The sequence below is a fragment of the Chenopodium quinoa genome, unplaced genomic scaffold (genome assembly GCF_001683475.1).
Source record: "Chenopodium quinoa cultivar QQ74 unplaced genomic scaffold, ASM168347v1, whole genome shotgun sequence".
Lineage (NCBI taxonomy): Eukaryota > Viridiplantae > Streptophyta > Magnoliopsida > Caryophyllales > Amaranthaceae > Chenopodium > Chenopodium quinoa.
The window spans coordinates 459,734-531,822 of NW_018744572.1; positions in this window are offsets into that span (position 1 = coordinate 459,734).

The following is a 72,089-nucleotide window of genomic DNA, read 5'->3' on the forward strand; positions in this document are numbered from 1 at the left end:
GACACCTAGTATGTTAGGCAAACAATGCACGAAATCCGAAACTAATATGACAAGTTAGAAGCTTGGTAAACTTACTCAATTACGCACAGAGATTTCTTCACGCATAAACTCACAAAAACCTAAAACCATTCTGCTCTCTACTATTTTTACAAGTCACACTCGTATAGAAAGTAGGTTTTTCTAAAATATAAATAAGTTAACTTAACTTATCTTTAAAACATGGTTATATGTAAATCATATGAATAAAATCTTTTGCAGAAAATAAAGATAAAAGATATTTTGTTAAAAAGAATTATCTTTTTAACAAACCGATTTAAAGGAAATAAAACATTTAGAAAATCTTTTCCTAAAATCTATCTTTTATTATTTTCCGTTTTATTTTATATAACAAGCTAACTTGTTACCCTTCCAATAAATTTTGTGCAATAACCTACTCAACATATTAACAATAATCTAGAAAGATAAAAACCTTAACTAAATTAATAGCTGCGCCGCGCTTTTGTTCAGCTAGATTACTTGGGCTCCAAGCTTGTTAAGTTCCACCAAAAAACCTCAGCTTGTTGTCTTCAAGTTCCTGTTAAGGGACGTTCCTATTAGGGAACTCGGTTCTTGTTAGAGAACTCTTCTTCTGATTTGTTTAACTTCTTTGATAAAGAATTCTTCATGTCTTCTTAGTTCCAGCTACTTCTTCCATCACCACAATAAACTTCACCTAAACTAATCAAACTTTTATGCTTCAACATAAGTTTTTTAAATCGAATGAAAGTCCTATGCATTCAAAGAAGCTAATTGAATCAAATGAAAAAAAACAAATTAAAACAAAGCCTTTAAACTAAAATGATTATCAAACACATTCAAACAATGCTTTTTGAATCAAATGATAGTCAAACACATTCAAACAAAGCTTTTTGAATCGAATGAAAGTCAAACACATTCAAACAAAGCTTTTTGAATCGAATGATAGTTAAACACATTCAAAAAAGCTTATTGAATCAAATGAAAGTCAAACACATTAAAACAAAGCTTTTTGAATATAATGAAAGTCAAACACATTCAAACAAAACTTTTTGAAACAAAGTCATATGTATTCAACGAAGCTTATGGAATCAAATGAAAGCTCAAACCATTTAAACAAATCTTTTTGAATCAATTGAAAGTCAAACACATTCAAACAAAGATTTTTGAACTGAATGAAAGTCAAATGCATTCAAACAAATCTTTTTGTATAAAACGAAAGTCAAACACATTAAAACAATGTTTTTTGAATCAAATGAAGGTCAAACACATTCAAAAAAAACTTTTTGAATCGAAAGAAAGTTACACACATTCAACCAAAGCTTTTTTTAATCAAAGTAAAGTCAAACTCATTCAAACATAGCTTTTTGAATCGAATAAAAGTCAAACACATTCAAACAAAGTTTTTGAATCCAATGATGGTCAAAAAAATTCAAACAAAACTTTTTGAATCGAATGAAAGTCAATGCATTAAAAAAAACTTTTTGAATCAAATGAAAGTCAAACATATTGAAACAAAGGTTGTGAATCAAAGGAAAGTCAAACACATTCGAACAATGCTTTTTTAATCAAATGAAAGTAAAAATATTTAATTAAAGCTTTTTTTAATTAAATGAAAGTGAAAGAAATTTTAAAAATGATTTCTAAATCAAATGAAAGTTACACACATTCAAACAAAGCTTTTTGAATGAAATGAAAGGGAAACACATTCAAACAAAGCTTTTTGAATCGATTGAAAGTCATATGTATTCAAAGAACCTAATTGAATCAAATAAAAAAAGAACACATGAAAACAAAGCATTTTGAATCAAATGAAAGTAAAACACATTCAAACAAAGCTTTCTGAATCGAATGAAAGTCATATGCATTCAAAAAAGCTAATTAAATCAAATAAAAAAACAACACATGAAAACAAAGATTTTTGAATCAAATGAAAATAAAACACATTCAGACAAAGCTTTTTATATCAAATGATAGTCAAACACATTCAAACAAAGCTTTTTAAATAGAATGAAAGTCAAACACATTCAAACAAAGCGTTTTGAATCGGATGATAGTTAAACACATTCAAAAAAGTCTTTGTAAATCAAATGAAAGTTAAACACATTCAAACAAAGCTTTTTGAATCTAATGAAAGTCAAAAACATTCAAACAAAGCTTTTTGAATAATGAATGTTCTATGCATTCAAAGAAGCTAATTAAATCAAATGAATACTAAAAACATTTAAACAAACCTTATTGAATCAATTGAAAGTCAAACACATTCAAACAAAGATTTTTGAATCGAGTGAAAGTCAAATGCATTCAAACAAAGCTTTTTGTATAAAATGAAAGTCAAACACATAAAAATAAAGTTTTTTGAATCAAATGAAAGTCTAACACATTCAAACAAAACTTTTTGAATTGAAGGAAAGTCAAACACATTCAAACAAAGATTGTTTAATCAAAGGAAAGTCAAACACATTTAAACAAAGCTATGTTAATCAAATTATATTTAAACACATTTAAACAAATTTTTTGAATTGAATGAAAGTCATATGCGTTCAAAGAAGCTAATTGAATAAAATGAGAAAAAAAAACAAATTAAAACAAAGCCTTTAGACTCAAATGATTATCAAACACATTCAAACAATGCTTTTTGAATGAAATTATGGTCAAACACATCGAACAAAGCTTTTTGAATCTAATAAAAGTTAAACACATTCAAATAAAGTTTTTTGAATCGAATGATAGTCAAACACATTCAAAAAGCTTTTTGAATCAAATGAAAGTCAAAGATATTCAAACAAAGCTTTTTGAATCTAATGAAAGTCAAACACATTAAAACAAAACTTTTTGAATTGAAAGAAAGTCAATTGTATACAAAGAAGCCAATGGAATCAAATGAAAGCTGAAAACATTTAAAGAAATCATTTTAAATCAATTGAAAGTCAAACACATTCAAACAAAGATTTTTGAATCGAATGAAAGTCAAATGCATTCAAACAAATCTTTTTGTATAAAATGAAAGTCAAACACATTAAAACAAAGTTTTTTAAATCAAGTAAAAGTCAAAAACATTAAAATAAAGCTTTTTGAACAGAAGGAAAGTCAAACACATTCAAATAAAGCCTTTTTAATCAAATTATATTCAAACACATTCAAACAAATCTTTTTGAATTGAATGAAAGTCAATAAATTCAAACAAAGGTTTTGAATCGAAAGAAAGTCAAATGCATTCAAACACAGCTTTTTGTATCAAATGAAAGTCAAACATATTCAAACAAAGGTTGTGAATCAAAGGAAAGTCAAACACATTCAAACATTGTTTTTTTTTATCAAATGAAAGTGAAAAACATTTAAACAAACCTTTTTGAATCAATTGAAAGTCAAACACATTCAAACAAAGATTTTTGTATCGAATGAAAGTCAAATGCATTCAAACAAAGCTTTTTGTATAAAATAAAAGTCAAACACATAAAAATAAAGTTTTTTTAATCAAATGAAAGTCTAACACATTCAATCAAAACTTTTTGAATTGAAGGAAAGTCAAACACATTCAAACAAAGATTGTTTAATCAAAGGAAAGTCAAACACATTCAAAGAAAGCTATGTTAATCAAATTACATTTAAACACATTGAAACAAATTTTTTGAATTGAATGAAAGTAATATGCATTCAAAGAAGCTAATTGAATAAAATGAAAAAAAAAAACAAATTAAAACAAAGCCTTTAGACTCAAATGATTATCAAACACATTCAAACAATGATTTTGGAATCAAATTATAGTCAAAGACATCCAACAAAGCTTTTTGAATCAAATAAAAGTTAAACACATCCAAATAAAGTTTTTTGAATCGAATGATAGTCAAACACATTCAAAAAGCTTTTTGAATCAAATGAAAGTCAAAGATATTCAAACAAAGCTTTTTGAATCTAATGAAAGTCAAACACATTAAAACAAAACTTTTTGAATTGAAAGAAAGTCAATTGTATACAAAGAAGCCAATGGAATCAAATGAAAGCTGAAAACATTTAAAGAAATCTTTTTAAATCAATTGAAAGTCAAACACATTAAAACAAAGATTTTTGAATCGAATGAAAGTCAAATGCATTCAAACAAATCTTTTTGTATAAAATGAAAGTCAAACACATTAAAACAAAGTTTTTTAAATCAAGTAAAAGTCAAAAACATTGAAATAAAGCTTTTTGAACAGAAGGAAAGTCAAACACATTCAAATAAAGCCTTTTTAATCAAATTATATTCAAACACATTCAAACAAATCTTTTTGAATTGAATGAAAGTCAATAAATTCAAACAAAGGTTTTTGAATCGAAAGAAAGTCAAATGCATTCAAACACAGCTTTTTGTATCAAATGAAAGTCAAACATATTCAAACAAAGGTTGTGAATCAAAGGAAAGTCAAACACATTCAAACATTGTTTTTTTTTATCAAATGAAAGTGAAAAACATTTAAACAAACCTTTTTGAATCAATTGAAAGTCAAACACATTCAAACAAAGATTTATGTATCGAATGAAAGTCAAATGCATTCAAACAAAGCTTTTTGTATAAAATAAAAGTCAAACACATTAAAATAAAGTTTTTTTAATCAAATGAAAGTCTAACACATTCAAACAAAACTTTTTGAATTGAAGGAAAGTCAAACACATTCAAACAAAGATTGTTTAATCAAAGGAAAGTCAAACACATTCAAACAAAGCTATGTTAATCAAATTATATTTAAACACATTCAAACAAATTTTTTGAATTGAATGAAAGTCATATGCATTCAAAGAAGCTAATTGAGTAAAATGAAAAAAAAAAAACAAATTAAAACAAAGCCTTTAGACTGAAATGATTATCTAACACATTCAAACAATGCTTTTTGAATCAAATTATAGTCAAACACATCCAACAAAGTTTTTTGACTAAAATAAAAGTTAAACACATTCAAACAAAGTTTTTTGAATCGAATGATAGTCAAACACATACAAAAAAGCTTTTTGAATTAAATGAAAGTCAAATATATTCAACCAAAGCTTTTTGAATCTAATGAAAGTCAAACACATTAAAACAAAACTTTTGAATTGAAAGAAAGTCAAATGTATACAAAGAAGCTAATGGAATCAAATGAAAGCTAAAACATTTAAAGAAATCTTTTTAAATCAATTGAAAGTCAAACACATTCAAACAAAGATTTTTGAATCGAATGAAAGTCAAATGCATTCAAACAAATCTTTTTGTATAAAATGAAAGTCAAACACATTAAAACAATGTTTTTTGAATCAAATAAAAGTCAAAAACATTGAAATAAAGCTTTTTGAACAGAAGGAAAGTCAAACACATTCAAATAAAGCCTTTTTAACCAAATTATATTCAAACACATTCAAACAAAACTTTTTGAATTGAAGGAAAGTCAAACACATTCAAAGAAAGATTGTTTAATCAAAGGAAAGTCAAACACATTCAAACAAAGCTACGTTAATCAAATTATATTTAAACACATTCAAACAAATTTTTTGAATTGAATGAAAGTCATATGCATTCAAAGAAGCAAATTGAATAAAATGAAAAAAAAACAAATTAAAACAAAGCCTTTAGACTCAAATGATTATCAAACACATTCAAACAATGCTTTTTGAATCAAATTATAGTCAAACACATCCAACAAAGCTTTTTGACTAAAATAAAAGTTAAACACATTCAAACAAAGATTTTTGAATCGAATGATAGTCAAACACATTCAAAAAAGCTTTTTGAATCAAATGAAAGTCAAACATATTCAAACAAAGCTTTTTGAATCTAATGAAAGTCAAACACATTAAAAAAAAACTTTTTGAATTGAAAGAAAGTCAAATGTATACAAAGAAGCTAATTGAATCAAATGAAAGCTGAAAACATTTAAAGAAATCTTTTTAAATCAATTGAAAGTCAAACACATTCAAACAAAGATTTTTAAATCGAATGAAAGTCAAATGCATTCAAACAAATCTTTTTGTATAAAATGAAAGTCAAACACATTAAAACAAAGTTTTTTGAATAAAATAAAAGTCAAAAACATTGAAATAAAGCTTTTTGAACAGAAGGAAAGTCAAACACATTCAAATAAAGCCTTTTTAATCAAATTATATTCAAACACATTCAAACAAATCTTTTTGAATTGAATGAAAGTCAATAAATTCGAACAAAGGTTTTTGAATCGAAAGAAAGTCAAATGCATTCAAACACAGCTTTTTGAATTAAATGAAAGTCAAACATATTCAAACAAAGGTTGTGAATCAAAGGAAAGTCAAACACATTCAAACATTGTTTTTTTTTATCAAATGAAAGTGAAAAACATTTAAACAAACCATTTTGAATCAATTGAAAGTCAAACACATTCAAACAAAGATTTTTGAATCGAATGAAAGTCAAATGCATTCAAACAAAGCTTTTTGTATAAAATGAAAGTCAAACACATAAAAATAAAGTTTTTTGAATCAAATGAAAGTCTAACACAATCAAACAAAACTTTTTGAATTGAAGGAAAGTCAAACACATTCAAACAAAGATTGTTTAATCAAAGGAAAGTCAAACACATTCAAACAAAGCTATGTTAATCAAATTATATTTAAACACATTCAAACAAATTCTTTGAATTGAATGAAAGTCATATGCGTTCAAAGAAGCTAATTGAATAAAATGAGAAAAAAAAACAAATTAAAACAAAGCCTTTAGACTCAAATGATTATCAAACACATTCAAACAATGCTTTTTGAATGAAATTATAATCAAACACATCGAACAAAGCTTTTTGAATCAAATAAAAGTTAAACACATTCAAATAAAGTTTTTTGAATCGAATGATAGTCAAACACATTCAAAAAGCTTTTTGAATCAAATGAAAGTCAAAGATATTCAAACAAAGCTTTTTGAATCTAATGAAAGTCAAACACATTTAAACAAAACTTTTTGAATTGAAAGAAAGTCAAATGTATACAAAGAAGCCAATGGAATCAAATGAAAGCTGAAAACATTTAAAGAAATCTTTTTAAATCAATTGAAAGTCAAACACATTCAAACAAAGACTTTTGAATCGAATGAAAGTCAAATGCATTCAAACAAATCTTTTTGTATAAAATGAAAGTCAAACACATTAAAACAAAGTTTTTTGAATCAAGTAAAAGTCAAAAACATTGAAATAAAGCTTTTTGAACAGATGGAAAGTCAAACACATTCAAATAAAGCCTTTTTAATCAAATTATATTCAAACACATTCAAACAAATCTTTTTGAATTGAATGAAAGTCAATAAATTCAAACAAAGGTTTTTGAATCGAAAGAAAGTCAAATGCATTCAAACACAACTTTTTGTATCAAATGAAAGTCAAACATATTCAAACAAAGGTTGTGAATCAAAGGAAAGTCAAACACATTCAAACATTGTTTTTTTTTTATCAAATGAAAGTGAAAAACATTTAAACAAACCTTTTTCAATCAATTGAAAGTCAAACACATTCAAACAAAGATTTTTGAATCGAATGAAAGTCAAATGCATTCAAACAAAGCTTTTTGTATAAAATAAAAGTCAAACACATAAAAATAAAGTTTTTTGAATCAAATGAAAGTCTAACACATTCAATCAAAACTTTTTGAATTGAAGGAAAGTCAAACACATTCAAACAAAGATTGTTTAATCAAAGGAAAGTCAAACACATTCAAACAAAGCTATGTTAATCAAATTATATTTAAACACATTGAAACAAATTTTTTGAATTGAATGAAAGTCATATGCATTCAAAGAAGCTAATTGAATAAAATGAAAAAAAACCAAATTAAAACAAAGCCTTTAGACTCAAATGATTATCAAACACATTCAAACAATGATTTTTGAATCAAATTATAGTCAAACACATCCAACAAAGCTTTTTGTATCAAATAAAAGTTAAACACATTCAAATAAAGTTTTTTGAATCGAATGATAGTCAAACACATTCAAAAAAGCTTTTTGAATCAAATGAAAGTCAAAGATATTCAATACAAGCTTTTTGAATCTATTGAAAGTCAAACACATTAAAACAAAACTTTTTGAATTGAAAGAAAGTCAAATGTATACAAAGAAACTAATGGAATCAAATGCAAGCTGAAAACATTTAAAGAAATCTTTTTAAATCAATTGAATGTCAAACACATTCAAACAAAGATTTTTGAATCGAATGAAAGTCAAATGCATTCAAACAAATCTTTTTGTATAAAATGAAAGTCAAACACAATAAAACAATGTTTTTTGAATCAAATAAAAGTCAAAAACATTGAAATAAAGCTTTTTGAACAGAAGGAAAGTCAAACACATTCAAATAAAGCCTTTTTAATCAAATTATATTCAAACACATTCAAACAAATCTTTTTGAATTGAATGAAAGTCAATAAATTCAAACAAAGGTTTTGGAATCGAAAGAAAGTCAAATGCATTCAAACACAACTTTTTGAATCAAATGAAAGTCAAACATATTCAAACAAAGGTAGTGAATCAAAGGAAAGTCAATTACATTCAAACATTGTTTTTTTTATCAAATGAAAGTGAAAAACATTTAAAGAAAGCTTTTTTAATCAAATGAAAGTCAAAAAAATTTAAACAATGATTTCTAAATCAAATGAAATTTACACACATTCAAACAAAGCATTTTGAATCAAATGAAAAAGAAACACATTCAAACAAAGCTTTTTGAATTAAATGAAAGTCAATGCATTCAAAAAAAACTTTTTGAATCAAATGAAAGACAATCATATTGAAACAAAGGTTGTGAATCAAAGGAAAGTCAAACACATTCGAACAATGCTTTTTTAATCAAATGAAAGTAAAAAACATTTAAATAAAGCTTTTTTTAATTAAATGAAAGTGAAACAAATTTAAACAACGATTTCTAAATCAAATGAAAGTGACACACATTTAAACAAAGCTTTTTGAATCAAATGAAAGAGAAACACATTCAAACAAAGCTTTTTGAATCGAATGAAAGTCATATGCATTCAAAAAAGCTAATTAAATAAAAAAAAAAATTAAAACAAAGATATTTAAATCAAATGAAAATAAAACACATTCAAACAAAGCTTTTTGTATCAAATGAAAGTCAAATACATTCAAACAAAGCTTTTTAAATAGAATGAAAGTCAAACACATTCAATTAAAGCTTTTTGAATCGAATGATAGTCAAACACATTCAAAAAACTTTTGTGAATCAAATGAAAGTCAAACACATTCAAACAAAACTTTTTAAATCTAATGAAAGTCAAACATATTTAAACAAAGATTTTTGAATCGAATGGAAATAAATGAAAGCTGCACACATTAAAACAAATTAATGGAAACAAATGAAATTGAACACGTTGAAATAAATCTTTTTGAATCAATTGAAAGTCAAACACATTGAAAGAAAGCTTTTTGAATCGAATGAAAGTCAAATGCATTCAAACAAATCTTTTTGTATAAAATGAAAGTCAAACACATAAAAACAAAGTTTTTTGAATCAAATGAAAGTCTAACACATTCAAACAAAACTTTTTGAATTGAAGGAAAGTCAAACACATTCAAACAAAGATTGTTTAATCAAAGGAAAGTCAAACACATTCAAACAAAGCTATGTTAATCAAATTATATTTAAACACATTCAAAGAAATTTTTTGAATTGAATGAAAGTCATATGCATTCAAAGAAGCTAATTGAATAAAATGAAAAAAAAAAACAAATTAAAACAAAGCCTTTAGACTCAAATGACTATCAAACACATTCAAACAATGCTTTTTGAATCAAATTATAGTCAAACACATCCAACAAAGATTTTTGAATTAAATAAAAGTCAAACACATTCAAACAAAGTTTTTTGAATCGAATGACAGTCAAACACATTTAAAAAAGCTTTTTGAATCAAATGAAAGTCAAAGATATTCAAACAAAGCTTTTTGAATCTAATGAAAGTCAAACACATTAAAACAAAACTTTTTGAATTGAAAGAAAGTCATAAGTATTCAATGAAGCTAATGAAATCAAATGAAAGTTCAAAACATTTAAACAAATCTTTTTAAATTAATTGAAAGTCAAATGCATTCAAACAAAGATTTTTGAATCGAATGAAAGTCAAATGCATTCAAACAAATCTTTTTGTATAAAATGAAAGTCAAACACATTAAAACAAAGTTTTTTAAATCAAATAAAAGTCAAAAACATTGAAATAAAGCTTTTTGAACCGAAGGAAAGTCAAACACATTCAAATAAAGCCTTTTTAATCAAATTATATTCAAACACATTCAAACAAGTCTTTTTGAATTGGATGAAAGTCAATAAATTCAATCAAAGGTTTTTGAATAGAATGGAAGTTAAATGCATTCAAACAAAGCTTTTTGAATCAAATGAAAGTCAAACATATTCAAACAAAGGTTGTGAATCAAAGGAAAGTCAAACACATTCAAACGTTTTTTTTTTATCAAATGAAAGTGAAAAACATTTAAACAAAGCTTTTTTAATTAAATGAAAGTCAAAAAAATTTAAACAATGATTTCTAAATCAAATGAAAGTTACACACATTCAAACAAAGCATTTTGAATCAAATGAAAAGGAAACACATTCAAACAAAGCTTTTTGAATTGAATGAAAGTCAAACAGATTCAAATAAAGCCTTTTTAATCAAATTATATTCAAACACATTCAAACAAATCTTTTTGAATTGAATGAAAGTCAATAAATTCAAACAAAGCTTTTTGATTCGAAAGAAAGTCAAATGCATTCAAACACAGCTTTTTGAATCAAATGAAAGTCAAACATATTCAAACAAAGGTTTTGAATCAAAGGAAAGTCAAACACATTCAAACATTGTTTTATTTTATCAAATGAAAGTGAAAAACATTTAAACAAAGCTTTTTTAATCAAATGAAAGTCAAAAAAATTTAAACAATGATTTCTAAATCAAATGAAAGTGACACACATTCAAACAAAGCATTTTGAATCAAATGAAAAGGAAACACATTCAAACAAAGCTTTTTGAATTATATGAAAGTCAATGCATTCAAAAAAAGCTTTTTGAATCAAATGAAAGTCAAACATATTGAAACAAAGGTTGTGAATCAAAGGAAAGTCAAACACATTCAAACAATGTTTTTTTAATCAAATGAAAGTAAAAAACATTTAAATAAGTTTTTTTTAATTAAATGAAAATGAAACAAATTTAAACAATGATTTCTAAATCAAATGAAAGTGACACACATTTAAACTAAGCTTTTTGAATCAAATGAAAGTGAAACACATTCAAACAAAGCTTTTTGAATCGAATGAAAGTCATATGCATTCAAAAAAGCTAATTAAATAAAAAAATTAAAACAAAGATATTTGAATCAAATGAAAATAAAACACATTCAAACAAAGCTTTTTGTATCAAATGAAAGTCAAATACATTCAAACAAAGCTTTTTAAATAGAATGAAAGTCAAACACATTCAATCAAAGCTTTTTGAATCGAATGATAGTCAAACACATTCAAAAAACTTTTGTGAATCAAATGAAAGTCAAACACATTCAAACAAAGCTTTTTAAATCTAAGAAAGTCAAACATATTTAAACAAAGCTTTTTGAATCGAATGGAAACAAATGAAAGCTGCACACATTAAAACAAATCAATGGAAACAAATGAAAGTTGAACACGTTAAAACAAATCTTTTTGAATCAATTGAAAGTCAAACACATTGAAAGAAAGCTTTTTGAATCGATTGAAAGTTAAATGCATTAAAACAAATCTTTTTGTATAAAATGAAAGTCAAACACATTAAAACAAAGTTTTTTAAATCAAATAAAAGTCAAAAACATTGAAATAAAGCTTTTTGAACCGAAGGAAAGTCAAACACATTCAAATAAAGCCTTTTTAATCAAATTATATTCAAACACATTCAAACAAGTCTTTTTGAATTGGATGAAAGTCAATAAATTCAACCAAAGGTTTTTGAATCGAATGAAAGTTAAATGCATTCAAACAAAGCTTTTTGAATCAAATGAAAATCAAACATATTCAAACAAAGGTTGTGAATCAAAGGAAAGTAAAACACATTCAAACATTGTTTTTTTTTTATCAAATGAAAGAGAAAAACATTTAAACAAAGCTTTTTTAATTAAATGAAAGTCAAAAAAATTTAAACAATGATTTCTAAATCAAATGAAAGTTACACACATTCAAACAAAGCATTTTGAATCAAATGAAAAGAAAACACATTCAAACAAAGCTTTTTGAATTGAATGAAAGTCAAACACATTCAAATAAAGCCTTTTTAATCAAATTATATTCAAACACATTCAAACAAATCTTTTTGAATTGAATGAAAGTCAATAAATTCAAACAAAGGTTTTTGAATCGAAAGAAAGTCAAATGCATTCAAACACAGCTTTTTGAATCAAATGAAAGTCAAACATATTCAAACAAAGGTTGTGAATCAAAGGAAAGTCAAACACATTCAAACCTTTTTTTTTCAAATGAAAGTGAAAAACATTTAAACAAAGCTCTTTTAATCAAATGAAAGTCAAAAAAATTTAAACAATGATTTCTATATCAAATGAAATTAACACACATTCAAACAAAGCATTTTGAATCAAATGAAAAGGAAACACATTCAAACAAAGCTTTTTGAATTATATGAAAGTCAATGCATTCAAAAAAAAACTTTTTGAATCAAATGAAAGTCAAAAATATTGAAACAAAGGTTGTGAATCAAAGGAAAGGCAAACACATTCAAACAATACTTTTTTAATCAAATGAAAGTAAAAAACATTTAAATAAAGCTTTTTTTAATTAAATGAAAGCGAAACAAATTTAAACAATGATTTCTAAATCAAATGAAAGTGACACACATTTAAACAAAGCTTTTTGAATCAAATGAAAGAGAAACACATTCAAACAAAGCTTTTTGAATCGAATGAAAGTCATATGCATTCAAAAAAGCTAATTAAATAAAAAAAAATTAAAACAAAGATATTTGAATCAAATGAAAATAAAACACATTCAAACAAAGCTTTTTGTATCAAATGAAAGTCAAATACATTCAAACAAAGCTTTTTAAATAGAATGAAAGTCAAACACATTCAATTAAAGCTTTTTGAATCGAATGATAGTCAAACACATTTAAAAAAGCTTTTTGAATCAAATGAAAGTCAAAGATATTCAAACAAAGCTTTTTGAATCTAATGAAAGTCAAACACTTTAAAACAAAACTTTTTGAATTGAAAGAAAGTCATAAGTATTCAAAGAAGCTAATGAAATCAAATGAAAGCTCAAAACATTTAAACAAATCTTTTTAAATTAATTGAAAGTCAAATGCATTCAAACAAAGATTTTTGAATCGAATGAAAGTCAAATGCATTCAAACAAATCTTTTTGTATTAAATGAAAGTCAAACACATTAAAACAAAGTTTTTTAAATCAAATAAAAGTCAAAAACATTGAAATAAAGCTTTTTGAACCGAAGGAAAGTCAAACACATTCAAATAAAGCCTTTTTAATCAAATTATATTCAAACACATTCAAACAAGTCTTTTTGAATTGGATGAAAGTCAATAAATTCAACCAAAGGTTTTTGAATCGAATGAAAGTTAAATGCATTCAAACAAAGCTTTTTGAATCAAATGAAAGTCAAACATATTCAAACAAAGGTTATGAATCAAAGGAAAGTCAAACACATTCAAACATTGTTTTTTAATCAAATGAAAGTGAAAAACATTTAAACAAAGCTTTTTTAATTAAATGAAAGTCAAAAAAATTTAAACAATGATTTCTAAATCAAATGAAAGTTACACACATTCAAACAAAGCATTTTGAATCAAATGAAAAGGAAACACATTCAAACAAAGCTTTTTGAATTGAATGAAAGTCAATGCATTCAAAAAAAACTTTTTGAATCAAATGAAAGTCAAACATATTGAAACAAAGGTTGTGAATCAAAGGAAACTCAAACACATTCAAACAATGCTTTTTTAATCAAATGAAAGTAAAAAAAAAAACATTTAAATAAAGCTTTTTTAATTAAATGAAAGTGAAACAAATTTAAACAATGATTTCTAAATCAACTGAAAGTGACATTCATTTTAACAAAGCTTTTTGAATCAAATGAAAGGGAAACACATTCAATCAAAGCTTGTTGAATCGAATGAAAGTCATATGCATTCAAAAAAGCTAATTAAAAAAAAACACATTAAAACAAAGATATTTGAATCAAATGAAAATAAAACACATTCAAACAAAGCTTTTTGTATCAAATGAAAGTCAAATACATTCAAACAAAGCTTTTTAAATAGAATGAAAGTCAAACACATTCAATCAAAACTTTTTGAATCTTATGATAGTTAAACACATTTTAAAAAGATTTGTGAATCAAATGAAAGTCAAACACATTCAAACAAAGCTTTTTAAATCTAATGAAAGTCAAACATATTTAAACAAAGCTTTTTGAATCGAATGGAAATAAATGAAAGCTGCACACATTAAAACAAATCAATGGGAACAAATGAAAGCTGAACACGTTAAAACAAATCTTTTTGAATCAATTGAAAGTCAAACACATTGAAAGAAAGCTTTTTGAATCGAATGAAAGTCAAATGCATTCAAACAAAGCTATTTGAATCAAATAAAATTAACACACATTCAAACAAAGCTTTTTGAATCAAATGAAAGCAAAACACATTCAAACACAGCTTTTTGAGTCAAATGCATTCAACATAGTTAATTGAATGAAATGAAGTCAAACACATTCTAACAAAGCTATTTGTATCTAATGAACGTCAAATATATTCAAATAAAGCTTTTTAAATCAAATAAAAGACATATGAATTCAACGAATTAAAGCTAAATGAATCAAATGAAAGCTGAACGCATTAAAAAAATCTTTTTGAACCAATTGAAAGTCAAACACATTCAAACAAAGCTTTTAAATCGAATGAAAGTTAAATGTATTCAAACATAGCTTTTTGAATCAAATGAAAGTCAAACATATTCAAACAAAAGGTTTATTAATCAAAGGAAAGCCAAACACATTGAAACAAAGCTTTTTTAATCAAATTAATGTTAAAATAATTAAACAAAGTTTTTTAATCTAATGAATGTCAAACACATTTAAACAATGATTTTTGAATAAAATGAAAGTCAAACACATTCAAACAAAGCTTTTTGAATCAAATGAAAGTCAAACACATTCAAACAAAGCTTTTTAAATCAAATGAATGTTAAACACATTTAAACAAAGCTTTTTAAATTGAATGAAAGTCATATGCATTCTAACAAAGATTTTTTAATCTAATGAAAGTCATATGCATTCAAAGAAGCTATTTGAATCAAATGAAAGGCGAACACATTCAAAAAAGCTTTTTGAATCTGATGAAAGTCAAACACATTCAAACAAAGTTTTTTCAATCGAATTAAAGTCATATGTATTCAAAGAATATAATTGAATCAAATGAAAGCTGAACACGGGTTTTTTGTGTCCCTTGGGAGAGTTACAACTCAAAGACTGGATTCGTCAAGATCGCTTGCACTTGCAACACAAACGGAGCTTTGAATGGTCGGAGGTCCGCCTCCGAAGATTAAGTTAGTACGGAATCGGAGTTAAAACGTGCAAAAGGAAAAGTATTTGCTCGAATTCCAAGCTCAGGTGGCCTCTGTTTTAGAGAGCAATAAATGCCTTAACTATTAAGACTTAATGTTCAAGGTGTAAAAAGACTGTCCTAATAATTAGGGACTCTCCTTATTTATAGGTTTCTAGGAAAACGTGCCTACCATAGGTTTTAGTGACCTAGGGATTAGGGCAGCGCCGTTTTGCGGCGCCCTTGGAGTTTTGGCTTTGAAGCCCGTAATTACCATTGGGAATATCTGAGTGACACGTGTCACACATCTGGAGAGTCCATTTAGACGCCTCTAAGAGGGACATGTGTCGCTCTTTCATTTGTCCACTTAGGGTTATTAAATACCCTAAATCAAAACACATTCAAACAAAGCGTTTTGTCGAATGAAAGTCTTATGCTTTCAATGAAGCTAATTAAATCAAATGAAAGTCAAACACATTCAAACAACACCTTTTGAATCAAATGAAAGTGAAACACATTCAAACAAAGCCTTTTGAATTGAATGGAAGTTAAATGCATTCAACGGAGCTAATTAAATGAAATGAAAGTCAAACTCAATCAAACAAAGCTTTTTAAATCAAACGAATGTTAAACACATTCAAACAAAGTTTTTTTAATCAAATGAAAGTCAAATAGATTCAAACAAAGCTTTTTGAATTAAAAAAAATTCAAACATATAAAAAATATAATTATGAATCCAATGAATGTTAAATGCATTAACCGAAGCTAATTGAATCAAATGAAAGTCTAACATATTCAAACAAAACTTTTGAATCAAATATAAGTTATACACATTCAAACAAAGCTTTTTAAATCTAATGAAAGTCAAAAGCATTCAACTAAGCTAATTAAATCATATGAAAGTCAAACACATTCAAACAAATCTTTTTTAATCAAATGAAAGTCAAACACATTTAAACAAAGATTTTAAAATAAAAAACAATTCAAACAAATTAAAAAAAAGATTTCTAAATCGAATGAAAGTCAAATGCATTAAACGAAGCTAATTGAATCAAATGAAAGTCAAACACATTCAAAAATAACTTTTTGAATCAAATATAAGTTATACACATTCAAAAAAAGCTTTTTGAATCGAATGAAAGTCAAAAGCATTCAACGAAGCTAATTGATTCATATGAAAGTCAAACACATTCAAACAAATCTTTTTTAATCAAATGAAGTCAAACACATTCAAACAAAGATTTTTGAATCAAATAAAAGTCAAACACATTCAAACAAATCTTTTTGATTCGAATGAAAGTCAAAAGTATTCTACGAAGCTAATTGAATCATATGAAAGCCAACACATTCAAACAAATCTTTTTAAATCAAGGGAAAGTCAAACACATTCAAACAAAGCCTTATGAATCAAACAAAATTCAAACACATTCAAACAAATCTTTTTGAATCAAAGGAAAGTCAAGCACATTCAAACAAAGCTTTTTTCAAGTGCCTAAAGTTCCTTGGAAGAGAGTCACTTGCCATAACTTAGCAACTCCCAAGAGTGTTTTCATCTTGTGGCTAGCTTTATGGAATAGGCTTGTCACTAAGCATAGGTTGCTTTAATGGCACATCTCTTGTGATCCAAAGTGTTTCCTTTGTTTGAATGACAATGAAAGTGTTCAGCATCTATTTTTTGATTGTGATTTCTCTAGGAAGGTTTGGAGTAAGGTTTTGGGGATCTTGCGTGTTTCCAAGCCTGTTCAGCAGTTTAGTGATGAGATTGATTGGATGAAGAAAATCTGCAGAAGTTCCAGATTAAAGAATAAAGTGATCCAGGTGGCTTTCACTGAAACAATTTATGGTATTTGGATTCAAAGGAATGCAGTTCTCTTTACTGGTTGCTGCAAATCAGTTGATGCTCTTGTTCGGGATATTGTCTTTCACTCAGTTTGTAGAATCCCGGCGGGAAGCAAATATTTGATTGTCTAGGGCTTGTCTCGGGCTCCTTTTGCATGTGTTCTGGTTTCTTTATTTTTGAGTTGAGGTTCCCGTTGTTTTTGTTTTGTTTGCTGTTCTTTTTTTGCTGGTTTGGCTGTTTGCTTGCTGTCTTTGTGCTTTTGGTGCTATGCTCTACTAGGTGTTCTGCTATGCAATGCTTTGCACTGGTTCTGGTGCTATTGTTTTTGTTGCAGTGTGCTGCTGTTGTCTGGTGGTGTTGCTGCCTGCTGTCTGCTTTTGCTGCTGGGTGGTCTGCTGTGTCTTGTTGTGTGCTGCTGTTTTGCTACTACACTGCTGATGCTTTGCTGCCTGCTGTCTGCTTTGCTGCTGAGTGTTCTGCTGTGATGTGCTGGGTGCTGCTGTTTGCTGCACTGCTGGTGTGGTGCTACTGATAGTTTGTGTTCTGCTGTGCTTTGCTTCTGCTGCAGCTGCACTGTCCTGCCTTGCTGCTCTTTGCTGCTGCTGCTGCGTTCTGCTTTTGGTGTTGCTGTGCCCTGTTTTCTTGCTGCTGCACTGCTGATTATGTTAATGCACTACTGTTTTGGTGCTGTTTTTGTTGCTGCAGTATGTTATTATTGTTGCTTTGGTGCTCGTTTTGGTGTTTTTCTTTGTTCTTTTGGTTTCTTTAGTCGGTTTGCAGGCATGTCTGCTTCTGGCTGTAGCTTTTGGTGACTTTCGGGTGTTTGGTTGTGTTGTTTTCTGGTTTTTTGTTGTCTGGTCCTGGTTTCCGGAACCCTTCCTAGAAGGTGGCCAGAAATCTGAGTCCAGTTGTTTTAGGCCCTTCCTAGAACCCTTCCTAGAAGGTGGCTAGGTTTGGGTCTAGAACTGGTCGTGGGGTGACCTGTTGTTTTCAGGTCTTTTGGTGTTCTGGTGGTAGTTATAACTTAGCTTTTGTAAGTTGTAACTTTCTCTTTTTGGTAATAAAATCTTATTTTCCAAAAAAAAAAGAAAAAAGCTTTTTTAATCAAATGAAAGCCAAACAGATTCAAACAAAGCATTTTAAAGAAAAAAAATTCAAACGCATTACAAAAAATATTTCTAAATCAAATGAAAGTCAAATCTTTTTGAACCTAAGGAAATTCAAACACATTCGAATAAAGCTTTTGAATCAAATGAAAGTCAAACACATTCAAACTAAGCTTTTTAAATCGAATAATAGTAAAATGCAATTAACGAAGCTCATTTAAACAAATGAATGTCTAACCCATTCAAACAAAGCTTTTTTAATCGAATGAAAGTCAAAAGAATTCAACGAAGCTAATTGAATTATATGAAAGCCAAACACATTCAAACAAATCTTTTTTAGCTAAATGAAAGTCAAACATGTTAGGGTTTGGTGAGTCCCCCTCACCGCGGAAAAAACCTGAGCCAAGGATCTCGCTCCCAATAAATAATATCACAAATGCATAAACAAACATAAAAGGGAAAAATAGGAAATTTATCTTCAATATTGCAATTATTATCAAACAAATCTTTTTTAATCAAATGAAAGTCAAACATGTTAAGCTTTGGTGAGTCACACCTATTGCGGAAAAAACACGTGCCAAGGATCTCGCTCGCAATAAATAATATCACAAATGCATAAATAAACATAACTAAAGCTTTTAGAATCAAATGAAAGTAAAAAAAATTCAATCAAAGCTTTTTGAATAAAAAAAAAATTCAAGCACATTAAAACAAAGATTTCTGAATCGAATGAAAGTTAAACACATTCAAACTAAGCTTTTTGAATTGAATGAAAGTCTAAAGCATTCAACGAATCTAATTCAATCATATGAAAGTCAAACACATTCAAACAAATCTTTTTGAATCAAAGGAAAGTCAAACATATTCAAACAAAGCTTTCTGAATCAAATGAAAGACAAACAAATTAAACCAAAGCTTTTTGAATCGAATGAAAGTGAAATGCATTCAAGGAAACTAACTGAATCTTATGAAAGTCAAACACATTCAAACCTAAGCTTTTTGAATCGAATGAAAGTCTAAAGCATTCAACGAAGCTAATTGAATCATATGAAAGTCAAACACATTCAAACAAATCCTTTTGAATCAAAGGAAAGTCAAACACATTCAAACAAATCTTTTTAAATCAAATGAAAGTCAAAAAAATTCAAATAAAGCCTTTTGAATCAAATGAAAGTCAAACACATTCAAACAAAATGTTTTTAATCAAATGAAAAACAAACACATTGAAACAAAGATTTTTTAATTAAATAAAAGTCAAACACGTTAACAAAGCTTTTTGATTCAAATGAAAGTCAAACATATTGGAACAAAGCTTTTTAAATTAATTGAAAGTCAAACACATTCAAACAAAGCTTTCTAAATCGGAAGAAAGTCAAATGCATTCAACGGGGCTAATTAAATCAAATGAAAGTGAAATACATTCAAAAAAACCTTTTGAATCAAATGAAAGTTAAACATATTCAAACAAAGCATTTTGAATCAAATGAAAGTCAAACTGTTTTAAACAAAGCTTTTTGCATCAAATGAATGTCAAACACATTCAAACAAATATTTTTAAATCGAATGAAAGTCAAAAGCATTCAACGAAGCTAATCGAATTATATGAAAGTCAAACACATTAAAACAAATATTTTTAAATCAAAGGAAAGTCAAACAGATTCAAACAAAGCTTTTTGAATCAAATGAAAGTCAAACACATTCAAACAAATCTTTTTGAATCAAATCAAAGTCAAAAAAATTCAAAAAAAATTTGGAACAAATGAAAGTCAAACAAATTCAAACAAATCTTTTTGAATCGAATGATAGTCAAAAGCATTCAATGAAGCTGTTGGATTCATATAAAAGTCAAACACATTGAAACAAATCTTTTTGAATCTAAGGAAATTCAAACACATTCAAACAAAACTTTTTGAATCAAATGCAAGTCAAACGCATTCAAACAAAGGTTTTTGAATCAAATGAAAGTCAAACACATTCAAACAAAGTTTATGGATCAAATGAAAGTCAAATATGTTTCGGGATTCTTTGTGTCCCTCGGGAAAGTTACAACTCAAAGACTGGATTCGTCAAGATTGCTTGTACTTGCAAAACAAACAGAGTTGAATTGTCGGAGGTCCGCTTCCGAATATTAAGTTAGAAAGGAATCGGAGTAAAAACGTGCGGAAAGAAAGGTATTTGCTCGGATTCTAAGCTTAGGTGTTCTATGTTTTAGAGAGAAATAAGTGCCTTAATGATTAAGACGTAAAGTTCAAGGTGTCAAAAGACAGTCCTAATAATTGGGGGAATCTCCTTAATTATGCGGTCCTAGGAAAATATACCTACCCTAGGTTTTAATGTCCTAGAGATTAGGGCAGCGCCGTTTTTTCGGCGCCCTTAGAGTTTTGGCCTTGAAGGCCGCCATTTCCATGGGGGCATATCTGAGTGAAACGTGCACACATCTAGAGAGTCCATTTAGACGCCTCCCAAATGGACACATGTCGCTCTCTCATTGGTCCACTTGGGGGTATTAAATACCCTAAATCTAAACACATTCAAACAAAGCTTTTTGAATCGAATGAAAGTCCTATGCTCTCAACGAAGCTAATTAAATCAAATAAAAGTCAAACACATTCAAACAAAGCCTTTTGAATCAAATGAAAGTGAAACACATTCAAACAAAGCTTTTTAAATCGAATGAAAGTCAAATGCTTTCAACGGAGCTAATTAAATGATTTGAAAGTCAAACTCATTCAAACAAAGCTTCTTGAATCAAATGAATGTTAAAAACATTCAAACAATGTTTTTTGAATAAAATGAAAGTCAAATAGATTGAATCAAAGATTTTTGAAAACAAAAATTCAAACAAATTAAAAAAAAAGATTTCTGAATCGAATGAAAGTTAAATGCATTAAACGAAGCTAATTGAATCAAATGAAAGTAAAAAACATTTAATGAAAATTTTTGAATCAAATATAAGTTATACATATTCAAACAAAGATTTTTGAATCGAATGAAAGGCAAAAGAATTCAATAAAGCTAATTGAATCATATGAAAGTCGAACACATTTAAACAAATCTTTTTTAATCAATTGAAAGTCAAACATGTTAGGGTTTGGTGAGTCCCACTCACCGCGGAAAAAACCCGAGCCAAGGATCTCGCTTGCAATAAATAATATCACAAATGCATAAATAAACATAAAAGGGAAAAATAGGAAATTTCCCTTTGGCGCGTGCTTCGCCCCACAAAATGGGCTCTTACTTTAGAAGCTTAGCCCTGAAAATACGAGAGCCTCCGACGGAGATCCGCCTGCAAAAACAACTACCAACTTTTAGGTCCGTTACCTCGAGGTTAGCGAGGTTCGACCAAAAGCAGAGTATTATGTGAGTTTAAGAGTTTTTGCTAATGCAATGCTCTATTGAACTCCTACTTAAGTACCCTTCCCAAAAACCCGAGAGGGGTACTTATAGGCAAGAGGGAGAGTGGGAATTTCTATCCCATCAATATGGGAGGATGAAATTCTACATTTTATTTTAAAGCTAAATTAAAATAAATAAGCAAACTAATAATAAATCTACAAGTGTCACTATTACATGAAAAGAGAAGTGAAGACCACTTGGAGAGTAGGGGACCATACTTGCTCCCCACTCCAGACTCTCCTTGTGCCACTTGTCCCTTACCCACTTGCTTCCATTTGCTTCCCATGATTTTTGGCCCTACTACCTGAGCCTTAGGCCCAGCCGTAGCCTTACAAAAGCCCAGCCCCACACTTGGAGTTGTGTGCTGTTGCTATAGATAGCAAGCTACGCACTCCAAGAGCGGGTTACTGCTAGCACGCCGCGTACACCATGTGCGGGCTGCTAGCAGCTGCTGCCTTGGTGTGCTTGTGGCTGCTAGCACGGTGCGCTAGCACGTACCAGCCAGCCACCATTGGCTTGGCATGGTTCGCATGCAAGCCACCTGTGCTAGCAAATTATGCCTCTAGCATTCGGATGCTCAGGGCATTCCGATGCTAGGGGTATTTTGGGAATATTATCGATTTATTATTATTTTGCACGTCTCGTCATTTACTATTTTTACTCGACTTTCGACGCTCGATTTCGACGCTCTAAGCTCGAATTTCTGACGTCTAAATATTTAATAATCAGACGACTCATTAATTCCTCCGAATTAATTCGTCGACTTGGTTTGTTAATTGCTTGGGCGTGACCCGAAGGGTTCAGTGAAGATTGAGATGTAATATTAATTATATATTAATATTAATGGTCGGAAGCGGCCTCCACCTAGGCATTTCGAACACTTGACCTTACTGAATATACCAGCTTTTTAATAATTTTGAACCCACTATCAAAATAATACACTTGTTTGAAGGACACCATTCCTTTCAAAACACATTCAAACAAAGATTTGTGAATCAAATGAAAGTCAAAAACATTCAAACAAAGATTTTTTAATCGAATGAAAGTCAAAAGCATTCAACGATGCTAATTGAATCAAATGAAAGCCAAACACATTCAAACAAATCTTTTTAATTAAAAGGAAAGTCAAACACATTCAGACAAATCCTTTTAAATCAAATGAAAGTCAAACACTTTCAAACAAATTTTTTGAATCAACGAAAGTCAAACACATTAATACAAAGCTTTTTAAATCAAATGAAAGCTAAACAGATTTTACAAAGCTTATTAAATAAAAAAAAAAGTTAAAAACATAAAAAAAAAAGATTTTTTAATCGAATGAAAGTTAAATCTTTTTGAATCAAAGGAAAGTCAAACACATTCAAACAAAGCTTTTTGAATCAAATGAAAGTCAAACACATTCAAACAAAGATTTTTGAATCAAATAAAAGTCAAACACATTCAAACAAAGCTTTATGGATCAAACAAAAGTCAAACATATTTCAGGATTTTTTGTGTCCCTTGGGAGAGTTACAACTCAAATACTGGATTCATCAAGATCGCTTATACTTGCAAAACAAATGGAGCTTTGTATGGTCGAAGGTCCGCCTTCGAGGATTAAGTTAGTACATAATCGGAGTAAAAACGTTTGGAAAGAAAGGTATTTGCTCGGATTCCAAGCTTAGGTGTTCTCTGTTTTAGAGAAAAATAAATGCCTTAATGATTAAGACGTAAATTTCAAGGTGTCAAAAGACTGTCCCAATAAGTGAGGAAATCTCCTTATTTATAGGGTCTTAGGAAGTGCCTACCCTAGGTTTTAATGACCTAGGGATTAGGGCAGCGCTGTTTTGCGGCGGCCTTGGAGTTTTGTCCTTGAAGGCCGCCATTTCCATGGGGGCATATCTGAGTGACACGTGTCAAATATCTGGAGGGTCCAATTAGACGTTTCCCAGAGGGACACGTGTTGCTCTCTCAATGGTCCACTTGAGAGTATTAAATACCCTAAATCAAAACACATTCAAACATAATTTCTTAAATCGAATGAAAGTCCTATGCTTTCAACGAAGCTAATTAAATCAAATGAAAGTCAAACACATTCAAACAAAGCCTTTTGAATCGAATAAAAGTGAAACACATTTAAAAAAAGTTTTTTAATCGAATGAAAGTCAAATGCATTCAACGGAGCTAATTAAATAAAATGAAAGACAAAATCATTCAAACAAAGCTTTTTGATTTAAACGAATGTTCAACACATTCAAACAAAGTTTTTTGAATCAAATGAAAGTCAAACAAATTCAAACAAAGCTTTTTGAAAAAAAAATTGTAACAAATTAAAAAAAACACTACAAGAAAATAACCTTTTCGTAGCGATTATTTTAACCTTTAGTATCGATTGTAATTGCAACAAAAAGATTTCCGAACAAATGGTCAATCGATACAATATCCCACGTTGCCTTAGCCTTTAGTAGTGGTTTTCAATATCGCTAAGGTTGGCCTCAATAATCGATACGAAGAACTACAACCAATCGTGGTGATTATTGTAGCGATTACAATCGCTATAAATGTTTAACTCATTTTCTTCAAAAAAAAAAACATGCGTATGATCTGTACAAGATTCGAACATGCAACCTCAAACTATTATATTAAATGTTTCACCAATAAGCTATGACATATTTTATGTATTCTTTGTCAAACAATATTTATATATCTAGTGTTGAAAAGGCTTTTCGTATCGATATTTATAATTTAGTGGCGATTATAAATGATACGATTTGTCAAAATTATATAAATGTGTAAAAATAGTGTTGTAGAAACCTAAAAATGTCTCCCCAAAACCATACCCGATGATGAACTACCTTTCACCTCCATTATTAGTCGGGTTGAGTATTTAATCTTGGAGTGCTTAAATACATATTTCTATTTCATAAAACAACCCAACTTCTAGCCAATTTCCCCAAACCATAACTTATTTTCCTCTTTTCGTGCCTTTAAACCAAAAATAATTCATTTTGTGTCCTTTAAAATCATTCATTTCGTGTCCTTTTTATAAAAATGTTTAATCAAGTTTATTTTGTTCCATAATCTGGGTCCAATGATTGAATAATTGGATGGGGTTTGTAAAGAGCTTTCCAACTATATATTATAAGCCCAAATTCGAGTTATAACGAATAAGTTATGACCAAAATATTAAAGTGAGTCCAAACCGAACCTAAGTCCACCTTACCTACGACCCAATGATCATGTGGAGGGTCCAAATTATTTAATACCATTACTAAACCAATTAGGATTAATTGGAAGCTTATATAAGTTTCTAAAAGATCTTAATTATCCGTTTTGAAAAGATAAGATTAAAGAGTTTAAAATTGAATAAAACTTTTCTTTTTGAAAATCCTATTTCTATCCGAATTGAAAGACATTCAAAGATAGACAAATATTGTTTTTGGGCCTCATATTTTTTATCCAAATTTTATATGGTTTGATAGCCCTTGAAATTATCTTTTCATTGATAAATTATAATATCAATTCTGAGCTATAACGGAAAAGATATGAATAAAATGTCAAACTCTATTTAAAACTGACACCGTCTCACTATTTCAGAAATATCTTTTATTCTATAAAATATTTAAATCTGATTCTAATTGGGTTAGAAAGAAGACTTCAAGATCTTTCTAACCATATCTTATTTATGTTATTCCAATTTCTAGATCAAAAGATATGATAAAAACAAAAACCGAAAAAACTGTAGTCTATCGAGTTTTATTCCGATTTAATTCGGATCTTATCTTAATTCTTCGTCCCTTCTTTTTTTTCTATACAAATTGAGGTCATATCACCCCTTTTCCAATAATCAACAAGCTTGATCATTAAATAATTTTCTTATCCCTCTTTATCTTAAACACTAGCCTCCCTATTCTTCCATAATACTTCTCCTAAGCACTCCAAGGAGTCTATACAATACCTGAAATTCTATACTTTAACCAAGGCGTGATAAGTAGAATTAACTGAGGCTTTGGACCAAATCAACTCTACTTTTTATTTAATTTAATTTTCATTTGATTTATATTTTTATTGAAGTTACTAACAGTTTATTCATGATGTAGCAATTCAAGGAAACGCGGAATGTGAGTAATTATTCACTTAATTACTCTTATTTTTATTCTTGTTGCTACTATCATGATTAGGTTATTTTATATTTGATTTGACTAATGTTATCATTGTTAAACTACTTCCAATATTAATGTTTATTCTATTATTATTTATTGATCACCATATTGCATGTTAAAGGGAATATGTAATTGAAAACCACAACTAATAAGATAATTTTGACAACCAGTTTAGGTTCCTTTTTAATCTTGTTGTTTAATCAAGTGATCACAATATTTTAGAATAATGTGTTGCATTAATATTCAACCAATATAGCCTAATAATAGTTTGGAGCAAATTAAATATTTTGTTTGTATACCTGTGAGATCGCAGGAATCACTTTTCACTATAAGAATCGAGTAGAGGCCAATACGGGCGAATGTGACTCCATGACTCACTTCGTACAATCATCCCCGATCCTTATTTCGTGGTTCCGAACCATATGGAGTTAGTAATCTCATGGATTATGAATGGGGGTGTAACCTTCACGGGTGAATCGTTGTTGCCTATCGTTGTCCCTTATCGTGGTTGCCTTTTTATGATCCGTGAACGGTTTACAAGTTTCTTAAAAACTTGTTGGCGCCTTCCTACTTTCCTTGTCCCTAATCGTATTATGTCAATTCCCACTTCCTATGAGTACCAAGCATATTCACAACATGCTTTAACGTAGCACTTCGAGCGACGCCTACAATTTGGCGACTCCACTGGGGAGGATTATTTATTATTTATCGATTTGAGTGATCGGTATTTCATTGAGATGAGTTAATGAGACTTGAAAGATTCTTGAATTGTATTCCAGCGATTTAATAGGCATTTTTACATATGCATATGCATTTTAGATTACCTACTTTTCCACAATAGTACCTGTTCTACGTATGTGGCTAGCCCGGGGGATTTATACTCTATTAACCCGAAAACCCTCATGGCAATAAGGGTTCATTCGAGTTTTTAAATCCACCCAAACCATGGAGTCGAGTTCGATTTAATCACAAACTCGCAGAGCCGCCAGTTGGCATACATCCTCAAGGGAGGCTGCCTTGATAACACGTCCAAACTCTTAACCATGGTACCCTTTGACACCCAAAAGCTTGACCATAGTGGAACATAGATCTTGACTTTAGGTTGCAAACTTCATTGCATCATGCTTGACGATGTGTTTATATGTGCTTTTTATTATTGACTCTTTTTAAATTATTTTTTTCTCTTATCAAACCCTTTTTATTTTTTTAGAGTCGAGTCATAGATTTTTTATTTTTTTTTAAATTTGAGTCAACCCGGATTTTTATTCTCGTATACTGCACAAGAGTCAACTTGTTTTTGTCATAGCTGGAGTTCTAGAAAGAGTTACATGTCGTGCAACAAATGGATCTGTAGCCCCGAGTTTTATCTCTCATTTGGAGTTAGTTTTGTCCCAATTAGAGTCATAGATCAAAAGTTATTACCGATATACTACAGCCTGTCCAGTTTAGGTGTCTTTTTAGCGTCAACTTTCTTTATTTTTTTTTAATTTTTTTTTTATATCTTTTAGTGTCAAGCTAGTCTTAGCCAAATCCTTTAATCCGTGTCAACTCATATAACATAGGATTATAGATTTTTATTTTTATTTATTTATTTTTTATACCCATGAGTCATAACTCTTCTAGAATTCTAGTCCTCTTCCTAGTTTCTTGTGTTTTTTGTGCTAACCGTAACATGTGTTTTTTGATTTGATTGTTGTTGATCTTATTTATGACTAACAATTGCCAATGGACCGTTTTCACCTAGTAAATAGCATAAACATTAAAATTGGACAAAATCAATCAAGTTAGTTTGTCTTTTAGTCTTCCGTGCTATTTATTCATTGGGTCCTTTGTTTTTCACAACGTCCTCATTTCTAGACATGCAATCATACCACGAGCCTTAATAAAATCACCTACTCACACATGTTGATTCATTGCACACACTTTGTCTTCGAGGAATGCACTACATTGTTTATGATGGTATACTAGGACGATGCGTAGTTTTCCGTCGTAATAGGAATGAGTGGAGTATTTCCCATCAGTTTTCAAAATTGTTTCATACACTCTTCCTTTTCAATCCGAGTATTGTGTGAATAAATTAAGTGAGTTCTTCCTTACACAGTACTTGTGTCTAAAATAACTAGGCAATAGTTGGAAGAATAAGGGGAACGTCACTCCTTCCCTCTTTCCTTCCAATCAAAGCATCAACAACAAGAAACTATTTTCCTCAGCAGGCAGCTAGAAGTAACTCGTAAACAACCATGAAGTCAAAGCACGATGCAAGCTTCTCACCAAGATTTCATGTTTTCTTCTTCTTTTGTTTCAAACCCTTCCCCCTAAAAAGTCTTATTCATGTGTCTATGTGTCACATTTCTTACCTTCTTCATAAACGAGCATCTCTTTCTTACATTCGATCATGTGATTAGCAAAAAAAACAAAAAAAAAAAAATTGTCGTACTGAACACAAGGTATACCAATGATTTGAGGTACCTTTGCAACCCATTCATTCCCCATTAACCACTCAATCACAGATCCATTTCTTCATCAACCACTTTGAGCCTCGTCTAATGATTAAACTTTTTTATTCAACCAAAATTCACTTAACCCTAGGATGGGAAGGTGTGTAATTGTATGACATTCAAAAAGAAAGTAAAAAAAAAAGTAGCAATTCAACTATAAACACAATGTCTAAGGGCAAGTGTTCCAATGTCTTTGATATGAGGCGATTAAAATTGCGTCTCTCATCGAGTTCTTGGTACCGTGCTTGAGAAACATGAATGCTAAGTGTGTGATGGACCGCATGATCTGAGATTGCCCACATTGATTCAAAAGAATGGAAAAAAAAACGAAAAGCAAAAAAAAAAAAAAAAGAATAAAAAAAAAGAAATTCAAAAAAAAAAAATGAAAATAAACTTGCAAAATTCAGAATTTTCAAATTCACAATTACACATCTTAGGGATTCTCTCGGGTCTTGAGCCTTTAACCCTTTTCTTCTTTGAACAATCTGCTTAACCACATTACAACCCCTGAAAGACCTCTTTAAGGTGTACATACACTGGTGCAAAGTTCGGTTAAAGCTACGTTTGGCCTGATTCCTAACGGATACATAGGCAACCTGACATCGAGGTGCGGCCACATTCATACGCATGATCGAGTCAAAGAATATCCAATGCTTACCCCTACCAATTTAGAACTAGACTTGGGGGCTTGAACCCACATCACATTAGCCTAGCTAGCCTAAAGAGTCATCATCTTTGATTCTTCTCACATATATTTCCATCACCATAACCCTTGCAACCATCCTTAGTTTCACATTCACACACTTCACTCACACATACATATCTATATCACCTTTCCTTCTAGGAACCCGCTATCATGAAATCTTGTTTCCCTACCGTTCATGCTTCATCATCTTTCAAGATAACATTCATTAGAAGAAACATTGTATACTTACTTAGCTTCCTGACCTGAGCAATATTCATTGTTTCAGGCATCGCATAATGTGATAAGCAACATTTATATATCAATGATTTGTAATCATACAAAGCATATCGTTCTTAGATCCTTGACCTAAGAAACATTCATTATGCAATACTCATCAATAGTTTCATCTATATACGTGCTTAGCTTCCAGACCTAAGTGACGTTCAAGATCCCTTCTTTACACCATACATGATGCTTAGCTCCATAACCTAAGTTCATTCATCTATCGTGTCACATGATGTAATTGTCCTTAGCCTCCTAGCCTAAGAACATTCATCATGCATACATTATTTTCAAAACAAGCAATTCAATCCATACGATTCATTTTGTCTTGTTTAAGGAGGAAGTTCAAAACTTCTTCCCTTTTTCATTATTTTCTTTTGGGAAAGTTTAAAAACTTTTTCAAAATTTTTATCAGGGAAGTTGGAAAACAAAACTTCATTTTTCACGTCTTTCTTTTTCGGGAGAAAGTCGGTACCCTCCACTCATGAAAAAAATTGACGGAAAATTTTTCCTTTTGCATCTTCGTTTGCTTGTGTCTGCACACACACATATATATACACACACACACACACACACACACACACAAGTCATACACATTTCATATCACATCTAGTCATACTTGGTCAAGTAAGTGGTCAAGTCAATCACAATATATACGAGTCCATTGGCAAATTTATTTTTACAGGTCTCATCTACAGCCCACGTTCGGGGACAAGCAAACCAACTACAACCCACGTCCGGGGACAAGCAGACCATCTACAACCCACGTCCAGGGACAAGCGGACCATCTACAGCCCACGTCCGGGGACAAGCTGACCATCTACAGCCCACGTTCGGGGACAAGCGAACGATTTACAGCCCACGTTCGGGGACAAGAGAACCATGTACAGCCCACGTTCGGGGACAATCGAACCACCATCATTTCATTATGAAAGGCTCTCGTTACACAGAGACTTGCAATCTCATCATCTGTCCACTTTCCTCAAGGGTGGAAAGTATTATTCGGTGGATTTCTTCAAGCGTATAAAACAACCAAATTCCTTTGTCGGCTTTCCTAAAGCATGGAAAGCATTATCGGTGGATTTCTTAAAGCATAGAAAAACTCCAAAATCATATGTCGACTTTCCTCAAGCATGGAAAGTGTCATCCGGTAGGTTTCATCAGGATTAGAAAGCTACCAAACTCATCTGTTGGCTTTCCTCAAGCATGGAAAGCATTTCAACAAACGTCATCCAGTAAATTCCTTCAAGCATAGGAAAATACCTAACTTATTTCTCACCAATACACTGGTTTCAGATAAGCGTTCTATCCCTTTACTCTTTTATTTGTGAAATAAACATTTTTTGCAGGTATCGGCGTACACAGATTGATTTAGGATCGCAGAACTTCTTAAATCATTCTCTGTTCCTATCGACTACTTTTACTATCGTTTTCCAAATTGACGTTTCTACAAACTCAGTCAAAGTGGAGGCTTCTGTAGACACCTAAAAATGCCTCCCCTAAACCAAACCCGATGATGAACAACCTTTCACCTCCATTATTGGTCGGGTTGAGTATTTAATCTTGGAGTGCTTAAATCCATATTTCCATTTCATAAAACAATCCAAATTCTAGCCAATTTCCCCAAACCATAACTTATTTTCCTCTTTTCGTGCCTTTAAACAAAAAATAATTCATTTCGTGTCCTTTAAAATCATTCATTTCGTGTCCTTTTTATAAAAACTTTTAATCCAGTTTACTTTGGTCCATAATTTGGATCCAACGAATGAATAATTGGATGGGGATTGAAAAGATATTTCCAAATATATATTATAAGCCCCAATCCGAGTTATAACGAATAAATTAAGACCAAAATATTAAACCGAGTTCAAACCGAACCTAAGCCCACCTTACCTACGACCCAATAAACATGTGGAGGGTCAAAATTATTTAATCACATTCCTAAACAAATTAGGATTAATTGGAAGATTCTATATGTTTTTAAGAGATCTTAATTATTTGTTTTGAAAAGATAAGATTAAAGAGTTTGAAATTGAATAAAACGTTTCTTTTTGAAAATCCTATTTCTATCCGAATTGAAAGACATTCAAAGATAGACAGATGTTGTTTTCTTGCCTCATACTTTTTATCAAAATTTTATATCTTTGGATATCCCTTGAAATTATCTTTCCAATGATATATTATAATATAAATTCCGAGCTATAACGGAAAAGATATGGTAAAAATATCAAACTCTATCCAAAACTTTCACTGTCTCACTATTTCGGCCATATCTTTTATTCTATAAAATATTTAAATCTAATTCTAGTTGGGTTACAAAGATACTTCAAGAGCTTTCCAACGATATCTTATTTATGTTATTCCAATTTCTAGATCAAAAGATATGATAAAAACAAAAACCGCAAAAACTGCAGTCTATCGAGTTTTATTCCGATTTAATTCGGATCTTATCTTAATTCTTCGACCCTTCTTTTTTTTTCTCTATAAATAGAGGTCATATCAACCCTTTTCCAATCATCAACAAGCTTAATCATCAAATAATTTTCTTCTCCCTCTTTATCTTAAACACTAGCCTCCCTATTCTTCCATAATACTTCTCATAAGCACTCCAAGGAGTCCATACAATACCTGAAGTTCTATACTTTAACCAAGGCGTGATAGGTAGAATTAAATAAGGGTTTGGACCAAATCAACTCTAATTTTTATTTAATTTAATTTCCATTTGATTTATATTTTTATTGAAGTTACTAACAGTTTATTCATGATGTAGCAATTCAAGGAAACGCGGAATGTGAGTAATTATTCACTTAATTACTCTTATTTTATTCTTAGTGCTAGTATCATGAATAGGTTATTTTATATTTGGTTTGACTAATGTTATCATTGTTAAACTGCTTCTAATATTAATATTTATTCTATTATTATTTATTAATATTTTAGAATAATGTGTTGCATTAATATTCAACCAATTTAGCCTAATAATAGTTTGGAGCAAATTGAATATTTTGTTTGTATGCCTTTGAGATCGCAGGAATCACATTTCACTATAAGAATCAAGTAGAGGCCAATACGGGCGAATGTGACTCCATGACTCACTTCGTACCATCATCCTCGATCCACCTTTCGTGATTCCGAACCATATGGAGTTAGTAATCACATGGACTATGAATGGGGTGTAACCTTCACGGGTCAATCGTTGTTGCCTATTGTTGTCCCCTTATCGTGGTTGTATTTTTATGATCCGTGAACGGTTTACAAGTTTCTTAAAAACTTCTTGGCGGCTCCCTTCTTTCCTTGTTCCTAATCGTATTATGTCAATTCCCAATTCCTATGAGTGCCAAGCATATTCACAACATGCTTTAATGAAGGGGCACTTCGAGCGACGCGTACAAGTATGGATATGTATTATTATGTTTTCCGTATCGATTTTATATGGGAAAACCATGGCGATTGTAAAATGATTCAAATTCCTTAATTATTTCACAAACATACTTGCATATTGTAGGGAATGTATAATCGCTACGAAAAGACATTTTCTTGTAGTGAAAGATTTCTGAATCGAATGAAAGTCAAATGCATTAAACGAAGCCAATTGAATCAAATGAAAAGCAAACACATTCAAAGAAATCTTTTTGAATCAAATTTAAGTTTTAGACATTGAAACAAAGATTTTTGAATCCAATGAAAGTCAAAAGCATTCAACGAAGCTAATTGAATCATATGAAAGTCAAACACATTCAAACAAATCTTTTTTAATCAAATGAAAGTCAAACACATTCAAACAAATATGTATGAATCAAATGAAAGTCAAACACATTCAAACAAAGCTTTTTGAATCGAATGAAAGTCAAAAGCATTCAACGAAGCTAATTGAATCATATGAAAATCAAACATATTCAAACAAATCTATTTGAAACAATGGAAAGTCAAACACATTCAAACAAAACTTTTTAAATCAATTGAAAGTCAAACATATTCAAACAAAGCTGTTTGCATAGAATGAAAGTCTAATGCATTCAACGCAGTTAATTAAATTAAATGAAAGTCAAACACATTAAAAAAAAAAGCTTTCTGAATCAAATGAAAGTTAAACATATTCAAACAAAGCATTTTGAATCAAATGAAAGTCAAACACATTCAAACAAAGATTTTTGAATCGAATGAAAGTCAAAAGCATTTAAACAAAGATTTTTTAATCGAATGAAAGTCAAAAGCATATAATGAAGCTGACTGAATCATATGAAAGGTAAACACATTCAAACAAATCTTTTTGAATCAAAGGAAAGTCAAACACAATCAAACAAAGCTTTTTGAATCAAATGAAAGTCAAACACATTCAAACTAATCTTTTTGAATAATATAAAGTCAAACACATTCAAACAAAAAATTTTAAACCAAATGAAATTCAAAGAAATTCAAACAAAGCTTTTTGTATTGAATGATAGTCAAAAGCATTCAATGAAGCTAATTTAATCATATGAAAGTCCAACACATAGAAACAAATCTTTTTGAATCAAAGGAAAGTCAAACACACTCAAACAAAGCTTTTTAAATCAAATGAAAGTCAAACACATTCAAACAAAGCTTTTTGAATCCAATGAAAGTCAAACAAAGCTTTATGGATCAAATTAAAGTCAAACATGTTTCGGGGTTTTTTGTTTCCCTAAGGAGAGTTACAAATCAAAGATTAGATTCGTCAAGATTGCTTGTATTTTCAAAACAAACGAAGTTGTGAATGGTCGGAGGTCCGCCTTCGAAGATTAAGTTAGTACGGAATCTAAGTAAAAATGTGCGGAAAGAAAGGTATTTTCTTGGATTTGAAGCTCAAGTGTTCTCGTTTTTGGAGAGCAATAAATGCGTTAATGATTAATATGTAAAGTTTAAGGTGTCAAAAGACTGTCCCAATAATTGGCAGAATCTCCTTATTTATAGGGCCCTAGGAAAACATTCCTACCCTAGGGTTTAATGACCTAGGGATTAGGGTAGCGCCTTTTTGCTCGCCGTTGGAGTTTGGGCCTTGAAGGCCTTCATTTCCATGGGGGCATATCTGAGTGACACGTGTCACACATCTGGAGAGTCCATTTTGACGCCTCCTAAAGGGACACGTGTCGCTCTCTCATTAGTCCACTTGGGGGTATTAAATACCCCAAATCATTTCCCCCTCACAAGAGTGACGTGGCATGCCACGTGACGCTTGTGAAAGGTGTGGGCTTTTGATTGTCCGAGATGTTACGTTTTACTGTTCAACGGAATCTAGGGTTTTACCCCAGGTCTTTTACCTCTTCTATAAATAGGAGGTTTTACCTCCCTTGGATTCACACATGCGTGAATCTTTGGGAGAATCTTGAATCTCTAACTTTAAAAGACTTTCACTTTTACAGCATCCAATACTCGGCCAACTCATCCGCCTTACCCGGTAGATTTTCAAACCTAGCGCCTCTAGTACCTTCTTCTAAGGTAACCACCCGATCCTTTCTTTACTTAATTTTTTGCAATTTCCTTTTTCAAAAATGGTTTACCTAACGCACCCGGCACGGCCTAGATTAGCGATCAGCCAGTGACCGAGGACGGCTGAATTTAGAACTAGGAGTGCCGAATGCTCGTTCAAGAACTAACCTTTGAGTGCATCTCTAAATCCGACAGTGTCGGTGCCCCTTTAGGACATGATGGCCAAAAATAAAGCAAACAACTCGGAGACATAGGACATATGGTTCTTGGTACCATTGGGAGAGCGAGATGGTCTACTCGGATGGCTCCATTGGGGCGCATGTCTTTGAGATTAGCAAAGACCCCCCATGCAACATTAGTACTCCAAGCGACTCAATTCTAGGAGAGTCGGATGATGAACAACAAATTCCCGGACCGAGCGAATAGGAATCGGATGCTGAGAGGGGGGAGGACATGACGAAGGGGTGGAGACTAGGACGTTGGAGTAATCTTCCCTAGGCCAAAAAAAAATTTAGAATCACTCAACACACACTAATAACTACGAATGGGAGGTGATCACTATTACTAAAGTTAAGCTATTTTGAGAGGTGAAGTAAGGTGTGTGTACTCTAAAACAAGTAAGAAAATGAGATTAAAACCAAATATATCAAACACTACAGTTTAGATCCACATATACATGCATTGGATACAACTAATCGGGATCGGAATTGACTAAGTCGAGTGTTGCGAGGGAAAATCAATTAAGCAATCAAGAAAGTATGATAGGATATTCTCCTATAGGTCAAACTAGCGCCAACTACGAGACACTCTAGCTAGGAAATTCACAAACCAGCTCAATCGACAATTGCAAGCCACAAATCAATTGTCCGTATCTATATGAACTGACAATGCAATCTAGTGCAACGATCAAGGTTACCTACACTTCAATAAATCACACACATGAACATAATCAATCAACCAATTTAATTATTACATCAACTTTATCAATTTCCACCAATTAGCATTAATCCATTACTTACATATAATTTACCATTCCACTAGCAAGAAAACTACTCACAATCCATGGAAATCAAGATCGAAACTAAGTTATAAAATAAATTCATGATCAGCATATTAATCAAACTAATTCAATCACAAATCAATCAAACATGAACAATCAACAAAACAATTAAAATCAAAAGCTAAATATTGCATTAAAGTAAAAGAAATCCTTACAAACTTTCTTCATATCAATGAAGAAAATACTTAGAATCATCAATCTTCAATCATCAATCAAGAACTTCTCTCTCTACAAACTAGAGTTTCTCTCTCTACAAAATCTAACATAATTCTAAAACTAACTCTTCTCCCCTAAACATAGAAGGAAAATCTATATATAGTATAACTAAATATAAGAAGGTAGTTAGATCGTCCAAAGAGAGCCCTACATGCATGGCCATCACCAAGGGGGAGCCCGGACGCGCAAAACTTGGTATAGAACAGAGACCCTGAGAAGCGAGCCCGCGCACAAGTGAGGCGCGCCCGCGCCACCAGGCTGCGCGGCCGCGCCATGGTCACCCACGCCCGCGACTGGGAGCAGGGCAGCCTCCTTCACCTTCGACTTTACTCTTCCTCGTGTGCTCCACTTGATTATGATGATAAACAAGGAAGGAGGCAGTCTTCAAATAGCCTCCACAGTGGGTTCGACACCAATAATAGTGTACCCACCACTTGTATGCACGAGCTAGAAGACTTGGGCTTTACTCTCCTTCAAACTTGAACTTCAAATGGTAGGCAAGAGTCATCTTAAACGATCTAAACTTTGGAAGGAGACTCGGGAATCCTCATATTACGATCGTTACCTGAAAAATGAACGGAAACAAGCAAATTAAAGAGAACAAAAATAAACCAAGAAATGCATAAAAATAGGAAATCAACTAAGAAAATACAAACTAAGGAAATATAGAGTAAAACTAATGAAAAACTACAGAAAAGAGCTATAAAATAGCATGAATTCCACCTAAAGAGAACCAAATGAGTGTCATAAATGACACTCATCAAATTCACCCTATCTAAATTTTGCTCGTCCTCGAGTAAAACGAAGCAAGAAAGAATAAGGATGAAAGATTTATTCAAAAAGAAAAAGAAATACATAAGATAGGAATATACACTAAGAATCACTAACGTAGGAATCACGGTTGTTTTTAGCTACAACAAGCCCTTTAAAGCCCAAAGTTGCCTATGAGGACGAGTGAGGTCTCGTAAAGTTTTCCTAAGAGCTTAACCTATAACTCTCCACCAACATACATGAGGCAAACCACAAAATGTAAAAGAAAAATAAAGAAAAGCAAAATCAAAACCTTTACAAGTTGGACTTTACAAAATGACTACACTTCACATGAATAAACAACTTTCTTAAGCAAATAGGGGTATGCATGTTCCAAGATATCCGAGGTTGATGGAAACATTGAATATGCTAAGCGTAGAGAACTAGTTATCACAATCTACCTTCATCCCATTCGATCTTACCGAGTTCTCCCTATAGTCTCAAATCACCCTCTAATGAGCATCTCAATAGCTCCTCGAAGGAGCCGAAAATGAACATATTTTGGGCTACTCGACGTCTTGACTTTGCATCCCCTCTCTTTAGTCTTTAACTCATAATTCCCTCCGTCGATATGTGACTCAACCTCTAGGTCAAGAGGTCTTTCCCAATGGTTGTAACGTAAGGGAAAAAAGGGTGAGGGTAGGTTAAAATTTAAAAATTTGGTGGTATCCCTAATAGTGAAGTAAAGAACGGGCCCCTTCTTAGAATCACAATCAAGTAGTCACCAAACAAAAACAAACTTACACCCCCAAGCTTATTCAAAGCTATAACCACAATCATATATACAAAATGCATACAACGCTTCAAATTGTGCATACCATTACCACTTAGGAAAATATTCATCCAAAAGCAAAAATCGGTTGTAAATAGTACAATTCAAAAGAAAGATAAAGGAAAAGAAAAGAAAAATAAAGGAAGAAAATAAAAGAGAAAAGAAAAACCACATTGCCAATGAAGAAGAAAGAAAAATAAAGGAAAAGAAAAGAAAAGAGAAAAGAAAAACCATAGAAAAAGAAAGAGTAAGAAAAGAAAGAAAGGAACAAAGATGCAAGTATAACACTTAATTCCCAATCAACAAACAAGTGATCAATTGACAACATTGCCAATGATCCCAAACACTCTAGGTGTTACAAGCATCCATCCTCGCCCATTTAACTTCTCCTAAAACTAATCCTAAAATATGTATCCAAGAAAATAAAAGAGATAAAGAAAAATAAGAAAGATCTCACCGACTTTCGAGAAATGCTAATAAAAATAGGTGGTAGAATCGACCACCTTCGTTGAGCTCCAAAGACAATAGCATCATTATAAAAGCGATGTGAGAAGAAAAGTAGAAAAAGGAACCATATACAATGAAAATGGTTAGTAACTTCAAAACAAAATAAAATAAAACGAAACTACGAAACAAAACTAAACTAAACTATCAAAAAGTAAAGGTAAGAAAATAAGAACATATTAACCAACTAAACACCTAACTAACTACAAAGCACTGAACTACAAATTTTAGATTCAAGGCTTTCAATTCATGGGATTTGGATATTAGGGGTTTGGATTTGTGGGAGCAACACACGTATCATCATTAAAGAAGAATCATCACAACAACAAGATCAAGAATGAGAGAAATAGGCATGAAAAGCAAACACCATCAAAGAGAGAACAAGATAGAGACCATCATACAAAGAGGCAAAAGAAAACAAGGCAACAACAAATTGGCCATCGAGACAAACCCCTAAGAAAAATAAAGTTCCCCCAAGCTAATCATAAATACATCTCAACATCCCATCAATAAAGCAAGCACATAAAATATAAGGGATGGAGGCAAACGACACAAAAATGAGGGAGCTAGCTACCACTACCACTCGTCCCGGCGCCATCTTGGTCATCTTTATCATAGGAAAACCTGGATGGGGGACCATAAGGATCCCGTCCCCCGATGTAACCGGGTGTCCAACCATAGTGCCAGTTGAAGTTATCTTGCTTCCAAGGGGCAAGGGGAGTAAATTGCTCAGGTAAAGCGAGCGATAGTGGGTGCTCGGGGTGCACATAGGGGTAGTTAGGATCACCCCGATAGTCTCTCCCACCTGACACACGGTTATCATAGTTACCATGCTCATCGAGGAATGAACGAGTCTCGGTGTTAGACCCCGGGGGTCCTTGCCAATATAGGTATGTGAAAGGAATGGTGTCCTTCGAACAAGTGTACTATTCCGTGGGTTTAGAATCATTAGAAAGCTAATATATTCAGCAAGGTCAAGTGATCGGAATGCCTAGGTGGAGGCCGCTTTAGATCAGTAATATTAATACATAATTAATATTACAGCTTAATCTTAACTGAACCCTTCGGGTCACACCCTTAGCTGTAAACGAACCGACTCGACGAATTAATTCGGAAGAAAATAATTCGTCGCCCAAGTATTAAATATTTACACGTCGAGAATTCAATCTTAGAGCGTCGAAACCGAGCGTCGGAAGTTGAGTAAAAAATAATAAATGACGAGACGCGCAAATAGTAATAAATCTCCTAGTAGCGGAGTGCCCCAAGCATCCGAGTGCTAGGGGAAAAAATGTCCTAGGATAGGTGGCTAGCAAGCGCACCAAGCCGAGCAATGCATGGCCGACTGGTGTGTGCTAGCGCACCACAGCTAGCAGCGTGCTAACAGCCGCAAGCAACGCATGCTAGCAGCCGCAAGCATGCGTGCTAGCAGCGCACTCACGAGGCTGGGCTGTGACTAAGCTATAGGGTCGTGTACTAGGGGAGCAAGTGGGAGCATATGGAAGAAAGTGGGGTGTGGGACATGTGGCACAAGGACAATATTGAGTGGGGAGCAAGTATGGTCCCCTACTCTCCATGTGGTCCTCACCATCCTTTACATAAGATTGTGCCACTTGTAGATTTATTATTAGTTTGCTTATTTATTTTAATTTAGCTTTAAAATAAATTGTGAAATTTCATGACTCCCACATTGATGGGATACAAATTCCCACTTTCTTTCTTGCTTATAAATACCCATATTGGGTTTTTGGGAAGATTGCTTGAGTTGGAGTTCAATAGAGCATTGCATTAGCAAAAAACTCTTAAACTCACATAATACTCGGGTTTTGGTCGAACCTCGCTAACCTCGAGGTAACGGACCTAAAAGTCGCTAGTAGTATTTGCGGGTGGACTTCCGTTGGAGGCTCGCGTATTTTTGGAGCTTAAAGCTTTCAAGTAAGAGCCCGACATTGAGGGCGAAGCACGCGTCAAAGGTAAATTCCAATTTTTTTTTCAAGGTGTTTTATGGCTTAATTTTTCTAGTCTTGAAGTGCTAATTAGATTAGTAGCTCGTTTTATTTATTTTAACCTCGTATTAAAGCTATCATCAGCCCCGAACCATGATTTTGATCCAAAAATATTGAATTTTGGGAGGAAAATGTGTTCATGAAATGGTTTAATGATGAATCGCATTTATATAGAGTTTATAGGCACATTTATGCTAGTTTTATAGTTGTTTTTTGAGTCTTTTATCGCTTATTAGGTTGTAATTGCATAATTTGTTCATTTTGAGATCTATTATGCTTCGTTTGTGTTTTCTTAATGTTTCAGGTAGTTTCTATAACTATTTGGACGCTTTCGGAGTGATTTTGGAAGAACTGGATAATGAAAGGATGAAAAGTCGATGAATCGAGGTTGTTCAATGAAGGATATATGTTTGCGGAAGCTTGTTTTGAGATTTATATGCATGAGGAATGGATACAGCATCCACAAGGGTCGTTATGCACTTTAAGGAAACGAATTTGAGTTAGTAACGAAGAAAAACGATGGTTTACATAGTGTCAAAACTAACCTTTGTTCACGCTTTTGATCATAACTTGAGTTCTAAAAATCGGATTGATGCGATTCAAATTTTATTGGAAACTAGACTTGATGATCTTTCCAATGATAGGTCATACGCTCCGAGAAGCCTTCTAGTACAGAAGGTATGGCCGTTTTAATCCGTGCTATGTACCCTGCGACCAAACCCCGCGCCCACGCGACTTCCCAGCACTACTGCAAGGCCGCAGGGCTGACCTGCGCCCGCAGGTTTTTGCGAGTGAACAGAAGCCACGAGGCTTTGTCGCTGTCACGTCTTCACTCGTCCCTCTTGCATCGATCATCTACGTGCCATGTCATCGTCTATGGTCCAATAGTAATTCAACTTATGTATTTATTATTTTCTTATTACTTTTCTTTAATTATTTTTACATGAGTTTTAGGATATTATAAATATTCCAACGGATTTTATTATTCCCTTATGCCTTTTTATACTATTTATTTTTACGTTCGTTTTAGTTTTTCTCTTGAACCCTAGTTTCTCATGGTATCTCCATGGATTCTTCCATGGATGATTCTTGGGTTTATTATTTCAATTCATTGAGGTAATTTTATTTCTTTATTTTAATTATGCTTTCTTTATTAGATTTAGATTTAATTATTTATTTCATGTTTGGGTAGTTAAATTTCTAGGGTTTGGGAATCCATGTTTATATTATGAATCTTGATTGATAATTTTAATATTTTGATTATTGATTTCTCTAATTGATAGTGTTCTATTGTTAATCTTGTAACTTGATCAATTGTTTGATTAATTTTTGTTAATAAGAGTTTGAATTGAAAGATCTTACTTTTAAAGGCTTACCTAAAATTAGCAACTCTGATTATGTTAGCGACCGAACTACATATGTTGAATTGATAGCGTTAAGACCCGACTGTAGGCTTAGCAATTGCTCTAGATAATTGATTGATTGAATTATTATTGATATTTGATAGATTTAGAACTATAAACATGGTGAACCATAGCCCTAGGTCTTTTTATTAATTTTTTTTTCCCTCTTTTAATTTAGACTATATTTTCATCCCAATTTCGCGACATAGTTTGGTTTCTTCATACCTTGAAAGCTAGATTGAATAGTCATCTCTCTGTGGATTCGACCCTACTTACCCTACTATATTGTTAGTTGGTTTTGTTAGGAACTTATTTTTGTCAGGTGTACGACAACCTATCAAATTTTGGCACTGTTGCCGGGGAGACGACTTAATTGTATTTAGCTTCTTATTTGGTGAGACTAATCTGTATATATATATATATTTTTTTTTTCTTATTTTTATTGTGTATATACTTACTTTTTGTTTTACTCTTATTGTGTTATCATGGAGTGGTATGATTATAATTCATATGGGATAAATGATCTTAATTATCAAGGGCAATATGATTATAATTCTGGGTATTGTAATGCTAATGTTTTATGTTTGATGCATCATATGATTATCAAAATTCACAAAATATATGCATGAATTCCTGTGAAAATTCTTATTACCCTAGTGAATCTTATATGCATGATTTTAATTCCTCTTACCAACCACAAGTGGATAATTATACTCAACCCAATTCATCGGAGTGTAGGGAACTTTTCAATATGATGAATGAGTTTATTGTTCATCAGCATGAAGAACTTAATGAATTGATGCATGATTGTCAATGTATTTGAAAATGTATCGAATTACTTGTTGTGCAACAATATACTAACCAACAGGTGATACATGATGATAATGATATTGGTTTTGAGGATTATTTTTCAGTTGAGGAAAGCATTAATTTGACTAATGATATTTACTCCCCATCAAGTGAAAGTACAATAGAGGAGAATAATTTCCCATCTATCTATGATTTCGATGGTGAAATTTTTTGGAATGATGATATAGAGGTAGTGAAGAAGGAAGAACAACCAATTATCGTGACGTCCTTGATTGAGAAACCAATGGTTTTGGATCTTTTGGTAGTCGAAGATTTTGTTGACAAGCTTATTTATGAGGGTGAAGTTGAAGGTAAAAACATTTATGTTAAGCCTAACCCATCTCCCCTTCATATCCCGTTTTCCCATAGGTTTGATCTAGTTCCTTCATTCACTATGTCAAATCCTCCGTACTTTCTCAAAATGTCTCCATTTCATGATACACTTGGTCATGTGGACATTGATGATTTTTCAAAAAGGTCTACATGGCCTAAGGGGCAAGCAGGGGTAAGGTGTATACATTCTTTTTCTTTTTATTTTAACTTTTCTTTTTCTGTTCATTTTTCTTTTATTTTTTCTAACCCCCTGTATTTCAAGATCTGTGTGCTTACAGTCAAGCCGTATGCGGTGCTCAATGATATGTTTGCAGGGGCGTATGATAAGTTTAGTCAAGGCATTGAATTCTTCCGATTAACGAATTGAGTAGGGTCGTGCGTGACCTTAAAAACCAGCGCTAATCGGGAGGCAACCCGACTTTCTTTTCATTTTTTATCTCTTTTTTTTTGTTATTTAAATAATAATGCTAATGTGTGTTCAAGTGATGAAATCTTATGCTAGGTACAAACATAGCTAAGCTCCTTAGCTACGTCGATTACCCAATTACAACTACCACTTGTGGTGGAGGTGTTTATACCTTTGTCGCTCCCCTCGCTTACCCACCCCTTTGTGAGTTATGTCTCTCCCTTATTTATGCTTTAGTTCCTCTTTGTTCACATTGAGGACAATGTGATGTTTAGCTTAGGGGAGGATGATTGTCATCATCGCTTTGTGCATGTTAGTTGTGTTTTAGCTTAATTTTTATTGCTTTGTAGGTGTTTTATGGTTTGTACCATTCATTAGGAGTGGGAGTTTACATACAACGAAAAACAATGTATTGCTTTCTTAGTTTTTTTTAGGTTGTTTTAATAGTGCATACTTGTGTCCATTTTTCATATTTTTGACATCGAACTGTGTGCGGATTTGGTTTGACTCTCTTGAGATTCTTTTGATCTTAGTTATAATTCTAAAATTCAGTCGGTTTGCGCTATACATTGCTAACTGCTTGACATTGGGTGAATCAATTGAATGGTTTGTGGAAAGATTGGTTGTCGCATATCAAGTATAGCTAGCCAATTCTCTTGTTAGGTCACCTTACTCTATGTTTGTCTAATTGATGCTATTTGTTATTTCAATGACTTTGGCTTGAGATTTATTAGTAATTTGACTATGATTCACGCATGTCGCATATGATAAAGGTCATGTTCTTTAGGTAGCCTTCAGATGATATTTAGATACATTTGTTCCCATTTTGTTCACCCATGTTGTTGCCTTGTCCATTCATTGATATATAGCTACATTACAAGCCACTTTATCCCTATTGGTTACTATTCCCAAGTCTAGCTAGCTTGGGGAGCTTATTGATGTGGTGTCGTTTGTCATTGTCAAGCTTCATTTTACGCGAAACATATATGGTGGAATGATTATTGAAGAAAAAAATTGTATTTACAGTTGAGAAGTGTTACTTGAAGATGTGAAGAAAAAAAAAACGAAAGAAAAAAAAAAGAATAAAAAAAAAGCTTGTTTATATGTGCTTCATTGAAAAAGCCAAAGAATTGAAAAAAAAGGCAAAGAAAAAGGAAAAAGAAAGAAAAAGATTATCCATGACGATGTGCAGTTGATCTCAATCTTTGTTCTATATAATGTTTTAGAGAAAGTTGGTGATGTCAATTGGAGAATGAATTTTAGATAATTATTTGTTCGTGTTTATGTTATTGCTCCCCAAGTTGGCTTTTTCTCTCATATTTTCCTAAATATTGTCCTACCCCTTCACCTTTGCCCCATTACAAGCTTTAAAAAGTCCTTTTGATCGGCATGTGTGTTTTGTGATTGAGTGAACGTTATTTCTTGCTATCGTCATGTTACCTTTTGTTGCATCAAATATTTATATTCTACAAGGTGTGCGGTGACGACTAGCTTGATTGGTAAATCGTTTGTGGCCAAGTTTGGTTTCAATTGTGGATCGCGATGTTGAATGGTTCTATTTGTATCCGAGCTAAATTTTGGTCTTAATAACTTTGGTTTGATTATTTGCTCGAGAGTCGAGTCAGTCTTATTCTGGTTTCCTAGAAGTCTTATTTGTCATGTTTTTCTATCTTGAGTGTAGTGTTGCTTGGGGACAAGCAACGGTTTAGCTTGGGGGAATTTGATGAATCACATTTATATAGAATTTATAGGCACATTTATGCTAGTTTTATAGTTGTTTTTTGCGTCTTTTATCGCTTATTAGGTTGTAATTGCATAAGTTGTTCATTTTGTGCTCTATTACGCTTCGTTTGTATTTTGTTAATGTTTCAGGTAGTTTCTATAACTATTTGGACGCTTTCGGAGTGATTTTGGAAGAACCGGTTAATAAAAGGATGAAAAGTCGATGAATCGAGGTTGTTCAATGAAGGATATATGTTTTTGGAAGCTTGTTTTGAGATTTATATGCATGAGGAATGGATATAGCATCCACAAGGGTCGTTATGCACTTTACGGAAACGAATTTGAGTTAGTAACGAAGAAAAATGATGGTTTACATAGTGTCAAACTGAACTTTGTTCGCTCTTTTGATCATAACTTGAGGTTTACAAATTGGATTGATGCGATTAAAATTTCATTAGAAACTAGACTTGAAGAACTGTCCAATGATAGGTCATACACCCCAAGAAGAATCCTAGAACAGAAGTTATGGCCGTTTTAATCCGTGCTATGTACCCTGCGACCAAACCCCGCGCCCACGCGACTTCCGAGCACTACTGCCAGACCGCGGGTCTGACCTGCGCCCGCAAGTTTTGGCGAGTGAACAGAAGCCACGAGGCTTTGTCGCTGTCACGTCTTCACTCGTCCCTCTTGCATCGATCATCTACGTGCCACGTCATCGTCTATGGTCTAATAGTAATTCAACTTATGTATTTATTATTTTCTTATTACTTATCTTTAATTATTTTTACATGAGTTTTAGGATATTATAAATATTCCAACGGATTTTATTTTTCCCTTATGCCTTTTTATACTTTTTATATTTACGTTCATTTTAGTTTTTCTCTTGAACCCTAGTTTCGCATGGCATCTCCATGGATTCTTCCATGGATGACTCTTGGGTTTATTATTTCAATTCATTGAGGTAATTTTATTTCTTTATATTAATTATGCTTTCTTTATTAGATTTAGCTTTAATTATTTATTTCATGTTTGGGTAGTTAAATTTCTAGGGTTTGGGAATCCATGTTTATATTATGAATCTTGATTGATAATTTTAATATTTTGATTATTGATTTCTCTAATTGATAGTGTTCTATTGTTAATCTTGCAACTTGATCAATTGTTTGATTAATTTTTGTTAATAAGAGTTTGAATTGAAAGATCTTACTTTTAGAGGCTTACCTACAATTAGCAATTCTGATTATGTTAGCGACTGAACTACATATGTTGAATTGAGAGCGTTAAGACCTGACTGTAGGCTTAGCAATTGCTCTAGATAATTGATTGATTGAATTGTTATTGATATTTGATAGATTTAGAACTATAAACATGGTGAACCATAGCCCTAGGTCTTTTTATTAATTATTTTTTTCCCTCTTTTAATTTTGACTATATTTTCATCCTAATTTCGCGACATAGTTTAGTTTCTCCATACCTTGAAAACTAGATTGAATAGTCATCTCTGTGTGGATTCAACCCTACTTACCCTACTACATTGTTAGTTGGTTTTGTTAGGAATTTATTTTTGACAGGTGTACGACAACCTATCATTTAACCTTCCAGGAGACGGTTTTTAGCCAAAAAAACGACCAGAAATGCAATTTTCGAGTGTTTTTTCGTTTTTACGAAAAAATTTCAAGTCTTTCTAACCTTGAAAAATTAATTGCATATTTATGGTGGTTATGTAATGGGTTCAATACATATTTTATATGCAATTTTAAACCTATTTAGGCGTGATTAATTGGTAGTAATTTGTGCTTCAAAGCTTGGTTTTATTTTTCACATAATTGCAAACTAATTGCTTTAAGTGTGAAATTATTGTTCTTTGAGACTTCCAAGTATTAAAAATTCAATATTTAATTATGTTAAATGATTTAAACTTTATGTTACTAAATTCCATGAATTTTTGTTAAACTTTGTTGATTTAATCATTTTTTAGTTGATTGGAATCATAAAGTTTGAGTCTTTGTGATAGAAAATTGTTTATCTTCACATTGGAAGATATAATTTTTTAAGGATTCACAAGTATTAAAGTTGGAATCTTTATTGAACTTATGTTCATTTTTTCCAACTCCGTCTTATTTTGTCAAAAACTCAAGATTAATTTAAATTAATTAAATTAATAGTGAGTAATTGCCCTCTTATTTTTGTTGCACCAAGTTAAACCAATTAAATAAAAGAATGGTTATTGGGAATTATTTTGGTTACATGCACTTTGAAAATTTTATTTTAAGTTAGACTTTTTTAACTTTTTCATTTTTCTCAATAAATTAGTTCTAAAATTAATTTAGAATTAATTCAAAATGTCACAGAAATTTGCGATCAAAATCTCGGATATCTTGGAACGTGCATACCCCTATTTGCTTAATTAATTGGATTAATTAAGTTGGATGTAGAATTTAGTGGGAGCTTCAAATTTTAATTGCGCTTATTTACATAACCGGTTAAAACAACTTTGACTAGTTTTAATTAGGCGTGTTAATTGGATTAACCACCTAGATTTGTTACTAGTTCACACGTGTTTATGCAGTGTTACTTGTTTATCGTTGTAAAATGCATGGGCCATTCACAGATAGTGAATGGATGAATGGAATATATATTCTCTCATAGGTTTTATGAAATGGCAACTAGTGAGGCCCGATTAGGATAGAAAATACGGACTGCGATCCGTGATGTATTTTTGTAAATCTAAATACGGTTTGCGTACTGTTGAGTATTTTTGTACCTTAATATTTAGATTAGTCCTAATCGTAGATACTAGTAGTTGCATTTAATAATGGTCAAGTCTTGAAGATGGAGGTTCTTGGAAGACGTAGCTGATTAGGGGATTTTTATCCACCAATCACCGTCTGACAAGTGGACCAACCAGGTTCCGCCATGTGTTCTTTACGAAGGCCAACAGGAACCTGCCACGTGTCAATCACAGATACGTCCTCCACGGACCACTTAAGACACGCCACGTGTCCGCCCATGCCAAATGGGAAAACCGGCCATCAAGGCCCAGTCCAGTCTAGAGGCCCGGTCAGCCCTAGGTTTACCTTAAACCTAGAGAGTTGCACGCTTCCCAAGGCTATAAATACTCGATTAATCCTCATTAATCAGGAGATCGAATAATTAAGAGACCACGCAGATTACCAACACTAAGCACTCTCACCTAGAGAGATCTCATTACTTTAATTTCTGTATTGGTTACTCCTTAATCGGGTACTAACTTGACCGTTGGAGGCGGAGCTCTCAGGAGTCTCCGTTATTTTGCAGGTACAGGCGTCCGGTTCCAGTCTCGGAATTGTAACTCTCCTGCAGGACATCAGAAAACCCCGAAACATTTGGCGCCGTCTGTGGGGAGAGTACTTCAGAGATGGCATCCAAGTCTGTACCGACTCCAGAAGAGAGGCGTCCCCTAGACGACCCTCAAGTTCAGTCGGACCATGATACCGAAAGTGAATTTGAAGTTGAAACTCATACAGCTCCAGACGGGACCCTAAGGGCCCGACGTACCCGTCATACCGAAATGAGGGAACGGGAGTGTCCTCAAACAGGAAGCGAGCCAGCAGGCGCATCGCTCGCTCGGCAACAGCCGACTGATGGGTCTGCTCCCATCACAAGGAACGAACTCATGACCTTCATGAGGGACTTCAAGGGAGAGATCCAAGAGTTGATCAACAAAAAACCGCCTGCTTCAGTCAAAGAGCAGTCGGCCAAGAAACCTTCCACTTCACTGAAGAGGAAGCCAGTTCAAGGGCGAGAGGCGACTCCCCATCCTAAATCCAAGAAGCGGGAGCCGTCTGCTCTTGATTTCACAAAACTCCGTTATCCTACGGGAAATAGGAAACCGGTTCGTCATATTCAGGCGGACGGGTCAAAGCAAACGTTCACAGATGCTCGGCACCTGCTAGAGCAGAAGAAGAGTGACCGATTATCAGAGTCGGCTTCTACTTCAAATCTTCAGGACAGTTTGCGAAATGCCTCGATGAGGCATACTCAGTCGTACCATGAGAGTCAGTCAGGCGGCACCTCCCGTCAGTCCGGCTTTCATAGTGCCCAGGCGGTACCAAACTTACCATTTGTGCCGCAACAACAGTATTTTATGCAGCCACCTCCATTTGGTGGACCTGCAGCAAAAAACGTCCAACCTATGGACTGGCAGCTACGGCTGCTTAGACTTGGTGAACAGCCGTCGGCCTTCTCCAAGGAAATTACTGAAGCCGCTCAGCCGGCCAAAGTAAAAAATGTTCTAGTACGCGCCTATGACGGCACTACTAACCCAGAAGACCATCTGATGGCATTCACCAACCTGATGTACCTTCAAGGGTTGGATGATCCCACTTGGTGCAAGTGTTTCCCAGCGACTCTCAAGGGAATTGCACAGCAATGGTTCGGCAACCTGCCGACTGGTTGTGTAAACAGCTTCAGGACGCTTGCTTACTTATTTGCCTCCAACTTCGCAATGAACATCCCTGCGAAGAAAACGACCCTTGATTTGGGAACAATTCAGCAGGGCGAGAAAGAGGGGCTTCGTTCCTACATCAGGCGGTTCAACCTGATGAGAATACAGATTCAGGGGTTACCGGATGAGGTAGCTTATACTGACTTTTTTAGAGGTCTCAAAGACGGGTCTACCTTCAAATTTGATTTAGTTCGAAAAAGGGTGGCGACTCTTCAAGAGGCCTTGATTGAAGCAGAAGCCTATATACAGGCGACTGATCTGTGTACGATGAAACAGTCGGACGGGAAGAGGTTCGACAAAAGAGAGGGACGACAGAAACAGTCGTCCAACAAAGATGAAAAAAGAAAAGAGGTCTGGGCGGCTGGTTCCTCTAAACAGCCGGCCCAGAAAAAGAAAAAAGAATTCAAACCATACTCCCCAAAGTATGTGTTTAACAAGGATAACCAGTTTATCCTAAAAGAAATAAAGGGACGGCTCTCAATTGAGAAGCCGCTCCCCATGAAGGGTTCTGCGAGCAACCGGAACCAAGACAAAATCTGTGCTTATCATGATGACATTGGTCATCACACCAATGACTGCATCAGTCTCATGCGGTACCTAGACCGCTTGGATGATCAAGGTGATCTTGACACTTATGTCAAGAAATCTACGGGGAATACTTCCTCAAAAAAGCAGTCGGCCAAAAAGAATCAACAGGCCGACAGTTCCGATACAGATGATGCAGTCGTCTACACCATTGCAGGCGGCTTCTCAGGAGGCGGCCCCACTATTAGGGGCAACAAAGATAATATAAGGCGGTTAGATGTAAATTCCGTTCACCAAGAACGGCCGTCCAAATATACATTTCCTGAGATTGTCATCACTGAAGAGGATCTAGGAGGAATAAGGGGACCGCATGACGACCCTCTCGTTATTGAATGTAAAGTGGCCAACCAGAGAGTTGGCCGAATCCTCATAGATACCGGGAGCTCTTCAGATCTCATCAGCAGCAAATGTCTGTCAAAACTGAAATATCAGACGGACTGCATACATCCGGCCTCCCACCCTTTAATAGGTTTTGGAGGAGGAGTCGTCCACCCACTAGGACGAGTGGATCTACCCATTCGCCTGGGCGAAAAAGGGGAAGGACGACACATGGTAGTCCGGTTCCTAGTGGTAGAGGAACTCTCGGCCTACAACATGATTCTGGGTCGACCAACCCTGAATAATTCCAAGGCTGTTATAATCCCGTCACTTATGCTGCTTAAGTTTGAAAGGGATAATGGAACAGTCGGCTCCCTAAGGGGAGATCAGAGGATGGCCCGAGAGTGCTATCTCTCGGATGTCAAGCCCACTGTTATGGCCACTGGGTCAAGTGGAGAAAAAACAGACCTTGACAATGTCAAGGAAAGTGCGCCTGTTCAAGAAACAGGCGACAGAAAAAGAAAGGCGTCCCAGACAGAGTCCGCAAGAAAGGCAAGAAAATAGCAATCATTGGCAGAGGACCGGCCGGATGAGTTCCGCCCTCAGCCGGCTGGTGAGCATACGGACCTGATATTAGACGACTCCCATCCTGACCGAACAGTCAAAGTAGGGACGACTGCTCTGAGAAACCTTGGTGACGACTTTCACAACCTGTTGAAAGAATACAAGGACATCTTTGCATTTGAAGTCCATGAAATGCCAGGCATTAGTCCTGATCTGGCAGTACACAAACTCGCTGTGGATCCGAAAAAGAAGCCGGTACGACAAAAGAAGCGGAACCATGGTGAAGAAAGAGGTCAGGCGGCAGCCGCCGAAGTCAAAAAATTACTTGATGCAGGGTTCATTCGGCAATGTTACTTCCCAGAATGGGTTGCAAATGTGGTGCTTGTTAAAAAGCCGAATGGCACCTGGCGAATGTGTGTAGACTACACAGACTTGAACAAGGCGTGCCCCAAAGACAGTTACCCTCTGCCTAAAATTGATAACCTGGTCGACTCAACAGCCGGCCATGCCTTGATGAGTTTTATGGACGCCTATTCTGGTTTTCATCAAATTCCTTTATGGAAGAAAGATCAGGAGAAGACGGCCTTCGTCACTGATCAGGGATTATACTGTTACACGGTCATGCCGTTTGGTCTTAAGAATGCCCCGGCTACCTTCCAACGAATGATAAACACAGTGTTCTTTGATCAGATTGGGAGAAATGTCGAGGCATACATTGATGATATGATTGTCAAGACTAAACTTCAGGAAGATCATCTGACGGACCTCCGAGAAACTTTCGCCACACTCAGGCGGCACCATGTCATGCTCAATCCCAAGAAATGTGTATTTGGAGTTGAGTCTAGGAAATTTCTCGGATTCCTTATCAACCAGAGAGGAATAGAGGCGAACCCTGAGAAGGTACAGGCGGTCATTGACATGCAGTCGCCTCGTACCGTCCGAGAGGTTCAGAAGTTAACAGGTTGTCTGGCGGCCTTGGGAAGATTCCTAAGCCGATCAGGCGACAAATGCCTATACTTTTTCCAGGCAATTAAGAAAAAGGCAAGGTTTGAATGGGGGCCGGATGCTGAGGCCGCCTTCCAGAAATTAAAGGTTCACTTGCATTCCTTGCCGAGGCTGGTCAGCCCTTTGCCCAAAGAAAATCTCTACATGTACCTGGCCGTCTCTGATCATGCGTTAAGCGCGGTGCTCCTTGCTGAAAGGGACGGCTGTCAACTTCCGGTCTACTTTGTCAGTCACGTACTGAAAAATGCCGAGTTGAGGTATCCCCTAGTGGAGAAATTTGGTCTTGCAGTCTTCATGGCTGTTAAAAAATTGAAGCCCTACTTTCTGGCACATGCAGTCGTCGTGTATACCGACCAACCGATCAAGCGGCCCCTTACCACCATGGAGTCCTCCGGACGAATGATCAAATGGGCCATAGAAATGCAGAGTCTCGAAGTTACTTTCGAGCCTAGAAAAGCAGTGAAGGGGCAAGCCTTTGCTGACTTTATTGTAGAGATGACTCGTCCTCCTAACTCTCAAGTTCCAGACCAAGTCTGGAAGGTATATGTGGACGGAAGCTCTACTTCAAACGGTTGTGGAGCAGGCGTCGTATGTCAATCTCCAGAGGGCGACAGGTTCGAGTATGCTCTACGCTTCAGTTTCCAGGCTTCAAACAATGAGGCAGAATATGAAGCTTTACTAGCCGGGATCCGCATGTGTAAGGCGGCAGGGGCAAGGAAAATAGACGCCTGTTCTGATTCACAACTGATAGTGAGTCAGTACAATGGCGAATACGAAGCAACACATCCGGCCATGATCAAGTATTTACAGGCGGTCCGACAAGCAGTCGGCTCCCTTGAGGATTTCCATCTGATCCAAGTGCCGAGATCAGAAAACAACCAGGCAGATGCACTTTCGAAATTAGCATCATCCGCCTCCTCCGATACTCCTCGAACTGTGTTTTGGGAAGTAATGGAGAAGAGAAGCATCGAGGAAAATTCTATTGGAATTCTAGACAGAAGCTCAACCTGGATGGATTCAATCAGGGCATATCTGACAAACGGTACACTGCCGGATGATCCTCAACAGGCGGCAGCACTGAAAAAACGAGCCTCCTGTTTTGAAATGATACAGGGAGAACTTCACAAGAGGGGGCACCTTCAACCCTTCTTAAAGTGTGTTACTCCTGAAAAGGGACGAGAGATACTAGATGATCTTCACTCTAGTTTCTGTGCTTCCCATATAGGTGGTAGGATGCTTGCTCAAAGGGCAAGGCGGCAGGGCTACTTTTGGCCTACTTTGGAAGCAGATGCAATGGAGATGGTGAAAAAATGTGACAAGTGCCAAAGGTTTGGCAAATTAATTCACCGTCCGGCTACTGACCTCACTACCATTTACAGCCCACTACCGTTTGCTAAGTGGGGCATGGACATTCTGGGTCCATATACGCCTGCTAAAGGCGGCAGAAGGTATATACTTGTTGCCGTTGACTACTTCACTAAATGGGTAGAGGCGGAGGCTGTAAAGGGAATCAAGACGAAAGATGTAATTTCATTCATTTGGAAAAAACGTCATCACTCGGTTCGGGGTTCCCATGTCTATGGTTTTTGATAATGGTCCCCAATTTGAGACGCCTGTTCTCAAAAGCTGGTTGGGAGACCAAGGAATTGCACATTACTTTGCATCTGTCGGCCGTCCACAAGCAAACGGCCAGGTAGAAGCCTTTAATAAAATCATCTCAGACGGTCTCAAGAAAAAGATTGAACGAGCAGGCGGCCTATGGGCAGATGAACTACCACATGTTCTTTGGGCCATTAGGACGACTGAAAAAGGGGCGACTGGAGAAACTCCCTTCCTCCTAACTTATGGTGCAGAAGCTGTTCTTCCAATAGAACACTACGAGCCGACTCTTCGAGTAATGCTATATGACGAAGAGGCAAACTGGGAAGCTATGCGCCTGGCATTAGACTCACTTCCTGAAAAGAGGGGCAATGCTGTTTTGCGCCATGAGATCTATCGCCTGAGAATGACTAGATCATACAACAAAAAAGTACACAGGCGTCCACTCAAAGTAGGGGACTTTGTACTTAGAAAAATGGAAGCAGTTGGTAGGGCTAATGAGTCTGGCAAACTAACTCCCAACTGGGAAGGACCCTACCGAATCTTTGCGGAAGTCAGGGACGGTACCTACCGTCTGGAAACACCAGACGGACAACCGTTGCCTCGAACATGGAATGTAGATAACCTTAAAAAATATTTTTTCTGAATGATGTAAAGTAAAGAGCTACTTAATAAAGTTTGCACTTACTATTCAATTTTGTATTACGAGGGGCATGCCGTCTGTACCTTTACAGTCGGCTACTCTCCATTGAGTTTTTTTTTACTCTATCTCCAGAGGGGCATGCCGTCTGTACCTTTACAGTCGGCTACTCTCCATTGAGTTTCACTCTTTATCTTTAGAGGGGCATGCCGTCTGTTCCTTTACAGTCGGCTACTCTCCATCGAGTATTTTACTCACAATACTTAGCTAAAAAGATTAGGGCCTGGCCGATCCTGTAACTAACAGGCGGCTACCCTTCTTTTACTTAGCACCTACGTTCACCAAGAACTTACCAACGCCACCAGCCGAATGATCAGACCAGGCGCCAAGCCACCTGATCAAAACTACAAAACTAATTCGACCTGTCCCAACATCATAGCAGGCGTCCGACGGCATCCCTCCGGATGAAATTCGTCGCAGAGAGCAGCTCCCTTTTGGGTGGAACATGGTTCTATAAACTAATTACACGGCACCTATACGACTGTCCCCAAGGGCAACCACGTTGCCGTTTTTGAGACAAGGATAACTCTATCACTAACCAAACCAGTGGTAGCAGTTGACATCTGAGTCAGATGACCGCCTGTATTACTTGGGATAAATGCAGGGGGTACCTATTGAGTTAATAGCCAACAAACATTGGCGAAGCAAGGGGTCAAGCCGGCCTACGCCGCCTGGTACCTCTACTTCTCAAACAAAAGTGATGGCGACTGAGTAACTCCAAAGTTAACTCATAGTCACTCCTTCAAATTTGGTATGGAATCTAAAAAGTTTGAGTCGTCCGCCTGTTTTAAACAAACAAGGGCACTCGAACCCCTATTCCTACTGGATAACCTATTGAGTTAATAGCCAACAAACATTGGTGAATCAAGGGGTCTAGCCGGCCTACGCCGCCTGATACCTCTACTACTCAATCAAGATTGTGACGAAGACTAAGTAACTCCTATGTTAACTTAATAGTCACTCAAACTTAGTATGGAGCCTAAAAGGTATGAGTCGTCCACTTGTTTTTAATAAACAAAGGCTCTCAACCAATACTCTTGCTAAGTTAACAAATAACGAGTTAAAAGCCAAACATTGGCAATAAAGGGAAACAACCGGTACCCGCCGCTTGTTTTCCTACTTAATTCCATGGCTACTAGGGAATTATATTTACTTGGTCAAATTGAATAAAGAGTTCGAATACCGATTGATTAAATGGCCGACTGATCATCTACCCTGGAAACAAACAACCAGTCGTCCAGGGGCATAGGCGGCATACTTACTATTAGTACCTGTCTTAACGTTCGGCCATACACAACAGTCGGTCTAGTGAGCAAATTTCAAATACTTAGACAAATTTGAACCAAAACAAAAAATTTGATTAAAAATGAGCCGGCCATAAAAGACCAGCAGAATATTCAAAACCCCGGCCCCCTGGCCGGGTAATTACAAAGCAAACGGCACGCAGGCCGTGAAAAGAAAAAATACTTAAAGCTTAAGAAGGGGGCAGTTCAGTATCAGCAACAGCCGCCTGGTCAGCACTCTTCTTGCTGGACTCGGCCTTAGCTGCACCATCTTTTGATGCCTTACCCCCAAGTGGCACAAGCGCCACAACCGGCTCTTCCTCCTCCAACGCACCATCCAACGCCTCTTCTTCAGCAGCCGCCAGGATCTGTTGATTATATATTTCCGAACACTGGCGGTACGTTCTTTCCCATGAGGCAAAGTCGGCACTGGGGAACAGTCGTTCCCAGGTCATGCGTTGGATTTGAGCGGAGTCTTCCACCATCTCCCGGACGAGCTCTTGTTTCTCTTGCTCGGCCTTATCCGAGAGCTCTTGGGTAAGACTCTTCTCTTGGTTCACCAGGCGCTCCTTTACGTTGGCCAAAGATTTCTCCATGGCTTCGTAAGAATGCATTTTTTGGCGAAGAGGTTTCAGCTCGGCTTTAAGGTTGGTGACGGTCCCCTCCAGCTCGTCAACCTTCTTTTGGGCCGCCTCTAGCTGAGCCCGAACAGCGGCGGTCGCCTGCGCCTGATAATAAAGAAGATCAATGGTCAGTACTTCATTTTGGGCAATTTGAAACATTGCCTTATCACAGCTGGAGGCGGCCATAGCCTTTGCGGCCTTTACCTCTTTGTTCTTCCGATCAATCGGCTTGCGTAGGCTGTTGACTCGGAGCAGGGCCTAAGTACAAAGCAAAACAGGCGTCAGTTTCCAGATAAAAAGTTAACAGGCGTCCTAGAACTCAAAAAGCTCAAAAATATACTAAGTATACCTCAGCAAGGACCCCTGAAATTCCATCAAGGTCAAGGGTGCCGGCACCCTTGACCGCCTCCCTGTCAGATGGAGGAACTACTTTAACCATTGACTTGGCTACCTCAACCAAGTCAAGTCCCTGGGGGCCGGCTGCATTAAGCGAAAGGAAAAAACAAGTTAGACCTAATCAAGAAGGAAGCAAGGGTGAGTTTTTACAAGCAAGTGTCCATACATCTAGGCGGCCCCGCCTGGGTTTTTGAAGAAGTGGCCGGCTGCTTCTCAGCCGCCACTGTTTTCCTGGAAGACCCAGGAGAGCTTGCAACAGTCGTCCTCCGGGCCTTGGGGTCCGGCTGTTGCGAGGAAGAAGCCCTTGGAGTGCCAGACTGAAAACAAAAAGAGTTAGTATATGCATAAGACAACTAAAAGGAGAAGAGTTTTCAAAGCTTACGACTGCTTCATTAGCGAGACCCGCAGCATGGCCGCCGCAGTCTTAGATGCTGTTATTTTACTCATGGCGTCGGCTGAAAGAAATAAACAGCAAAGTTAGTAAAAATCCCAAGTAAACAAGGCGTGAAAAAATAGAGTATTCGTCAGGCCGACTACCTCTAGAGCACCGACTGCTGAGGCCACAGGCGGCCAAGAAGTACTCGTCATAGAGCCACTTGAAGCTCGGGACGCAGTTTAGGGGTACTTGCTCTCGTACCCCTGAAGTAGAGTTCACCCTAGTCTCTACTTTTAGGGGTACTTGCTCTCAGGCGGCATGCTGCTGCCGCCTGCGAGAAGAGGCGGATCCCTATTCCACTTGTTAAAGCGTTTGTTCAGCTCCGTGTCTGAACTCTCGATAATAAGAAAGGTGTTCCGCCAATCCTTCCATTTGTTTGCCTTACCTCTCGTCATGAGGTAACCCCTATGGCTTGTTAATTGATACCAGCCGGTACCTCCCGATTTAGGGGTCCGGCTGAGATAGTTCATGTGGGCGAAAGCCTCAAAACTTGGCTCCACCCCGTTCAGTTCGCACCCGGCCACATAGCCGAGTACGTTTACCCAAGAGTTGGGGGCTAACTGCCATAACCCCAGATCATACCCATCTAAAATCCGCTGAACAGCCGGATGTAATGGGAAGCGCAGTCCAGCTTTGATGGCCGCCACATAGCAGCCAAAGCAGCCGTCACCATAGCTGGTACCAGCCGGCCAGACGACAGTATCTTCTGGATCCGGCACAAACAGTAAAAACTCCGGGCCCATTTTGTGGTTAGCAATAAAGCTCGCCACGTTGTCTCGCATAGTTGCAATCCGGCCCCGGGGTACCCTGCAGTAGTAGGGGGCGTTTTCCTCTCTGTAAGAGGCGGACGGCTCTGCCCAATTATCCCCCTTCTCAACTGCATGAGAACGTCTCGCCTCTTGTAGGCGGCTATGTTTTTCTTCTGAGCCAGAAGAACTGTGGCCAGAAGAGCTGGATTCGGACTCGTCCCCTGACGAGTCCGAAGAGGACGACTCCTCCCCTCTCCTAGAGGGGCCCGCCTCCTCTCCCTTAGAAGGAGCAGAAGGAAAATTAGACATGTCCACGGTAAGATGGGAAGGGAACACCTTGGTCCCTCTCTCAGAACTGTCAGCTTGACAGTCGCCTCGTTCTACATCTGGCGCTTGGTCAGATGTTTCACTAAGGAGCACCCTTTGGGAGGAGCCGTCTGAGTTTGATATCATAGCAGTCTTTTTTGTTCTGGCCATCACGTTCTGCATAGACACAGATACAGTCGGACTTTGTATAAAGGGCAAAGATGGGTCCAGAAAAGGGCAGGCGGCACTCCTAGTCCTAGATTCAGCCGTCCCCGGTGACCGGCTGATCACTAACTTAGGGCGTGTCGTGTGCTTCCATGGTGCCATTTCAAAAAATAAAAAGAAAATTAAGAGTAAGAGAACTGAGTTACCTGAACGAGTGACGGTTGATGAAGTCCTGAAAGTTCGGGTCAGTCGGCTTGTCAGAACAGGCGGTAGGCAGAAAAAGTCCGAAATGTCAGAGCAAGTTCAGGGGTCCGAATGTTCTCGCAAAAGTTCTCAAATGTGAAAATGACCGAAGTCAGCACTTCCTTTTATAGGCAAAGTGAGAAGGCGAAGGGTCGCTTCCAAATTCAAAATTTGGGCGGGAAAATCTCTCGGCCGTCTGCAAGGTGACACCTGTAACAGGCCGTCGCCTGTCACCGTGCGACACCTGTCACAGGCGACACGTGACCAGTCGCGTGCCACCTGTGAGGGGCAAATGATTAGGGGATTTTTATCCACCAATCACCGTCTGACAAGTGGACCAACCAGGTTCCGCCATGTGTTCTTTACGAAGGCCAACAGGAACCTGCCACGTGTCAATCACAGATACGTCCTCCACGGACCACTTAAGACACGCCACGTGTCCGCCCATGCCAAATGGGAAAACCGGCCATCAAGGCCCAGTCCAGTCTAGAGGCCCGGTCAGCCCTAGGTTTACCTTAAACCTAGAGAGTTGCACGCTTCCCAAGGCTATAAATACTCGATTAATCCTCATTAATCAGGAGATCGAATAATTAAGAGACCACGCAGATTACCAACACTAAGCACTCTCACCTAGAGAGATCTCATTACTTTAATTTCTGTATTGGTTACTCCTTAATCGGGTACTAACTTGACCGTTGGAGGCGGAGCTCTCAGGAGTCTCCGTTATTTTGCAGGTACAGGCGTCCGGTTCTAGTCTCGGAATTGTAACTCTCCCGCAGGACATCAGAAAACCCCGAAACAGTAGCCATGAAATTGCAAACAAAGACCTTTTGAAGATTTGAAGATCTCAAGGGGTCATGCTAGTTGCCAAATGCATCTATATTTATGTTTTTCGATAAATATATATATGTTTATGTATATGAATTATAAAATTAGATACATGTTTAGGATTTCGAATGTTGTGATGATTAATTAAGTTTACTTAAATCAACCAACATAGAAACCCTAGGTCCCTAAATATTGAGTAAAACTTGACATTCCAAAACAACCACTACTACAAAAAAACCCCTAATAAGTCAGACTTTTAGAGTCACCTGTACATAAGGTGCGACTTATAAACCTATCGAGTCGCCTCATATTTATTAGGCGACTTGTTAAGTTGAGGTTAAATCAACAAAGCACCTAACGAGTCGCCTAATATATATGAGTTGACTTGATAAGTTAACAAGTCGCCTCATATATGCATGCAACTCTATAATCCGACTTACTTGGTGGTTTAAATTAGATTTTCAAAGTCACTTGTACATAAGGTGCGACTCGAAACGCTGTCGAGTCGCCTTATATATATATTAGGCGACTCTATAGGTTAGTTTTCTTATCTACGACTCTCACCTAATGAGTCGCTTGATATTTATAAGGCGACTCGATAAGTTAAAAAGTCGCACCTTATATACAGGTGACATTAAAAATCTAATTTAAGCCACCTAATAAGTCGGGTTATAGAGTCATATGCATATATGGTGCGACTTGTAAACCTATCAAGTCACCTCATGTATATTAGACGACTCATTAGGTGCTTTGTTGATTGTAACCGCAACATAAAAAGTCGCCTAATAAGTATGAGGCGACTCGATATGTTTACAAGTCGCACCTTATATATAGGAGACTCTAAAAGTCCGACTTGTTAGGTGCTTTATTATATGACCACTACCTAATAAGTCGCCCAATACGTAAGACGCGACTCGATAGGTTAATTCTAACAATGTATATAAAATAGTTACAATATCATATATATATATGAAAAGTAACTTTGGCATAATGGCAAGAACTTCAACCTTCCATGCAAAGAACCAGAGATCAAGACTGCTGAGTGTCATAAACACTGACATTATATGAGCTGATATAAATAGTTGGAAAAAATGTTAATGTTGATTTTTTAAGTGTCGCCTCTTTCAACACAAGCGACACAATAGATTAACCTATGGAGTCGCCTCTTTCAACTGAAGCAACACAATAGCTTAACAAAGAGAGTCGCCTAACAACTAATAGGTGACTTATATAAAAGCTATCAAGTCGCCTTAGAGGTGACTCCTAATGTTGGAAGATATTGTGTCAGTGGAGTCGCCTTTAAAGCGACTCATTAGGTCATTTACAGGCGACTCGATAGGGGTTTTTTGTAGTAGTGAACACTTACCAACCGAACGAGGGTAGTGGTGGGCTACGCCAAAGTGAGGCATCACTACCTCTCGTAGGAGCGTAAGGAATACCGGGTATGCAAGTTGGTTTTGGTTGTACTCAACGATATGAGTGATGGAGCCCTAACATGTCGTGGCAAAGTGAATAAATTGTTGAGAGAGCATTAGATGTGATGATTTATTCAACCAAGAGTGGCTTGGAGCCATTAGCAAAGCATTGCTTACCTTAGGAGATTGAGTGTTAAGACAAGCCAAAGCATGCTTAACCGCTCTTTGTTTCTTCGGATCTTGGAATCGACTTATTCTCACCCAAAATGGGGACAACTTTAAATGTGTGAATAAGACGTTTTAAATAAGTTTGATTAAAAATTCATGATTCCAATCTTATTTAAATATCATGAATGGTTTTACATTTCAAATTATTTCAATTGTAGAATCATGTCTTCAAATAACTCAAACAACCAATTCTCGTTACGCTCAATTCTTGACAAGGAGAAGTTGAGTGGGCCAAATTTTCTTGATTGGCAAAGGAATTTGCGAATTTTTCTCATGAAAGAGCAAAAGGAATATGTCCTTGATAAGGAAATGCCCGAGGCTCGCAATGAGGAGGTGACTCAGGCTGCCCCAAATCAATGGCAAAATGCCAATCGAGATGTCAAATGCATCATGTTGGCCACAATGTCTCTTGAGCTTCAAAAGACTTTCTTTGAGAAGGAGACAACTTTTGAGATCATTTCTGAACTATAGAATATGTTTCAAGAGCAGGCCCGAACTAAAAGGTTTGAAACCCACAGGCAGATCCTTGAGAGCAAGCTCAAGAAAGGAGAGCCAGTCAGCCCATATGTACTCAAAATGATAGGATTGTTTGAGAACATGGGAAGGCATGATGCGGGGTATTCAACCGATATGGCAATTGACGTCATTCTCCACTCGCTGCACAAAGGCTATGATCAGTTCAAGATGAACTATAACATGCACAGCATGGAGAAAACCCTCACCGAGCTTCATGGTATGTTGAATCAAGCATAGCAAACGCTCAAGGATGAGGGGAAGCATGATATGCTCACGATTAAAAAGGGCAAGCCGTTCAAATTCTCAGGCAAGAAGAAGAAAGGCTTTAAGGGGAAGGGAAAAAAGAAAACCTTTCTACCTAAGTCTAAAGCTATCAAGGACAACAAAGACAAGAAGGTACGCGCCTTCTAAATCTGATTCCGAATGTGTCTACTGTAAGAAGAAGGGACATTGGAAGAGAGATTGCCTCAAGTTCAAGGAAGATAAGAAGAACGAAATCGTTACTTCTGAATCATGTATATTTGTTATAGACTTTAACTTCACTAGCTTAGAATCATGGGTATTAGATACTGGATGTGGCTCACACCTTTGTTCCACTTCTCAAGGACTAAGGAACGCTAGAAGGCTAGAGAATGGAGAGGTTGAACTCCGGGTCGGCAATGGAGCCAGAATTAGTGTCGTATCCGTAGGAACTCTCAGTTTGTCTTTGCCCACCGGGCTAGTTATGGAACTATATAATGTTTATTATGTTCCAAACATTACCAAAAACATCATTTCAATTTCAGCGTTGGACGCCAAGGGTTTTGAATTTCGAGTAAAAGACAATGAATGTTCGTTTTATCTCGATAATGTTTTATATGGTATTGCACATTCTGAAAATGATCTTTATGTGCTTGATTTAGACAAACAAGTTTATAATGTGAAAAATACTAACAAAAGAGCTAAGACCATGTAGTCGTCTTGGCCACATTAACATCAAACGCATCAAGAGACTTCTATAGGAAGGTGTTCTTGACTCTTTTGATTTAGAATTATTTGAGAATTGCGAGGGATGTTTATTAGGCAAGATGATTAAACAGTCATTCTCCAAGTTGGGAGAAAGGGCATGAGACTTATTAGGTCTAATACACACTGATGTATGTGGACCAATGAGCTCCACCACAAGAAATGGACACCGATATTTTATCACCTTCACAGATGACTATAGTAGATATGGTTATGTCTACCTAATGTCACATAAATCTGAATCGTTTGAAAAGCTCAAAGAATTTCAGAGTGAAATTGAAAATCAGCTTGGCAAGAAAATCAAAGCCCTTCGATCAGATCAAGGTGTCGAATACTTGAGCCAAGAATTCGATGACCATCTGAAAGAAAAGGGTATACTTTCAGAATTGACACCTCCATGAACTCCACAATGGAACGGAGTATCCAAAAGAAGAAATCGAACCTTGTTAGACATGGTATGATTAACAATAGGTCTTAGTGATCTTCCTATCTCTTTCTGGGGACACGCACTTCTAACAATGGCACTAACACTGAACCGTGCACCATCAAAAGCTGTAGAAAACACTCCATATGAATTATGGACGAAGAAACCTCCTAGGTTGTCTTTTCTAAAGATATAGGGATGCGAAGCATATGTAAAGAAATGGATTTTTAACAAACTTCATCCCAAATCTGACAAGATTTATTTTGTGGGCTACTCAAAGGAAACCAAAGGGTATTACTTCTACAACAAATCGGAGAACAAAGTGTTTGTTGCTCGCGATGGTGTCTTTTTGGAGAAGGAACACCTTTCTAAAATGACAAGTAGGAGGAAAATCGAACTCGATGAAGTTCGTGAGGATGAGCAACAAAATCAGAATGACAGTCAAAGTGCTCAAACAGCATATGTTGACGCAGGTCAAAATGATCAAAATGTGAAAAGTCAAACCGACAATGCAAATGCTCAATCCATTACCTTACGTAGGTCTCAAAGGCCGAGATTTCAACCTGATAGATATCTTGGTTTAGTATTAAACGAGAATCAGGACATCCTGATCATGGATGGAGATGAACCGGCAACTTACAAGCAAGCAATGGCAAGCATCGACTCTGATAAATGGCAAGAGGCCATGAGATCTGAAATGGATTCCATGTTTGAAAATCAAGTCTGGGACTTGGTTGACTTACCCGAAGGTTATACACCTATCGGTTGTAAGTGGATTTTCAAGATGAAAACCAACAAAGATGGAAATGTATTCATTTACAAAGCTAGATTGGTGGCAAAAGGATACAGACAAGTTCATGGTATTGATTACGATGAAACCTTTCCACCAGTCGCAATGCTTAAACTCGTTCAGATCCTCCTAGAGATTGCTGCATATTACAATTATGAAATATGGTAGGTGGACGTCAAAACCACCTTCCTTAATGGTATTTTGGAAGAAACTGTGTATATGACACAGCCTGAAGGTTTTGTCAACCAAAATAATGCTGGGAAAGTTTGTAAGCTTAAGAAGTTCATTTATGGACTAAAGAAAGCAAGCAGAAGTTGAAATCAACGATTCAATGAAGCCATCGGTAAATTTGGTTTTATCAAGAATCTAGATGAATCCTGTGTTTACAAGAAGGTCAGTGGGAGTGACATCCCCTTCCTAGTCTTATATGTCGATGACATATTGCTCATTGGAAACAACATTCCGTTGTTAGAGTCTGTAAAAGCCTGGCTTGGAAAATGCTTCTCAATGAAAGACTTAGGAGAGGCTCAGTACATACTAAGCATCAAGATCTATAGGGATAGATAAAAAAGGATGATTGGATTGAGTCAAAGTACTTATATTGATAAGGTACTCGTCTATTTAGCATGAAGGAGGCCAAGATAGGTCACCTGCCAATGTCACATGGCATAACCCTAAGCAAGAAGCAGTGTCCACAGACACCTGATGAGCGAGTAAGAATGAATCAGATTCCATATGCTTTGCGTATTGGATCGATCATGTATGCCATGATATGTACTAGGCCAGATGTATCGTATGCCTTGAGTGCTACGAGCCGTTACCAATCAGATCCAGGAGAGGCCCATTGGACTGCGGCCAAGAATATCCTAAAGTACCTATTAAGGAACAAGGATAAATTCCTGGTGTATGGTGGTTCAAAGGAATTAGTAGTTAAAGGTTATACCGACGCAAGCTTCCATACAAACAGAGACGATTTCAAATCGCAATCTGGATATGTGTGCTTTCTGAATGGAGGAGCTTTCAGTTGGAAGAGTGCCAGGCAGAGTACAACTGCAGATTCTACAACTGAAGTCGAGTACTTAGCATCTGTTGTAGCGGCTAAGGAGGCTGTTTGGATTCAAAAGTTCGTTGGCAAACTTGATGTTGTACCCTCCATAAAGGGTCCAATAGTTCTCTATTGTGACAACAATGGAGCTATTTCTCAGGCTAGAGAGCCAAGGGAACATCAGAAAGTCAAACATGTCAAACGGCGGTTTCACATGATTCAAGAATGGAAATCAAAAGGTGAAATCAGAATTTGCAAAGTTGGAACGGATGACAATGTAGCCGATCCTCTTACTAAAACTTTGCCTCAAGTGAAGCACAACAAGCACGTTTAGGCAATGGGAATCAAGCATGTAGGAGACTGGCTTTGATTTCCTTTTTTAGTGTTTTAGTTAAAATTTTGAACATTTAATGTAAGACACTAAGAAAAACCATTCAAGTTTTGGAGTAATATAAATTTCATGCAATATATTATCACTCCGTTTGCTATTTAATTGTGGTTTAGGATTAAATAATGAGTCCATTCGATTCTTGGAATATTAAAATAGGGTATCAAGATCAGTCTTGTTAAGGAAACACCTATTAAGTGAACGTTGAATATTATAATCGAAAATCATCCCTAATCGAGGGTCATTTAAACGATGGACGATTAATGACCAATTGAGATTAGTGTGTAGTCTGATTTACAGCACCATTTCTTGTGCTACGAGGACATGATTGTCATAAATCATTTGCACAAGTATTGGTTTAGAACCATAATGGATCGACCTATGAGAATACTTTAAGAGATTGAAAACGTCATAAGTATACTTCTCATTATGGCTATCGGAACTTATTTCCTCGACCATGAGTATTGTGAGTTCTCTTGTTTGAGTACTCGTCCGCTTTGATGTTGTCAAACGTCTGTCGTAATAAGGGATTATAACGGCAACACTCGGGCGGCTAGGTCCTCTCACTAAGAGGAAATACGTTACAAGACTGGGAATGTCCCCCTACTAAAATAGGGAACATGTCTTTGTTGCATACAAGGCCTCTCGTAGAGCGAGACTGTGAAAATGCATGGCCGTGCTCGGATGGATTTTAGAAATCATTTGTTTATTGACAGTCGAACTCGGAATCGAGAAACACTTCTGGACGTAATAAGGATGACTAAATAATATTACGTTATAGTTCATAAAGAGACATTAAGCGATATAAGAAAAAGGCTATGCACTAAATGTGCACTTGTCCGGAAGGACAAGTGGGAGATTGAAAGGATTGGTGTCCTTCGAACAAGTGTACTATTCCGTTAGTGGGTTCAGAATTATTAGAAAGCTAATATATTCAGTAAGGCCAAGTGATCGAAATTCCTAGGTGGAGGCCGCTTCCGATCAGTAATATTAATCCGTAATAAATATTACAGCTTAATCTTGACTGAACCCTTCGGGTAACACCCTTAGCAGTAACCGAACCGACTCGACGAATTAATTCAAAAGAAATTAATTCGTCGCCACATTATTAAATTTTTAGACGTCGGGAATTCGAGCTTAGAGCGTCAAAACCAAGCGTCAGATGTCAAGTCAAAAATAATAAATGACTAGACGCGCAAATAATAATAAATCGCCAATATTTCCCAAAATACCCCTAGCATCGGAGTGCCCCGAGGATCCGAGTGCTAGGGGGAAGAATATCCTAGAATAGGTGGCTAGCAAGCGTACCAAGTTGAGCCATGCATGGTCGGCTGGTGCGTGCTAGCGCACCATAGCTAGAATCGTGCTAGCAACCACAAGCAACGCATGCTAGCAGCAGCTAGCAGGCGCAAGCATGCGTGCTAGCAGCAACTAGTTGCCGCAAGTTGTGCATGCAAGCATCAGCTAGCAGCGCACGCACGGGGATGGGCTCTCGGCCGGGCTATGGCTGGGCCATAGAGCCGTGTACTAGGGGAGCAAGTGGGAGCATATCGAAGCACGTGGGGTGAGGGACATGTGGCACAAGGATATTATTGAGTGGGGAGCAAGTATGGTCCCCTACTCTTCATGTGGTCCTCACCACCCTTTACATATGATTGTGCCACTTGTAGATTTATTATTAGTTTGCTTATTTATTTTAATTTAGCTTTAAAATAAATTGTGGAATTTCATGACTCCCACATTGATTTGATAGAAATTCCCACTCTCCCTCTTGCCTATAAATACCCATCTTGGGTTTTTGGGAAGAGTGCTTGAGTAGGAGTTCAATAGAGCATTGCATTAGCAAAAACTTTTAAACTCACATAATACTCGGGTTTTGGTCGGACCTCGCTAACCTCGAGGTAACGGGCCTAAAAGTCGCTATTAGTATTTGCGGGTGGACTTCCGTTGGAGGCTCGCGTATTTTCGGAGCTTAAAGCGTTCAAGTAAGAGCCCGGCTTTAAGGGCGAAGCACGCGTCAAAGGTAAATTCCGATTTTATCCTTTTATGTTTAGTTGTTATGCTTTATGGTTTTATTAATTACGAGTCGTTCTTTGGGTCGGGGTTGTTTCCGCGGTAAGTTGGACTTACCAAACCCTAAAAGTATGTAGGTACCCCATCACCCCCATAGGATGGTATAAAACCATGTTGGGGTGGAAAGTATGGCTAGTTAACCGAGGGAGTGATGTCTCCCCTATTAACACCCGTATCATACAAATCTTGATTTGGAGAAACATACCTTGTTGCATGTCCGAAATTCCCCTCATTTGAGTGTAGAGGGACTCAAAATCTTGATTATACATACTCTCTAACCGGATTTGCATACCCTTCATTTGACCACTAAGGGCATCCAAGTCGGAGCTTGCATATTGGTGTTGTTGTTCTTGATGTTCTTGTTGTTGATGTTATTGTTGATAAGGAATTTTTTGTTGTTGATGTTGCTCTTCTTCTTCTTCATCATCATCACCATCATCCATATCTTCATCATCATCATCATAGGGAAGGCGATGACTTAAAGGAACATGACATATATTAGCCACATTATCCCGGTGGATAGAAGTCAAGGAGGGGTTAGGGAGATAACACTAATGCTTGTTATCCCTAAGCTAATCGAACACCTCTTCATCATTGTTCTTTGCCAAAAACTTAATTTGCTTTAATTTCTTAATATCGAGGTAGCGAGAATCAACATCTCCCACCGGAGTACAAGATGGAAAATATTGATCGAGCTCAAGGTTGGTCACAAGCCTCGTGACCATACTACCACATGGAATCTCGCCGGATTCCCTATCTTGCAAACCTTGGAAATACTTCACCAAGGTGTACCCCAAATTTAAGCGACCTCGGTATTCCTCACGAGTATCCAACCAAAGAATCCGAAGCTCTAATTGACTCATTTTGCCTAACTCTTGCTTCGAGAATATCGAGTACCCCAAAAGTCGATGAAGAACTCTAAGACATGGTTGGAACACCTTACTAATCTTAGCATACCGGGTCTCAAAGTAACCACCCCCGGAATGAGTTTTGATCATACTCATTGTTGAAGAAGAACTCGGGATCCAAAATACCCGAAGCCGGATCAAAGTTAAGAGCTGCATTGAACTCTTCAAAAGAATAATAAAAATAGTTGTTGAAGAGTGGAAATCGTACCCGGTAGTTTACTCCCTCAACGGAAACAAGATCCACCGTAGCCAAAAACTCCAAATTAGGTTGAACATAAGTATGGAAGCTACGGCTCACAAATGTCCCCATGCGGAAGTTGTTAAGAAATCCCTTAGATCCTCATCAATTCCCAACTTGATCATATCCGGTTAGAAGTAATGTCGAGAGGGTTTTAAGGAACAATTATCTCTTGATTTGGCGAATCTTGGTTGTTGGATTGGGTCGGTGATTCGTATTTTGGGAATAGGGGTAGGTTGGCGAGTTTGTGAGGTAGAGGGAATAGGAGGGGATTCTTCAATGGTTACGTTGGTCTTGCGTTTCTTGAGAAGGTTCTTTATGTGTTTAGACATGATGATCCTCCGAAGATATTAACTAAAAATCCAATCACAGAACACCACAAAACACCACAAAACATCAACTAACACATCAATATGCCACAATCACACTCCTTAACCAATACCACCAAAAAATTCCTTACTACCAAAATCAAACAATTCAATTTTTCACAATCACCACCAATTCAAATCAATAACCAATCATAAACAATTCAATTACTTCCCAATCAATATCCAATCATAATATGACCAAAACCAAGGCTCATCAAACCAATATCAAGCTACCAAACTACCAAAAATCCAACTTCACCAATTCACAACTAATATCCACAAATTAGCAACAAAATCAACAAACAACACAATGTAAGCTATTATCAATCAACAAACAACAAAATTAATCATCCAAATTTCAACATCAATCATCAAAAACATCAAAATTCATACTACTACTATTCATTACCATGAACAATCTAAAAATTGCAATTATATGGTATAAAATAGCAATTAAGGGTAAGAGAAGATGATTATACCATACAAGGAGCAAGATGGAATATGTTTTGTCCAAGAATTCCCTCAAGAACAAAAAACCCTAATTTTGCTTCAACAATGGAGGAGAGAGAATGGTGATTGATATGGATGAAAGTAGTGTAATTTTTGTTGAAAATGATAAAATATAGAAAGATTTTGATGATTTTTTATGAAATTTGGAGGAGTAGATGATGAAATTTGATTAGTATAAAAGGAGGGTTTGTGCGGTTGTGTGAGGGAGAAAGGGGTACGCTCTAGCTATGATAGGGAGGAAGGAGAAATGAGGAAAAGAAAGAAGAAAAAAGAAAATAAGGGTCGGCTGTAGGGGTGCGCGGCCTGGCAGCGCGCCCGCGCTCGATACCCGCGCGGCCTCGCTGATTCCTGGCACGCCCGTGCTCTTGTATTGATCGACTTGCTTTCTTTTGTTCACCTGTGGGTTCTTAGTCTAATATCATCCCAGGGCTATTGAACCCACCAAATATGGCAGTTTCAAACCATGTTGACAGTGGGTTCAACATCCCAAAATAATTATAGCACCAGAATGAACCACCAAGTTCAAACTTTCTTTAAATTTTAGCATAATTATACCTATCTTACCTCACTAAAATTTCTTACCCTTTTACCTCAATATTCGATAATATCAAACATAATCACATCTAAAACCGCAAAACACCTTTCCATTGCTCATACTCATTTGAATTAATCCAATTTCATGAATTCACCCTATAAATCCAAAAGAAAAACAAGTAAAAGAAAGGAAAATAAAAGAAAGAAAATTAATAAAATAGAAATCAAAAGAAAAATGGTTAGAAAACCAGGTTGCCTCCTGGGAAGCACTTGCTTATGGTCCTAAGCTCGACCCTTCCTCCAAATCATAGAGGGTCAAAGGACACAACCTTTTTCAAAGTGGTGGAAGGAACAAATTCTTCTTCAATAATTAGAAACTTCTCATTGTTGCTTGATAAACCTTTATTTAATTGGACTTTTAAAGCAAGCCTCTCTTGCTTCAACTTCATTCTCATTCTCTTCTTCCTAGAAGCTCTCGCTTTCTTCTTTACCTTGTTCCTTTTTGTAGACGGTTTAACACCATCCACATCCATGGAATCATCCTCCTCCTCTTAAGGGAAAATCTCAAACCAATGGGGAATGTCAATTATCTCTTCGTTCATAGCCTTTGAAAGCTCCTTTTTGCCTTTAGAAAATTTCATGCAATCAAAACTCACAAGCACATCACCAAAAATCTCATGAACACCGTTAGTTGAAGAATTAATTAAACATACATTATCAAATGAACGAAGGAAATTATCACTCATGATTTCTTTCTCAAAAGACAAGGATTCATGCATCGGTTTTAACTCAAAACTTTCCTTTTCATTACCAACTCTCAAAGTGATACAACCTCCCTTAGCATCTATCAAAGCTCCTGAGGAAGCTAAGAAAGGTCTCCCTAAAATGATAGGAATATGGTCATCTTCCGTAATCTCTAGCACAATGAAATCAACGGGGATAGTGAATTCTCTTATCTTGAAAGGGACATCCTCAACTCTACCTTTAGGAAACTTAATAGAACGGTCGGCCAATTGAAGGGTCATGTTGGACGGAAGGAGCTTGCCTATCTTAAGTCTCTTAAAGACGGAATAAGGCATGATGCTAACACTAGCACCAAGATCACAGAGGGAATTTTGGAACTATTTACCATAAATATTGCAAGGGATGGAGAAATTTTCGAGATATTTCATCTTTAGGGGTAAGTCATTATGGATAAGGGCACTACAACACTCCACAAAACTCACCGGCTCAACCACATTGCAATATCTCTTTCCACTCAAAATTTTCTTAAGAAACTTAGAATAGTTTGGCATTTATTCTAAGACAACGGTGAAAGAAATAAAAAGATGAATTTTCTTAAGCATCTCGATGAATTTCCCAAATTGTTCATCCAATTTGTGCCTATTGAACTTTTGGGGGTAATGAAGTTTGGATTTGTAGACTTATTTTTCTTTCTTTTTTACCTTCTCAACTTGTTCCTTAGCAACATCCTCAACCAAAGGGCTCTCATCTCCCTCAAACTCAATTGGACTCTCTTTTACATCATTCTTCTTAGACACCTCACTCTCAAGGACCCTATCACTCCTATTGGTGATAGAACAAACCGGTTCCTTAGGATCAATTCCTTGTGAAGGTAAAGAAGAAAGGGTAGCATGCTCTTTCGAGGTGTTAGCTAGTTGAATAATTTGGGTCTCAAGCATCTTTCCATGAGTTAATATGTCATGAAACATTTTGTTACTAAACAAAATATAATCATTCAATTTCTTGGCTTGATCTACCATGACATTCTCTAACCTACTCATAGAATGAGATAGTTTATCATAGGAATTATCACTTTGCCGTTGGGTCTTTGGAGTAAATTCGGGTAGAGGACCTCTTTGAGCATTATTTTGAAAATTTCCCCTAATTTGGTTACTCCAATTACCCATACCTTGATTTTGGCCGATATTTTAACTATGGTTACTATAACCTTGGTTATGATCCCCATATCCTTGGCCGTGACTTTGATCATTATAACCATAGTTGTTATGGTTACCACGAAACCCTTGTGTTACTTGGTTCCTATAACCACTATTTTGGTTATAACTATCATAGCTCTCATGGTTGTGATAATTCCTATTCCCAACATTCTTTTGAACATTAAATCTAGGTCCAAAATCATTATTATCAACATAATTCACATGCTCATTCTCATTTCCATCATATTCATCACATCCATAACAAGGAACATTGGGGCAATTTAAAGCATCATGATCACTCAATCCACATAAGTCACAAACCAAACATTCTCTAATCTTGCAACAAGAAGCGAAAAGAGGGTTA